At 43.8% G+C, this 60,948-nt stretch overlaps 2 protein-coding genes across 2 annotated transcripts; both read left to right on the forward strand.

Annotated features, from left to right (window-relative positions):
- The first annotated feature begins 32,855 nt into the window (after nucleotides 1-32,855).
- LOC103014608 (C-C motif chemokine 2) lies at nucleotides 32,856-34,751 on the forward strand. Its single transcript, XM_007190166.3, has 3 exons — nucleotides 32,856-32,994; nucleotides 33,749-33,866; nucleotides 34,249-34,751. The coding sequence occupies exons 1-3, from the start codon at nucleotides 32,919-32,921 to the stop codon at nucleotides 34,352-34,354; spliced, it is 300 nt and encodes a 99-aa protein (XP_007190228.1). The 5' UTR covers nucleotides 32,856-32,918; the 3' UTR covers nucleotides 34,355-34,751.
- A 19,784-nt stretch (nucleotides 34,752-54,535) lies between these two features.
- LOC103014886 (eotaxin) lies at nucleotides 54,536-56,934 on the forward strand. The gene is made up of 3 exons (XM_007190167.2): nucleotides 54,536-54,681; nucleotides 55,882-55,993; nucleotides 56,391-56,934. Exons 1-3 carry the CDS (start codon nucleotides 54,606-54,608, stop codon nucleotides 56,494-56,496), a joined length of 294 nt encoding a protein of 97 aa, XP_007190229.1. The 5' UTR covers nucleotides 54,536-54,605; the 3' UTR covers nucleotides 56,497-56,934.
- The last annotated feature ends 4,014 nt before the right edge of the window (nucleotides 56,935-60,948 follow it).

A 60,948-nucleotide genomic window follows, 5' to 3' on the forward strand; every position in this document is an offset into this window, starting at 1 on the left:
CCTGTGGCAGCTTCGGCTGCTTCCTGCCCAGGCCAGCACAGATAATGACAGCCAACCTCTCCTGGAGGGGAGAGGGGAGACTGTAAGAACCCTCCTCAGCCACTGCCTCTTGTTGCTTCCATGGGATTTTTCGGCCTGGACCCTAAATATTGCCTCTTTCTGTGATTCTTTGATTCACTTTCCAGATCTGGCCAGAGGAAGCGGGAAAACCCAGGCATGGATGTTGCAATAGTAGATTGTTTCACACGACTGGAGTGCTCCCTGCATCCTGAGATCCCCACACTAGAAAATGAGACATTCCTGGGCTGCCCGCCAGGCCTTGTCCACAATCACAAGCATTTACGCCAGAAACAAATGGCTCTTTGCCCTCCATGGCCCATCTGGCTGTTTCCTTCCTACCCCCATGCCCACGGCACCAAGGCACTGAATCAGATCTTAGCATTTCAAGAGGCTTGCTTCATGGGATGGCATCTCGTGGACTTCCCTATCTTCACCTGCTATCACGCAGGCCTGTTCCTTAAAAGCACCCCTCTTGGTCACAAGATAAAAAGAGAAAACTGCTTCTTCCTTCCTTTCTGGATATGAGTAATGATTGACTCTTTCTCGTGGTCACTATGTGGTGACCGTTTCTGCAGAAAGAATCTAAATTTAACGAGAAGTTTCTGGACTCTCTGACTGCATTCTGTGTGTTCTCTACAGCAGAAAAGATTCAGAGAGACCGGGTTAAAATGCCTGTGTGACTTTGAACCAGCTACCTAACCCCTCTGAGATCCAGTTCCTTTATCAGTAAAATAGGGATAACAGTCCTGCCTCTTGGTTACGAGAACGGAATGAACATGTAGTTCAAAGGGCTCAGCAAAGTTGCTGGTACGTAGTAGGGGCTCTGTGTACCCTTGTACCTTGTCATCATTCACATCTTGCTACACAGTGTGGTCCCCAGAGAAGCAGTATCTACATCACCTGAGATCTTGTTAGAAATGCAGGATCTTATACGTCACCCCAGACCTATTCAATCAGAATCTGTATCTTAACATGTTTCCTGAAGATTCAAATTATATTAAACTTTGAGAAGCAGTGATGAACTCACTATCCAACAGGGTGGGGAGGCTGGGGGTGTGTACAGCAACAGCTTTCTAAGCAACCTGTTCATCTCTTTTGTACTGCTCATTATCCCTGCCTCATTATCTGTGCCATATTCATCTTGCATCTTCCTGGGGTAGTGATCTCACTTAAACAGAACTCTGGCCTCGTCACTCTCCTGTGTATTGACGGTTCCCTGTTGCCTAAAGGATAAAGGACTTACTCCTTGGAATGGCATTCAAGTCCCTTCCCAATCTTGCTCTAGCCAACATGGGCAATGTCTGTCATTTTCCAAAGGCAGTCTTCACTTGCAGGTCTCAACTCTTAATTCCAGAAATGATCCCTTCCCCAAGGGGCACTGTCTTTTCATCACCTTCTCCAACTTATTCAAGCTCTACTTCCTGGAATATTCTTCTCTGTCTCCAAAACCCTGCTCAGCCTTCAAGGCTCAGTTTCATCGCCATTGTCAGAATATGGGCACATCAAGTTCATGATGGATGAGCATCTCAGAGTCAAGAACTTGGGTTCTTCCTTGGCCCACCAACAGCTCCCTAAATCTCTTTGGGCAAGTCACCTGAACTTCGAGACTTGGGTACTCCCATCAACCCGATCTGGGTAAAGGAGATGATAAAGGTCCCAACTTCAGAGAATTGTTATGAGGATTCTTTCAGGCTATTTGTTTAGCACAGTGACTGGCATATAGTAAATGCTCAATAAAACGTAGCCAAATCCACTACTGTGTAAACCCACTTCAGTGTAAATTCCATAGAGAGAAGCACCTATGTCTCTGTAGTTCCCCATTATCATCCCAGTATCTGGCCCAGTTTCTGACACACAGCATATACTCAATAAATATTTGTTAAGTAAATAAATGCCTAAAAAGTGTTATGTAAATTGTAAAGCTCCGTACAAATAAAAGCTTGCTATTTTGTTTGGTTTTATTTTAATGATCAGGGTTTAGATGCCTTGAGAGAGAAACTGAGATCATAAATTTATTACTATTGCGATTGCTGACTTATACTGTCTTACAAGGAAGCCAGCTATGACTTCCTCATACACATTTCAAAGAATGTGTACTCTGGGTTTTTTCTCCCGTTATTTCGACATTTGTCCAATCTGTTTACCATCTTCTATCACCATAACAAACCTGCACCCCCATACATAATAACAATTTTGAGCCATAATTTTCTCTAGAGCCCCTGGCATCACCAATTAGGCTGTAAAAGCTCCAATACTCAGTCCATGTCCAACTTCTAGGAGCCCATGTCTGTCTTTGATTATCCCCCAATCTCAAAAATGCCCACAAGACATAGAAAACAAATTTATGGTTACCAAAGGGGAGAGGCGGGGGAGGGATAAATTAGGATTTTGGTATTAACATATACACATTACTATATATAAAATAGATAACCAACAAGGACCTACTGTATAGCAAAGGGAACCATACTCAATATTTTATAATAACCAATAAGGGAAAAGAATCTGAAAAAGAATATATATATATATATATGGCACTGAATCATTTTGCTGTACACCTGAAACTAACACAATACCATAAATTAACTATACTTCAATGTAAAAAAAATGCCCAGAAGAGGTATCTTTTCTAAGAAACAATATAAGAGAGGTCCTGGCAGTGTATGGTCCAAACACCTGGATGTAGAATATAGGAGAAGGCTAGCTCCAAAATGTGGCTCTTAATTAGGAGGTCAAGGACAACAGAAAAGGCTTATTAGGTCATGGAGCCTGTACTTCCCCAGCAGGATTATCATCATCTGTCTTTCAGGCCATCTGCGCTGGCTCCCACCCCTCACACTCAGCCTTCACTGTGTCTCTCTCAAATGCAGGGACTCAGGCTCAAGAGGCTGGAGTTGACCTCTATCCCACATCTTATTAAATAGCAGAATTGCCTTTAGTTCTTGTTAAATGGTGGATTTTGAGTCAGTAGATTTATGGTTGGGCCTGGGATTCTGCATTCCTAATAAACTCCAGGTAATGAAATTTTCTTGGTCTGCGGACCACACTTTGAGTAGCAAGGCTTCTACTCTATCCCTGGACTATGGATCCCATCATTCTCCTGGTACCTTAGAGGTCCAGTCCTCAACTAAATACTTTAAATTTTTTTCTTATTTTATTTGTCAATTATATCCATATAGAGCTAGAAAAAGACCAATTATACATATGGAAAAATACATTTGAAGTACGGAAAATTTCTTCTATAGATTACATAATTCAAATTAATAATTGATACCACAAAGTAATAGATATTGAGTATTTTGCATGTGGAATAAAAGATGAGTTCTAATTACAGTGTACATTGAATATTTACTGTCTTAGTTTTTGGGATTTCTTAGTCCTTTTCATAGAAATATAGATTTTTCTATGTAAAATAAAGCTTATACAGTATTTTGTTTGTTATTCTTAAATTACCCTTCTCTTTTAATGTCGTTTTACTACTAGTATTGCATTCATAATCTAAGGGATCTTCCTTCAGATAGCAACCAGGATGAATGATTATTTGGCTACCTGTCGGTAAAGTTGGTGATAGTATAATAAAACAACAACAAAACATTTATTGAGTATTTATTAGGGGTCAGGCACAGTGCTAAGTACTTTATAAGAATTTATCTCATTGAGTCCTTATAATAACATCATGTAAAAACTATTATCAATTTCCACTGTAAAAATAAGAAAATCGAGGCCAAGAAAAGTTACGTAAACTTTCTCCTATTCCCCAGGGCTGGTAAATTTTTTAAAAATTCGAAAAATAAAAGAAATTCAAGAAACACAAGAACAGGTTTTAATTTTAAAAAATTCAAAAAGTACAAGAAATCCAAACACTCTTTGGACACCTGCCCAATTACCACAGACCCTTTTAAGAAATATTAATATAAAATTTAAAATTAACTTTTAAAAAATCTTGTTTTCTTTGTGGACAGATGGCCAGAATTATATCCATGAAATATTTTTTCCACACTTTAGAAAATAGTATGCAATTATTGTAGGACTGAGCTTCCAAAAGTTGTTCCTGTCCTGAGCTGAACTAATTTAATAACAAGACAGAAGCACCAGGAATGTCTATCTGCCTTCTAGGGGTCAAATCAATCCTTTTGGCATTTGCTTATCTGGGTCTGTAACTTTGTTTGACTGCTTTTTCTAGTTCTGACACTTTATAGTAAAATAAGCATAATCTTCTCAACAGTTTAAAACAGACTAAACCTTCTTTCACAGATATGTTGAATTGTGATCAACACATTCACCATATAAAAACTTTTTTAAAACATTAGATATTTGGAAAGTATTGCTTCACCAAGTTATGCAGATCTTCTAAATGTCGACATATATCATTCTATGTCAACAATTATATTCACTAATATCACCATTAATCCCATTAGCAAAGTCCTTAAGTATTGGGAAACTCACGCTCTTGGTGGTAGATGCAAGTTTTCCAAAATTCTAACTTTCACTCCAGTTTTTCCCCCGTTTTATTGAGATAGAATTGACATATAACCTTGTATTAGTTTAAGGTGTACAAAATAATGATTTTATATATGCATATACTTGTATATGCATATAATCGCAAAACGATTTATGCATATATTTATATATGCATATAATTGCAAAACAATTACCACAAAAGTCTAGTTAACAGCCAATACCTCACATAACTACAAATAATTTTTTTATTTGTGATGAGAACTTTTAAGATCGACTCTTTTAGCATCTTTCAAGTATACTATACAGTATTGTTGATAATAACCACCATTACATCCCCATGTATTATCAATCTTATCAGTCCTATAGCTGTAATTTTGTACCTTTTGACCACCCTCTGCTAAAGACTTTTTAACAGTTGTTGTATAGCTACTGTATGTCAGGCTGTGTATTAGGCACTTCAACTAGCTTATTTGCTGTAATGTGTTCACATCCCCACTTTATAGATGAAGAACTTGAATCCCAGAGAGATGTACGGGGTCGTTCGGTCCGAGGTGTGGAATTATGAGCTTGAGCTGCAGCTGGGGACACTATGGCTGCAGACAAGACACACTCTCCTGACAATGCTAGGGCACAAGTGGGTGTTTGCTTTGTGTATTTACATTTCTGCTGTTAAAAAGCAGTCTCCAGGATCTGAAAGTGGATTAGCACCCACTTGCTATAACCCACACAGGTGCCTGTAGATAGGTGTTTCTCAAGAGAGTGGGCTCCAAGCCGTCTTTGTTAGAGTTACCAAGGATGATACTTATAGTAAATGCAGATTTATGTCCCCATCCAAGGTCATGACTGAGACTTCACCAAGTTCACTTTCCCTGCTGGGCACACAGCTGGACTATATTTCCCAGACCCCTGCGTGGGGCCACGAGACTAGTTCTTGCTGATTGGATGTGAGTAGATGTGAGACAATCACCTCTTTGCTGCAGCAGTTAAGAGCAGTTGTGTCTTCCCCACACCTACCGCTTCATTCCCTTCTTTGTAGTACGGACACAGAAGACCTGGTAAAAGACTGAGGTCCTAGGGAATGGTAAGACCACTAGATAGAGTCCCAGGATGACCCAGTGAAATAGAAAACTCTCCCCCACTGACCCATCCTGGACTGTGGCATGAAAAACACATCTTTATTGTGTTCAGCCATTGAAGCTGTGGGGTGATTTGGTGCAGAGTTTGTCCTCCCTGATGAGTACAAAGACCTCATGGATCTTGATAGAAGGATCCCAGAAATCTGCATTTTTAGAAAGCCCGCAGCTAGTCCTGAAAAACTGGAATTTCATGAAACAGCGTCAGGCCTGGGACAAAGGGAGGAAGTATATTTGCGTGGCCCAAAGAGTTGTATAGAAGGCAACAAACAGCAATCATGTTTTCGCGTCATGCATGATCCTGATGTCTCCCTCAACGCCATTCCCTCTCATGGCCTGAAAGATTGAAGTCTCAGCCCACCTGTTTTTTTTTTGGCTGCACCACTTGGCTTGTGGGATTTTAGGTCCCCGACCAGGGCTCAAACCCGGGCCCTTGGCAGTCCTAACCACTGGACCGCCAGGGAATTCCCTCAGCCCACCATTTAGAGACTGCCCTGGTAGCATGTCTTTCCTTGCTGATGGAAAAGTTAATTTCTGGAAAGTGAGTTCAATCTCACAGCACTCTAATAAGATGATCGAAAACAGAAGTCATAGAGCCTGGATGCATATCAGGTATTTTATCTATCAAAACTACTGGGCATATACCCTGAGAAAACCATAATTCAAAAAGAATCATGTACCACAATGTTCATTGCAGCTCTATTTACAATAGCCAGGACATGGAAGCAACCTAAGTGTCCATCGACAGATGAATGGATAAAGAAGATGTGGCACATATATACAATGGAATATTACTCAGCCATAAAAAGAAATGAGATTGAGTTATTTGTAGTGAGGTGGATGGACCTAGAGTCTGTCGTACGGAGTGAAGTAAGTCAGAAAGAGAAAAACAAATATCGTATGCTAACACATATATATGGAAGCTAAAAAAAAAAAGTTCTGAAGAACCTAGGGGCAGGATGGGAATAAAGACGCAGACCTACTAGAGAATGGACTTGAGGACACGGGGAGGGGGAAGGGTAAGCTGGGACGAAGTGAGAGAGTGGCATGGACATATATACACTACCAGATGTAAAATAGATAGCTAGTGGGAAGCAGCCGCATAGCACAGGGAGATCAGCTCGGTGCTTTGTGTCCCCCTAGAGGGGTGGGATAGGGAGGGTGGGAGGGAGATGCAAGAGGGAGGGGATATGGGGATATATGTATACATAGAGCTGATTCACTTTGTTATACAGCAGCAACTAACACACCATTGTGAAGCAATTATACTCCAATAAAGATGTTTTAAAAAAAAGACAACCTGTGAAGGTGATTCATCTTTACTTTCCTATCTACCATCTTGTCTGTCACTTCATAGCTAGGGGTCAAGCCCTGGGGCAGTGCAGGGGTTGGGAAAGTGTGTGTGGGTCTGGAAGTTTATTTCAACAGCCAACCCAAAGGACTGGCTCCCAAGTGACTCTTGCGTCTCTGCCTCTTGTAGGGCTCTAGGGACACAATCGTGCGGCAGTTCTCTCCACCCTCAACACACATACACACACCTAGAGCCCCCTGAGGGAGAGAGCCCCCTTCCCTCTGCATTTGGCTGGCGTGGCTACCAGCTGGGTTGAAGGCTGTGTTTGGAGAACAGTTCCTGTTAAGGAGAACTTAATGAGTGTCCCTTGTCATCTTCACAGAGCCTGTAAAGGGCTCCTTCTCTGTTAATCACTCACTGTTTCTCTTAGTTATGGGTGAATGGCCACTACGGTGAGTCACCCTTTTTCCAGAACTGCCTGAGACTATCAGACTCTGGCACGGAGAGGACAGGGGGTGGAGAAGGGATGGTCTCTGTTCGGTAAAAACAAATCACAGCATCAAACAGCTGGAACAGACTGGGAACCAGACAGCCTCTAGGTTACCTTCAAAGATGAGGCAGGAAGCCTGCGGTATCTGGTGCTCCGGACTGAAAGCAATTGGCCCCCTTCCTATTCTGAAGCCAAAGGAATCTATCTTCAAAGTCACAAGAAGGACGATCCCCCCTCCTAACTCACACACACACCTGTCTTAACCCCCTACCTGTTTCTGGCTAGCTAGGGATACGGTGGTACCCTGAGGTCTTCCTGGCTCAAAAGGAAAGAAACAGATCCCAAGGTAAACCCCTCTTACATAGCAAAGCAGAACCAATCTCCAGGTTCTGATAATTCAAAACTGAAGTTTCCCTCCTTGGAAAATCTGGACACTCTGTGCTATACAAACTTTCACTTGAAGCTGCCGTAATGTTGGAATATAACAGGTTGTCGTGGGTCCACAGACCCTGAGCATCTGGAGGGCAGGGACTTTATTCATCACCGTAATGCCAAGCATGTAATAGACACTCAATGAAATACTTGCCAAATAAGTGGGTGAATGAATGAAAGACTCAACATTAAGGGCTCAATTTTCCACAGGCTTTTTTTGCAAGACCCGACTCCATCATAAAGAACTATCTCCAAGATGTGAGAAGATATAGGAACTAAATCACATGGATGCTGAAAGCCCCAGTTTTAGCTAAATGCATGAATCATCAGTGCAAAAGGGATTATGTCCTACAGACCCAATGATCTGGTTTGAAGGTAAATTTATTCCTTGTGACCTGATTATTTTAAGTAGTCTCAGGCACCCACCTGGAACTAAGTAAACCAAGCCACATCCAGCATCTGGGAAGAAAGGAAAAATGAATAAATAGATGTGTGCATTGGATGAAAAGTTGTCGCTGCCTTGGAACTTGCATTACAAAGTCAAAAAGAAAAAAAAAATCTAGGATTCCAGTTGAAGCCACATTTCTGAGGTTGGGTATAATAAACAAAGCATGAGATAGGGCTCTCTACACTTATCCCTCCAGCCTCTGTTCCCAATGGCAGAGTCTAATTCCTTTTGCTGTGCATGCCCCCATCTCCCAATATTGAATACATTAAAAGAATTATTATCAATGCTTCTACAGTTTCGAGGTTCCTATCACTGAAATAGAATTGGCATTGGGCTGTATAGGGGTCAGTTAAGGGATCAATCTGTACAACGTCTTGGGAGGAAGTGTGGCAGAGGGGAGAGAGCTATGGAACTTGCATTCAAGCAGCCTCGGGATCACACCTCAAATATGTCACTGATCACAATAGTATTTTTAACAATAGCAGTATATTTAATACAGGTATCGCACGGATTAAATGATATATCCTATGTAAAATGCCTCACACCTGTGACATAGGTCAATAACCTTGAGCCCCACTCTCCTCTTCTTTTCAGCCAAAAGCCTCCACATCTCCCTTGTTCTTCTTCTCTGCATCCCTTATCGAATATTTCACCTGCCTTCCAGAGGCCAGCACAGTGCTGGGTATCTTGTAGACACTCATGAAAGGAACTCTCAATTGAAATGCATCCAGTTGAATACAAGCAAATGAAGCACCTCTTCTGGTTCTTCCTCTTGAAACCTTGTCTCCGATCTTCTTCTTTTCAGTTCAGTTCAATGTTTACAAGCCCTGGCCCAGGGACTCAGGAAGCGTGGAGAGTGGCTGGCCCCACCTGCTTGCTGACAACCTGGAGAAGGTTTAGGGAGAGAGAGAGATGCCCAAGCAGATCTTCTCAGTGTTTTCTGTGCTGTAACCTTCCTTCCTCCTGCAATGGGTATAATTCCCTAGCACGCTCCATCCAGCTCTCCGTATTGACCACTGCACACGGACGGGAGGTTTCCCTGAAGAACACACGGAACCCAGCACTTCCTTTGTGCCACTATTCACATCCTGCTCAGATGATGGGTATTAGTGAATTTGTTTTATTTTTTTCTCTCATTCTCCCCTCCCAACACACACACACACACACACACACACACACACACACACACACACACACAGACACACACACACACACATGAAGGTGACAGCTGCCCTAAGACAGATACTTCAGGTATCTGACCCTGGATCTATCTGCCTTCCCTAACTGTGCAAACTTGAACAATACCAATAGCAAATACCCTTTCTGAACCAGCTTCAATGTCATAGTATGCAAATTGGAGTTCTTGCAGGTATTGGGAGGAGCAAAAAAAAAAAATTGTGCGCATTTCTTTCCTTTCTTATGCACCATTACATCTCCTGGCCACGTACCCAGCACCGGGAACTGAGTCTAGCTCATTCTCCCTCAGCCTGTGGGATGGGGAGCCCTGTCTTGAAAAGACCTCCATGTGGGATTGGTGCTGACTTGCTCACACTATCCCAGAAAGGCGCCTTGTCCCCTCCTCTGAACCAGAATCCATTCAGTCACCCAACACAGGGGCTGCCCTGGCTGTACGATGCCCTCCCCTTTAGACTGGTCTCGGGACTGTTAGCTTCCAGGGGCTGTGATTCTGTTCCTGCTCCCCAGGCCCTAGCTTCCTGCTCCCTCCCTCAGCTTCCCACCTGATTCAGAGACGTCTTGTTAGACTTTTAGCAGTGTGTCTCCCCGTGTACTGGATGTACTGCTAGGATGTCCTAGGTGTCCACCTCCACCACCTACTAACTGTGAGACTTTGGTTCTTCCTTCTTTCCTTCCTTCCTTCCTTCCTTCGTTTCTTTTTCTCTTTCTTTCTTTCTTTCTCTTTCTTTCTTTCTTTTCTTTCTTTCTCTCTTTCTTTCTTTCTTTCTCTCCTTCTCTCTCTCCTCTCTCTCTTTCTCTCTCTCTTTCTTTCTCCTTCCTTCCTTCCTTTCTCTCTCTCTCTCTCTCTCTCACACACACACACGCACACATACACACACACACACACACACACACACACACACACACACACACACACACTCTGCTTCCTCCTCGGTAAGTAAAGGAGCTGGTGCTAACATTCTTACAGCCCCATCTTATAAAGGACCACACTCTTTTTCTACAATCAGAACCCCCTGGGCACACTGCACACTGCTGACTGGGTCAGTGCTGCCCTCAGAGGCATGCAAAATACAGCGAGGGTGTGCCCCTTGGGAAGGTCATGGGACCAGTGCTGTAGGACTTTATCTTCTCAAGTCACGTACTACAAACATCCATGGCTAGATTCCCTGCAGGGGGAGATCCAAGGGGACAAAATGAGGCAACATCAGGGCCAGACATATCCACCCACTCATCACGCCCCCACCCCCGCCCAAAGCCCGTGACTAAGGGGTAACAACCTCCCTGAAGGTCCCTGCCTCGCTGCGCTGTCCTCACGGGTCACCAAAAAAGCTGGAGCCCGTCTTCCACTGCTAAAGCCTGATTCCTCTGCCGAGGCCCCGCCCAGCTTCCCCTGGGGTCCTGTTTGCAAAAGGACTTGGAGGCGGACACAGCTGCCCCGACCTACCCCGCAGGCCGCACCTGCTCCATGTGCTACGGACGGATGCTCCAACCTCGCCCTGGAGGCCTCGGGAACCCCCCGACCTTCCCCGCCTGGCCCCCAGGAGCCCAACAGGCAGCAGAAAAAGAATTTAAAAAAAAAAAGAAAGAAAAGAAAGCCTGGAGTTTCCTCCTAGACTCTGAAATTGGGAAATTCCCAGCTATGTTGATAGTATCCAAAAGGCAGGTGAAACCCCATTGACAGGCCTGTCCTCCCAGCCCTGAGGGCAGGTCACTGCCGGGGGGGGCCTCTTTCCCACGGTGAGTGTGGTGAGCCCAGCCTACACCCACCGCGCTGGTACGGTACGCTGGGACTTCTCCACACCCTCAGGGATGCAGGAAGCCATCGCAGGTGCCCTGGTGGTCTGGACACTTGTTAGAGTCAGAGGGAGGCCAAAGTGACTACAGATCACGAGCAGCCTTTGTTTCCACATCCCTGAAAGGGGAACAGGGGTGACCTCCCAGAATTATGGTGACGATGAATAAAACAGTGCAGAGCAGGAGGTCTGGGGAATGGGGTTGACTGTGAACTCAAACTTGCTGGAGGCGGCAGGCTGTCTCACCTGCAGAGGGAGGGCCAGGCCATGTGGGCAACCAGGCCAGGTCTTCACCCCCAACCTGGCGTCAGAAGGGTGGGGCTGCCTCCTGGCTCTACTTCTCCCTGGCTGTACAATCTTCATCGATGTTTAGTTAGCCTCTCCGGGCCTCCATCTCCTCATGTGTTAACCGGTGATGATTAAACTGTCACATTTAAAGGAGCTAATGTCTGCCAGGTGCCCGCCTCTGTGCCTGACAGGTGGGGTCCCTACCCTGGACACTGACCCCTTAGTCCACTCACCACTCTCGACACACTTTCATCACCTCCTCTGCCCACCATCAGCACATCTCATGTGGTTTTCTGAGAAGTTTCCCTTCTCTTTTGTGAAATGCAGCAAATAGGGACTCCCCTGCCCTTATAAGAGGAAGTCCTCCAGCCCCAGAGCCTTTCCCCAGCTTTATGTGAGGACCTATGCTCAGTCACCCCGAGGGCCTCTAACACGGATTCTCTTTTCTCAAGTTCTTCGAATGAACAGCAGTCAGCTCCCTCTTCCCCAGCCCCCCAGGGTCTGCCCAGAGCCACAGCTGGGCAGAATGGGAGTGAACCAACTCTTTCTTGGGGCTTCCCCATCACCCATTATTATGACCTTGGCACTCCAAGAATACCCGCCCTCAGCCCCCTTTCCCCAGAACTCTGCCTGGCCCACGTGCCCTGGCACGGCCCTTGCTGTCTGGCTCTACCCCAGCTGCCCTCAGCAAAGTGCGTCTGTTCTTGTTGTCAGGCTTCAGCTCCACGGAGCCCCATGGTGTGTTAATAAGTGAGAATCTGTCTGTTAACTGCCCACTGGTGACAAATGTGTAAGACGTGATACCCTAGTCCATGGTTATCCGAGACCAGGACATTCAACAGCAATGAAGCACTAGTACCGAAAAGCATTCCCTTTTCTGTTATCTTTTTTTTTATTGAAGTATAATTGATTTACAATATATGTTACTTTCAGGTGTACAGCAAAGTGATTCGGTTTTATTGCAGATTATATTTCTTTATAGGTTATTATAAGATATTGGGTGTAATTCCTTGCATTATACAGTAAATTCTTGTTGCTTATCTATTTTATGTTTAGTAGTTTGTATCTGCTAATCCCATACTCCTTATTTGTCCCTGTCTCCTTCCCTCTCCCCTTTGGTAACCATAAGTTTGTTTTCTATGTCTGTGTATCTGTTTCTGCTTTGAATATAGATTCATTTGTATTATTTTTTAGATTCTACATACAGGTGATATCACATAGTATTTGTCTTTCTCTGTGTGTCTTGCTTCACTAAGTATATTCTTTTAATTTTTCTGATTCAATTAATAAGGAAGTCTCAGTACTTGCCAATCCCCCTTCCTTCTCTCTCTGCTATTTTTCTTCAACGAGAGAGTTAGCTCAGGACTCAGAAGAGCAGGCAGGCAGCTGCCCCAAGTACAAACTGAAAAACAATGTTTGTTTTGATTGTATATAGAGCATTAATATCGGTTTTAAATGTATAGCAGTTTTAAATGTATAACAGTTATAAATTGTTTCCTTCCAAAATGAATTTATTTAAGATAAAAAAATGAATCATCTTAAAGAAAATCACCAAGTATATGAGAAAACGGTGTTACAAAGACTTGTGAAAAATCACAAAGGTAGAACGCCAGAACCAGGGACGTGCTTTAGCTGAAACACACACACTGTAACAGTAACAATTCCAGACCCTTTGGACCAGCTGGTGGGGAAGGTGTCTGGATCCCAGACTTTCTTAATGTGCCCTTGAGTCTCAGCTTTGAGGGTGAGTTTCATGCACCCTTAGGATGAACTCCACCTTTTTCCCCCCGTCCATTCATTCATTCAGCCAGTAGGTATGTTAAAAAAAAAAAAAAAAAAAAAAGACTAAAAGACCAAAATTTACTGAGCAGAGAGCCCCATCCAGCACCAAGTATGAGCTCTGGGTGACGAAACTGGGGAGAGGGGAGATGGGGCTGACAGGCAAAATCGGCCTTACAGGTGGGCTGTCAAGGTCTGCGTTCATCAATCAGGTGAGACCGGGCCTGAGTGGAGGTGAGCTCTGGGTGATGGTGGCCAGCTGCTTCTGCTGTACATGGGACACATGTGAGTCAGGTGATGAACCCAGACAGGTCTGCACCAGTGTTGGAGGCTAGCTGGGAAGGTCACAGGTGTCACTTATTCAAATTGTGTCCTAGAAAGACCACACGAATAGGAGTCAGAAGCCCTGAGCTCTGACTTCAATTCTGATTTCTGCTGATTGTATGACCTTGAACAAGTCACTTTACCTCCCCAGACCTCAGTTTTCTCACTTGCAAAGCGACAGGGATGGGTACTATCTCTTAGCTCATAGGGCTATTGGGAGACTTAAAAGTGAGCTTTAGATAAACAACAATGATTTACTGGATAGCACAGGGAACAATTTTCAATATCTTGTAATAACCTACAATGGAAAAGAATCAGAAAAAGAATATATCACAAAATTATTTTGCTGTATACCTGAAACTAACACAATATTGTAAATCAACCATATTTCAATTAAAAAAAAAAAGATTAAATGTGAGCTTCACCAAGGCAGGAACCATGCCTGTTTAATGAGTTAATGTAGACCCAGTATCTGTCCCATGTTAAGTTCTAATTATCTTCATGAATTAATATGTAAACTGTCCGGCAGAAATGTTCTACCTATTGCCGGGTCTTGAAAATGGTAGGTCTGATGATACAGTTGTTCCCTCTACTCCTAGCACCAGCCTTTTTCTACAGCGAGGATGAATCCACAGCAGGACAACAATGAGGGAAGCCAGTTGAGTTCAGTGGTTCCCCATGGATTTCAGGAGACTTAAACATGAGCAGATGCATGGGTCCCAGTTCCCAGGTGCAGCAAGGCACCTGTGTACCGAGCTCCTTCTCCAAGCTCCAGTTTTGGCAGTTTGCCCCTGAGTGGGAAGAGCAGAAAGACGCTGGGCTGAAACCCTGACCATGGAGCAGAGAGAAAGAAACTCCGGCTAGCAAGGGGGAAAGGTCAAATGGCTTATTATTCTCCTCTTGAAAACCGCCCGAGGACCTATGCTACAGGCAAAAGCCACAGGAAAACATGCGGACTTTCCCAGTTACAATGACTAAGCTGCTCCTGCTTTTTGAAGCATCTTGAAATGGGGCTTGAAAGTGATCCATTTGTTCTCCAGAGAAATAGACACAGAAACATTCCTGCCTTCTGAGCTCCAACCACCCACGAGGGAGGACAAAGTTGACTACATTTGGCAAGCTGCTTTGGAGCAGAGAGGATAAATAGCTTCTTTCTTTGAAATGTTTCCTGTGTTCATTCAATAGAACATGACTAAGCACCCTCTTGGTCTAGGCATTCTCTATGTAATAGGGATCCAGGATCCCACAGATAAACGGGAGACAGGCAAGACCGATAATGCAATAGAATACATGAATTCTTGTTTGGGGTGAACATTGATGCTGTAGAAATGTAGAAGAAAAGCATCTTTTCCAGCCTTGGCTTCCAGGAGGAAAGAGCCTCTGAGCTGGGTTTTGCAGGACGAGTGATGCCGAAAACTTGGCCTCTGTGCATCAGTGCCAAATCGAATCTCAGAGACAGAGTTTTGGGTGAGACAGGAAAGGATAGATGTATTGCTTTCAGGCAAAGGGGGACACAGCAGGCTCTTGCCCCTCAAAACTGTGTAACTGTGTGTGCCAACCTGGAGGAATTTTGTGAGAAGTTTTATAGCAATTGTTCCAGGGTGAGGTTGCTGATAAGGATTAGGGAGTATGCAGGGCCTGCACTCCTTTAATCTGGCCTCAAATGGTCTCTTGAAGAGCTTCTCTGGTTCATTTAATCTGGAATGAAGAATGCTACCATCTTCCATTTGTTGGGGGTTTATTTCTGTAAAGAGCTCAAAGATATTGTTATGTGTATCCCTTGAGGTGGAACTAGGACCCTGCCCCAAGGCTGCACTATTGTTTCTTGGCTGCCCCTCCCTTGTCTCTGCATCCCCTCCCTTCCCTGATTAGCAAATGCTTGAATCTGCCCTTTGGAACTCAAGGAAGGTCATGGAGGCTGGAGTCTATTCCCTACAAGAAATGGGGGACACGGAAAGTTTTCCCCACAGGGTAGAAGTTGGTTTGTTAATGAAGAAGGGTAAGATCCTCCAGGAACAGGAAACAGCTTATACAAAAACTCAGAAGTGTGCCTTTGGTGGATGGGAAGGAGAGGTAGAGTCCCTGCAAACTGCTTGGCCTTTCTGGTCCTATAATAATCAGGGTGCCGGAGGCAAGAGAGGAGAAATGAAACTGGAGCAAGAGGAAAGGACCAAGCCATCACCAAAGTCCAGGCAGACACACTGAGGGACTTAGAGTTTATCCTGAGGGCAGGAGGGAGCCATAAAGGATTTTCAGCAGGGAAGAGACACAGTGGGATTGGCATTTCAAGCTTTTGGCATCAGGGGGGAGGATGGATTAGAGGTGTGAGATTGTGGGCTAAGAGCCCAGCTGGGAGCCTTGCAGTATCCAGGAAAAAAGTATTTTAAGAACCCGAAGAAGTGCAATGCCAATGATGATGATGAGGAGAAAGCTGGACTTGGAGTGTAAAGTAGATTGAAGAGCCCAGGGTGACTTCTAGTTTTCTATTCAATCTGCTGAACCAAAATTTAACTCCTTGAAGTCATGTACAATGTTCTGTCAACTTCCAGCCTCCTAAGCAGCTAGCATGGCGCCTTGCACAGAATAGATTTTTTTTTTTAATTTTTAAAATTTTTTATTTTTGGCTGCTTTGGGTCTTCATTGCTGTGCACGGGCTTTTCTCTAGTTGCGGCGAGCGGGGGCTACTCTTCGTTGCAGTGCGCAGGCTTCTCATGGCGGTGGCTTCTCTTGTTGCGGAGCATAGGCTCTAGGCACGTGGGCTTCAGTAGTTGTGGCTCGCAGGCTCTAGAGCACAGGCTCAGTAGTTGTGGTGCATGGGCTTGGTTGCTCCGCGGCATGTGGGATTTTCCCAGACCAGGGATTGAACCCGTGTCCCCTGCATTGGCAGGCGGATTCTTAACCACTGCGCCACCAGGGAAGTCCCCAGAATAGATCTTTGATAAAACGTTGTTAAAGGAGGGGGAATGAATGAGTGAGTGAATGAATGAATAAAATTTTCCACTAATACCTCTCTCAAGGTCACTGCTAATCTAATCAACACTGGCTATCACTTTTTGTCTTATCTTCTCTTTAGGGACAGTAGATGCCCCGAAGAGATGAGGGTGACAGGAAACTTCAGTCAGCTCAGATGAGAAAGCCCCCCACCTTCTCTCAGAAAGGCCGGACTGGATTCAGTGGAGAGAGAGCTCTGGGCAGGAAGCCAGGTCCTGGTCGCTGGCCTGACCTTAGCCATCTGCCTGTGAGGCTCGCCGGGGCCCAGTTGGGGATTTCGCCATGGGGTTGGGGCCTGGGCATGGAAGACAAGGCCGGGCAGTGGGAGGGACCCTGAATTTGTGATGCAGTCACTTAATCACTGAATTTCAATACAGGTGACTTCAGAAGATTGCTGTAAGGAAATAAAGAGTCAAAGCTGTTGAAGGTGCTTATTACACCTGAGCTTATTATGAGTTTCTGTGTGAGAGCAATATAGCAAAACCCCCCAGATTTAGAGCTTCGGTTCTGTTGTTTTCTATTTACGCGGCCCTGGCCAAGGTGTTTAGCTTCTCTGAACCTTAGGTTCAGAAAATAGAGTGTCTCTAGAGCAGACTGGTGTAGAGACCAGAAATGAGACACATTCTGCAAATGAGCTTAATCAACTGTAAAATGCAACCTACCTCTAAGGGATCGTTAATTGTCATTACTATAATCATAATGGGAAAGGCGGCTGGAAGGTGGCTCTTTTCTGGGAACAGATCATTTGGTGGCCTTGGAGAGTTCTTCACTTTGTGAGCACAAGAGGGTGTCCCTGCAGCTTTGGGACAGGCGTGGGAATGACCAACAGTCCCTGCCTCAATTTCCTTCATCAAGGCTTCGGAGAGCCATGTCTGCAAAGAGCTCTGTGGTCAGCATGTGACCGAGCGATTTGACCCCCTCCAGGCAACTTCTTCAGGTTTAAAGGTATCAGGTAGGAATGACTGCAAGAGATTTATCCAGAATCCATGCTTGGAGATTTTGCAAGTCACTTACCAGAGGCTTCTGATGCTCCAAGAACCTTGTGGGAGAGGAATGACTTCTTCCTAGAAAAGTTCTCAGAGACTGAAGTTTCAGCCCAAACCTGGGTCACTAATTTGCTGTGTGACCTTGGGCAAGCCACTGCTTTCTCTGTGCTCTAGGAACCTCAATATGCAAAATGTGGCATGGGCGCCATGATCTCTTTGGTGCCTTCCCATTCTCAACCTAGACATGCAATGTTCATGTCAATCAACCCTCTTACCTGTGGCTGTACCCACTGATGGAAGGATGGTCTCTTGAGCTGATAGGGTGTTAGTAACCCTGATCTCTGGTCAACCTGGAGAAAAGGCCACAGCAAACGTTGAGGGTCTAGAGTCAGAGTTGCCTTTTGATTTCCGCAAGGGCCCGGCTAAGAACCTAGCATCCCCCAGCAAGGCTGTTGCTTGTTTAGCAAGATGCAAATAATGGAGGAGACAGGGGCTTTCTGACTTGACTTCTCCTAGAAGGTCTAGAAACTAATATCACCCCTGGAAAAATCAGTGTCATCCTTCAAAATGGGATGTCTGATGTCACCGAGACTGCCAGTTGGGATGATGACAAGTCCCAAGGAGATGAAAATGAAATGAGAGAAAGAAAAATGGAGAACTAGAAAAACAGCTGTAAGAAAGATCGAGCTGCAGAAGCTGATGACCAGAAAGGGAACTAGAGGCTTGATGTTTGGCCCAGAAGAGTGAAGATAAGAATTACATTGCAAAACATATCCGAGAAACAGGAACAAAGAGGATGTGGTTTTGGCCAAGATGTGAGAGCAGACCCCACTGCAGACCACACTGGTTTCAAATTTGGGTATCCAGACCCACTTTCTTGCCAAGATGCCCAGCAAAGCAGTATTGGAGAGTCCCAAACTGGGCTGGTTGTAGATGCAGAAGATCTGCTTTCCAATACTTGCTCCACCACCTTCTCGCACTTGACCTTGGCAGGTCATGTGACCTCCTTATATAATGGCATGATTATCCCCGACCTGCTCACTGTGACAAATATCAAGTGAAATGATACTAATGCTGGGCCTGCGGGCAGGAAGCCAGGCGTCCCATCCAATAGGGAATTTCCAGAACTGAGATATTTCCTTCCTCTGCAGCTGCCTCAGAAGTGAAGAAGTAATGGGACAAATGAAACTCAGAATTATAAGGAAATTCAAAGATTTATCATTTCCCTTCTGCCCATGAGGACCCATGATAGCCAAACACTCAGCCAAGGTAATAAAGTGAGTCAGTGGGAGGGGTGAATCTGATGAGTGGATGCCCAGTATAGCTAAGACCCAGTCAAAATATGATCAAAACACAGATGAGATTTTTTTCAGATTTTGACCCTTTTATTGAGTTGAGGTCTTCCTGTCCCCAGGCTCTCCATTCATTCAGCAAATATATGCCTAATATAGACTCCCTGTCCAGCAGAGACTAGGAGGCACTTAATTACTGCTTGTTAAACAAATGAGTGAATGAATGAATGCCAGGCTCTGTTCTAAGTGCTAAGATAAAGTCAAAAAAGAATAGGTAGATCCTGCTTATCTTTGCTCAGTGTGGTGCAGAAGACATACATATAAAAAACCTTTAAAATACAGGGTGCAATCAAGTGTTGTAAAAAGGAAAGTGTAAAGTTTTAAAAGAACATGAAGGATCATGTGTCTTAAGGAGTCCGGAAAGACTTCTTAGAGAGGGTCCAGCTACTTTTCCAAGCAAAGGAAATAACGCACGCAAGGGCCATGTTCTGGGAAAGATGATCTAATTGGTATTGGTATTCAAATAACCAGTCTAGGGTATTTGAAAGTATTGACTCATGACATGTGCCCTTAAAGGTATGCTGGGCCCAGGTCAGCCCTCTTGATGGCCATTCTAAGGCCATCAAGTGGATATGGAGAGTTGTTGAAATATTTTTAGCAGATCAGATTGGTAGTTTGGGATAGATACCTTTGCCTTCAGTAAAAAGGATGGGCCGGATGGTAGATTTCTCTTGGCAGGAAATCACATTAAACTGTTTTAATAGAACTCAGACTGAGGCAGGGTCATCTGGGACAAAGAAGAGGAAGTGAATGCAAGAGATGCTTCAGAAGTGCAACAGATGACATACATACAATGGAATACGACTCAGCCATAAAAAGGAATGAAAGTTTGCCATTTGCAGCAACACAGAAGTAGAGATTATCATACTAAGTGAAGTAAGTCAGAAAGAGAAAGACAAATACCATATGATATCACTTATATGTGGAATCTAAAATATGACAAAATAAACCTATCTATGAAACAGAAACAGACTCACAGACATGGAGACATGGTCTTACTGTAGAGCACAGGGAACTATATTCAATATCCTGAGATAAACCATAATGGAAAAGAATATAAAAAAGAATGTATATGTATAACTGAATCACTTTGCTGTACAGTAGAAATTAACACAATGTTGTAAATCAACTATATTTCAATAAAAAAAAATTTTTTAAAAAGAAGTGCAACAGATGGATCTTAGTGGACCAATTGGATGTAAAGGAGGTGAAGAGGAAAATCTAAGGATGGTCTCTGCACTCTGCTTTGGCCTCCTGGGTGAGTGGACATGGGAATTCTTGGCAGGGGAAGCAGATCTGGGAATAGCGTGGTGGTTCTGGGGACTGTGTATCAGGATTGATCTGCAGGCCTTGCACTCAGCATGGCAGCCAGCAGAATAGTCACATACAGAAATGGCATCAAGGGATGGTTTGGGGAAGTTTAAAACCCCTCCTCAAAAATTCTCCATAGATTCCCTGCCTGAAGCCTCCTCAAATGAATAAAGTAAGGGAAAATGATGTCCCTCTTATGCAAATACAGCCTCAACACCAGTCCTTTACCCCATCTTCCAACCAAACTGATTCCCCAAGGCCGTCGGAGGTAGAAGTTCTGCATCTGCCACAGGGGCTTATTACATTTTAGTTGAAAGAAGAAAAGAAAGAAGGAAGAGAGGGAGGGAAAGGAGAGAGGCAGAGAAGGGAAGATGAACTTGTTGAAGTTGAGTGGCATCCAGGTAAATGTCCAGTGGGCAGATAGAAACACAAGTCTAGAGCTTATCTAAAGACTAATTAGCTGGATTATGAAACTTAACTGTGGGAGTCCCTGGGAAAAAGAGTCCAGACCCAAGGTAACAGATTCAACTATAACAGGAGCTAGGCAGATAGGATAAGTGAGTGAAGGGAGGGAACAATAATTAACAGAGAAATTGTGGGGAAGAGAGAAAGGGATTCTCTGGTAAGCCTGTGAACCTATGCTTTATCCAAAGGGACCTCTGCCACTCTGCTCCCATGGACCGTTGCCATGCGAGGATGCAGGCTCAGTGCTGCCAATTCTGATTCTACCAAGACAGACCAGATATCCAAATTTTTAAATGAGAAATCGCTCCCATTTTAAACATTAGCCATTACTTTTATTCTTTTGAATCACTGTACAAGACAAACAGAAAAAATCTCCAGGCCAGAACCAGGCGATGGGCCACCAATCTGCAAATGCTCGTGAAGAGTGAGAATACAGGGACTTCCCCCCTGGTGGCTCAGTGGTTAAGAATCCGCCTGCCGATGCAGGGGACACAGGCTCCAGTCCTGGTCCGGGAAGATCCCACATGCCGCGGAGCAACTAAACTCATGTGCCACAACTACTGAGCCTGCGCTCTGGAGCCCGTGAGCCACAACTACAGAAGCCCGTGAACCTAGAGCCCGTGCTCCGCAGCAAAGAGAAGCAACCACAATGAGAAGCCTGCACACCGCAATGAAGAGTAGCACCCGCTCACCACAACTAGAGAAAGTCCATGTGCAGCAATGAAGACCCAATGCAGCCTAAATAAATAAATAAATAAATTTATTAAAAAAACAAAAACAAAAAAAGAGTGAGAATACAGGTATGACTCCTTAGTGAAGAACAGTATTTAGGGATGAACAGAGAGAAAAAGCCAGTGAATGCAATGTCAAAAAAGAAGAAGCAGAGAGTAACTCGAGAAAAGAACAGAGCCCCAGACACAAAAGGAGGACAGGGTTTCCTGAAAGAGGGAGTGGTAGACGGTGGTTTCACAATGGATCAGAGTTGTGAATAATTCCTTTAATTAAGTAATGAGGAGGTTGCTGATGAGACCACAAAAATTGCAGTTGAGCAACAGATATAGGAAGCAAATGGCCACAGTTAAGGAATTAATTGTAGAATTAATTGAGAATGTAGAGGCCACAAGTAGAGATCAATCATTCAAGAGTTTTTGCCATGGAAAGAAAGAAAAGCAAGGGAGTGGCTTGAAGGAGGATGGAGTTAAAGGAAGTACTTTTTTTTTTTTTAAACAATGAAGAAGACTTGATTTGGAAGAAAGGAAGGGGATTGGAATGAGGGAGATCGAAAAGGCATGGAGCTAATGGACAATGCCAGGTTCTGGAAAAGGTTGCAGGAGATTAAGGATATGGATTGATCCGTGACCCTCAAAAAGAGGGACCATCTCTTCTTCTAAGGCAGGAGAGAAGAGATGTCATAACATGAAGATGGGATTAAGTTTTGATAGGGGCATGGAGGCAAGCATTTAGGGAATTCTTATCTCATAGCCTCTGCTTATACTGTGGAGTATATTGTTTCCTGAGAGCTCTGAGGCTGGAGCAAGAGATGTAAGAGAATGGTGAAGGTTTGGAGCACTGCTGTGGAGCGGGGCAGAAAGAAATAACTAGGGGTACGAGAAAGCATTGCTGGTGTAGCCATGGAGGAGAGCGAGATTTCCAGCAAGGCTGACAGCCTGGGAGTGGTCGGGAATTGGGGACATGATCAGATGACCTGGGTTTGGGCACTGGTGAGTGGGGGGACAGAATGGTAGAAATGAGAGAATCGGTATCCTGGTGAGAGTGTGACCGACCCCAGGCTGGGCTGGGGAGGAAAGGAAGCCAGGTAGGGGCCGAGGGGCCAGGAGGAGCTGACACAGTGATGCAGAGTTGCTGAAGGGGAAGGAAGTGGAAGGCTGTGGTCAAAGAAATGTATTACTCAGTCCAACACTATGAAATGGAGAAGTTCAGGGAGATGACAGAGTACAGAGAGCGGCCATGTGGGGCAGGGGCTGAAGTGAAGTGGCGATGAAGTCATTTGAAGAGGGACCCAGAGTACACTGGAGAACGTCCCTGTTATTTGGTTTACATCACCTAACTTTTTCCTTCCCTTCCACCTACTCACCAAGCCTTCCATGTACACAGTAGATGGAGGTGATCTCCAAAGGTGAACTTTAGGATGAAGGGAAAGGAAAATAACCAGGAGAAGGAAATGACTGTTGGAACATAAAGAAGAGTGACCTTGGACGGGGAACACGTGGACTTCAATCCCAGCGTTTCTATTCCCTAGACCCCTTGTCCTTGAACAAGTCAACTTCTAAACTTCAGTTGCCCCACCTGTGAAATGGGGATGATGATCCCGGTCTCACTCACATTACAGTGCTCTTCTTAGACTCACATGGTTTAATGAGTCATAAAGCACACATCATGGACTGCACACAAGTTCTAGAAGGCATTCCGTAGATACTACAATTAATGTTTATCATCATCATGAAATCAAAATTGTATAAGGGAAAAGCTTTTCATGATTTTGAAATATAAGTACCTCCTAATTGTACTGGGAGTAGAGTGGGGAAAAGAAAGTGGGCACATGATGGACTGGAGCAGTGGATTGTCCACAGTAAAGAACTATGTGTGTGTGTGTAACTGACATAGTCTTTCTTGTCATCTCAAGGCACAAATGGTTCATGTCTCTTTTATTACGTTCAGTTAATCCCTAGAGCCCCAAGTTGTCCAGATTAGGAGGAAATGTAATAGTTCATGCTTAAGTGCCCCCTCTCCGCCTCCTCATGTTGCCCGGGGACCATGGAGACCTGTTCGGTCCAGCTGATCAGTCCTGCTGCTAGAGTTCAAGCAAAGTGAGAGCGGGGTGATCTGACCCACCAATCAGTAGCCAGGGCTCTTGGCTGCCATTGATTCCATCACAGCCCCTGGGGGGAACTGTGGACAGCTGACCCCCAGCCACCCAACGCTGTTCCCTGCTCCTTGCTCTAACTCTGCCTCCTCTTGTCTTGACCACGGTGCCACCCTTGGGCTCCCAAGGTAACAACATCGTCAGCATCATCAGCTTGCCCCCAAAGCATGACTACCGCATCCACATGGTGGGGGGCGGGCCAGAAGGTCTTCCCACCTCCGCCCTCACCCCCTGAATTCTCAGCCCGGACTCAGAACTCGAGTCAACCAATCCACTTGGAACCTCTTCAGACTCTCAGAAAATGTCTAATAATTTTGGACTTGAAAGACAGGGTCTCGATTCCTCTCCTTTTAGGAGGTCACCTGGTCCTTAAGCAAATGTCTATTTGGTCCACTTGCTGCCCCTGTGGCCAGCTCTGCTTCACAAGGGGTGCTCCAAGGGGCAGCCCTTCTCTTTGGTCACCACAGTTTCTTTCCTCCCTCCCTCCAGGGCAATGAGTGTCTATTTACAATGAGTGCCTAATTCTATGGCCTCAGTAAAATTTCTCTATAAACAAAGAAGTGTTTCTCCTAGAGAAAAAATAGCTGGCAGTCTCACTGGAAAATGTTAAGATCCCTGACCCGGCACTTCCCACAACACACACACACGGCTTGTCGGCACTGACTTACAAGTGCACTAAAATCCTGGGAAACATTCTTTTTTTTTTTTTTTTTAAATTGAAGTGTAGCTTTTTTAAAAAATTAATTAATTTATTTATTTATTTTTGGCTGTGTTGGGTCTTCGTTTCTGTGCGAGGGCTTTCTCTAGTTGTGGCAAGCGGGGGCCACTCTTCATTGCGGTGTGCGGGCCTCTCACTATCGCGGCCTCTCTTGTTGCGGAGCACAGGCTCCAGACGCGCAGGCTCAGTAGTTGTGGCTCACGGGCCTAGTTGCTCCGCGGCATGTGGGATCTTCCCAGACCAGGGCTCGAACCCGTGTCCCCTGCATTGGCAGGCAGATTCTCAACCACTGCGCCACCAGGGAAGCCCCTGGGAAACATTCTTTTCCCCATTTTGATTTAATCAGGGCAGGGATTGTCAACTCTAGGATCTTTCTGGCACCTTCCAGCTCGAGTTATCTTCCCCTAATTCATTCATTATCACATATATGTCAAGCCCCTAATGCTAGGTGCTGGTGCTGGGGATACAGGACAAAAATCCCTGCCCTCCTGCACACCTGCCATTCCCACCCCATTAAAAACAGCTCGGAGGAGAACAATGTAAAGTGCTTTCACTACCCTGGCTATATTTTTGAACAATAAATAAGTTGCAGAGTTGGATTATTTAATAATGCTTTGTTCTCAAGTCCCTGCATCTAAGCCAGAAAAGTTGCATGTGTTTTGCAGAACAATTTCCCCCAACTTCACTCTCTCCCCCCGACAAATACCTTCAGTATCCTCATTCAGACCCTCTCTCAGACTCCAATTTACGTAAATGCCGGAAGAGCTTTGGAGTGTAGCCAGTGCTTTGCAACCGCAGGTTCCACCAGCGAGCCACCTGAAACTATTAACAAAGAAGGAGCTTTTCTTGGGCTGAAATTTCCCTTTCTCGGCATGCACGTTTTGCAACCAAAAGGGAGAAACAGCCCATCCCCAAAGAGGGATTTATGGGGCCCCTGAAAGCCACCATTTGGTAGAGGTCCAGGCACTGTTTCCCCAGCCCTGGCACGATCTTGTCCCCAAATAGAAGAAGTGGGGAACTCGGTAAACCAAAAGTCTTGCTTCCCTACTCATTTCCCTGCCTGATACTAAATCATCCCATAATTCAGCTATCTGGGAGAAATGCTGTGAGATTCTTGGGCTGTTCATCAGTTCAAACAATATTTGTTGAGAACCCATTATAGGAAAGACACTGTACCAGGTGCTGGGATCTGGCCTGGGCAAGGGCCTTGAGGTGGGAAGGAGCACGGAGGGTTCTAGAAGCCAAGAATGACTCTGGGGGCCACAGGAGGTTAAAGGCAGACAATGACCTGTCAGAATGTGAACTTCCGCTGAGAGTTGGCTGCTGTGGGAGGAACTGATACCCTAACTCGATTTGGGGGCTGCTCCTCTCTGACCCTCAGTTTCTGTCAGCCCCTAAAGGCTCTCTCTCTGTCTACACACAGACAAAAAAACAGCGATAAAAAAGAGCCTGGGAAATCAAGACCTGACTGCATGATATAGATGCCCAATCCACTTTCAGAGCAAGAAATAAGAGTGGAGGCTTGGGGACTTGCCCAGTGGTCCAGTGGTTAAGAATCCACGCTTCCAACTGTAGGAGGTGCGGGTTGGATCCTTGGCTGGTGAACTAAGATCCCACATGCCATGTGGTGCAGCCAAAAAAAAAAAAAAAAAAGCATCAGGGTTTTCCTGGGCTTGGCCTTGTACCCGGAGACTGTCTGAGATCGTACTTGCTCAGGCCCTCAGAGTGACACAGCTTTTTACACGTTGCTTACAAAGCACCTTTGGCTTATTATTTCATATGAGTCTCATGACAACGTTAGAAACACTGTCTTAATAATCATACATTACAGAAGAGGCCCAGAGAAGTCAAGTGACTTGTGCAAAGCCATCCAGCTAGATAGAAGCAGAGCCAGGCTTCTGGCCCTAGTGGTCTGACGTTGCCTAGGGCTCTTTCCACGATTCGTTTCCCTCTTCTTTACCCCCTCTCTTCTCTTACACTTTCCATCTCCCTGTTTTCTTTTTTCTGCCTGTGTCTTTCTCCTGTTTGTGCCACCCAGCCCGCCAGCACAGCCTCTACCCCATGCACCCTACGCTTCAGCCCAGGGGTGCCCAAATATAGACCAGCAATCATCTGAGGGGAGGAGGAGAGCTTAGAAAAAATACAGCTTTGGGGGGTGGGGGAGGGATGGATTGGGAGTTGGGGTTAGCAGATGCAAACTATTGTATAGAGAATAGATAAACAACAAGGTCCTACTGTAGAGCACAGGGAACTATATTCAATATCTTGTGATAAACCACATTGGAAAAGAATATAAAAAAGAATATAAATATATATGTATAACTGAATCACTTTGCTGTATAGCAGAAACTAACAGCTTGATTTACAATGTTGTGTAAATTGTAAATCAACTATACTTCAATTGTAAATCAACTATACTTCAATTTTAAAAAGGGGGAGGGGCTTCCCTGGTGGCGCAGTGGTTGAGAATCTGTCTGCCAATGCAGGGGACACGGGTTCGAGCCCCGGTCTGGGAAGATCCCACATGCCACGGAGCAACTGGGCCCGTGAGCCACAATTACTGAGCCTGCGCGTCTGGAGCCTGTGCTCCGCAACAAGAGAGGCCGCGACAGTGAGAGGCCCGCGCACCGCGATGAAGAGTGGTCCCCACTCGCCGCAACTGGAGAAAGCCCTCGCACAGAAACGAAGACTCAACACAGTCATAAATAAATAAATAAAAGAACGTGAATTTCTTTAAAAAAAAAAAAAAAAGGGGGGGGGGGAAAGAAAAAATAATCTTTAAAGAATAAAATTACAGACTGCGATTCAGCAGGTCAGAGGTGAAGGCCAGAACTCTATTTTTGTTAGGTTCAGTGGTCCTTAACTATCTGGAGGTCATGGATGCCTTTGCTAATCTGATGGCAGCTATGGACCTGCTCTCCAGAAAAATACACAATCACATAAATGTGGGAGACAATTACAGACGATTCTTGAAGCCTAGCCAGGAGCAACAGATAAGAACCCTGGTCCAGACAAAATGAACTGCTCATGTTTCCCACCCCTGACCACAATTTCCCCTGCTGAGCCCTTTTAAGGTTCTTCTAATGGGACGATAGACCAGCATCATAAGCCTCACCTGGGAGCTGGTTAGAAATGCAGGATCTCAGGCCCACCCAAGACCTACGGAATCAGAATCTGTACTTTAACAAGATCCCAAGAAGATATGTGAGCACTTTAAATCTCTGATCTCTATAAGTTCGCTCTAAAATGCACTCCTCCTCCATCCAATAATCACCCAAGGTTCAAAACCTGCCAACCCCTGAGCCCATCTTAAAAGAACCACCATGAAGCTTTCCTGAGCCCCTTAGCTGGGGCTCTCACAGCTCTGCATCTCTCTGGTTATTGCAGTGATTCTGTGTGTCACTTGCGTTTCCTTCAGAGGACCCCAACACAGGTGTTAAAACACGGATGCCATAGAAGGCTGTCAAAGCGATGGTTCTCTGTCTCCACTCCACCTGCTCTCCATGAGCTCTGTTCCCCTACGATGCCCCCAAGTTCAGGGCTGTCACAGGGGTACCTCAGATGTGCTCGCCAGTCCCCCTTGACAGTGCCCAGGGCACCTTGGGCAGTGCAATCCCAAGAAAGTGGCTTCTCCCACACTGTGCTACGCCTGGTTACAGTCTATCTGGGGAGCAGTATCGAGTCTTACACTGTCATTATCCTGACAATTTTCTTAGACGTGACCCCCTTGCCCAGAGCAGCCCCCTCACTGTAGGGCTCAGGTGCTGGTCCCTGAGGACTGGCCCAGAAGGCAGTCTAAGTGACAAGCCCCCCACTTGGCTGAGACCCATTCTCTCCCCCCGCAACCAACAAGAGCTGGCTGTCGCAGGTGAATCTCTCCTTTCTTTTCCCATAGGCTATCCCCTCCTGCTCCCTCCCCGCATACATCCTTGGCTCTTTCATACATATAAACTTGGGGCAGATCCACCCAGAACACAGGAAATGCCTGGATGCTGAAGCTTGGGGTGAGCACTGCTTAGGTTTATTTATAAACTCAGCCCGACTTCCCGTGGATAGTTAATCATCTCATCTGGAAAGCAGGCTGCATGTCTGGCTCGCTTTTCCCATCCTCCACCCCCAGTCCCGTACCTGGTGCTGTGCACCGAAACGATGCTGTTTGTGTGTTATAACAAGGAGCTGGTGCAGCATCAAGGGTGCCACGCTGAGAACCCAGAAACGGACAAATCCCCACAAACTCTGCCGTTCGTCTACCACGTCACCTCAGGCCTGTCACAGCCTCTTTCTTGGCCTCAATTTCCCCATCCGTGAAACAGGAAGACAATCTCCAAGGTTCTGTTTTGTGTTTTTTTTTAATAAATTTATTTATTTATTTGTGGCTGTGTTGGGTCTTCGTTTCTGTGCGAGGGCTTTCTCTAGTTGCGGCAAGTGGGGGCCACACTTCATCGCGGTACACGGGCCTCTCACTATCGCGGCCTCTCTTGTTGCGGAGCACAGGCTCCAGACGCGCAGGCTCAGTAGTTGTGGCTCACGGGCCCAGTTGCTCCGCGGCATGTGGGATCTTCCCAGACCAGGGCGCGAACCCGTGTCCCCTGCATTGGCAGGCGGATTCCTAACCACTGCGCCACCAGGGAAGCCCCAAGGTTCTGTTTTTATCTGACATTCTGTGCAAGAATAAAGAATGGATTTCTCATGCTTGAAAGGCAAGGGATCTCAGAGTTGGGGCCCCAGGAAAATAAGCTCTGTCCTCCCTAGAATTCAGATCTCACGTAGAGGAGAATGGGACGTAGCAGCTGGAGGAGAGGCCTGGGGAAATGTCTACAAAGGACCTAATGGGTGCAAGGCCTACTGTGTATCTCACACAAAGGCCTGAGCCGGGGGAGAATCAGCAAGCAAAGGCGAGGGCGCCCCGTGCTAGATGCAGAGGGGGAAGCAGGAGAACTGTGGAAGGGACCAAGGCAGGGGCGAGGTGCTGGCTTCTGATATGTCTAGAAAGCTCACTCTCAGTTCCTCTTTCCTTTGCCCCTGACACTGAGTGGGAGTCTGGGCTGATGATCAAGGTCCACGCGGAAGATCCTGGTTGGGGCGGGGGGCGGGGTCAGCCCACAGGGAGGAAGGAAGGAAAGATTATTCACCAAGAGGAACTTTTCCATTCCTTATCTATGTGTTGTTGAGGAGGGGGTCCCAGGGGGACTGGGGATTCTGGGGAACAGCAAAACCTTAACCCTGCCTTCTCGCCACAACTCTCCCCGGGCCTTTCCCTTGCAAGCCCTCAAGCCAGACACCAACCCGGACCTTGTACTGGGATGTTCGCAGCACAGCCCCACGTGAGACGTCTCTGGCCCCAAACCCAGCATCTGGAATGCAGGCTCCAGCCAAGTTCATTCTTCTCCAAGGAATCTGGGAACTTCCAGAGCTGCCTCAGAGTGGGAATTTCCACTTGTTTCTCCCATCCTGTGATTGACCCTCCAGCTGGGGAGAACACCTCTTCTTGACTGAGCAGAAGTGAGAGGGAGACGGCTACCATCTTCCAGAAGACTTTCTCTTCTGATTCATCTTTCACCTTTGATCTGTTTATTGCCTGACACTTGCAGTGACTGAGTCACTTTCCAAAAATGGTGATCCCTTCCTGAAGCAGAGACATGGCTTCAAATACTCAGAAGTCTGCCTGAAAACTCAGAAAAAAACCAGAAAACTTCTCTGTGTGACTATGGGTGACCAGGGGCCAACTGCTCTCCCTGCCCATAGCAAGAATATGGTTTCCTTACGTAAGAAGAGGAGATTTACTGTAAGATCTCTACAGGTGCATTGGCTCTAGGAGACAAGGAATGATAACTACCTGACAGAATCAAGAGAGAGTAGTTTCAAGATCTCAACATCTTTATTTTTTTAGGGGAATTATATTTTTATTTATAAAGACAAATTATCAGTGTCGTGAATGAAAGATGATACATCAGCATTTAACCTTTAGACAATAAAGAGGTAATAAGAGAATACTGTGGACAAATATATGTCCATAAATTGAACATGATACATAAAATCGACTGATACATCACAAGAAACAATTTACCAAAACTTTCCCACAAAGAAATAGATAACCTGAATAATCATATATGAAAGCCTGATATCTATCCAGTTAAAAACTTTCCAAATAAAACCTTCAGACCCAGATGTTCTATTACTTTTCAATATTATGGGGGTTTTGTGGTTTTTTTCCTTATAGATTTACATTTTTTAAGATCTCAACATCTTTAAATTTGTTACCCTAGACAAAAATCCAAGGAATGACCATCCTCTAGAAGGAAACGGGATGCAATCCACCAAGTCCACAGAAAAGGACACTAATAGATTAGAGAGGAGTTTCCATTAATATGAGGAAAAATGTCTTGGAAGTTAAGGTGAGATGGTCTGGGAAGACATACGTGAAGTTACACAGTCTCCATTCCTGAAAATACTTGACTCATTCAGTAAAAATGGATAGAGCCATTGGCAGAGCACTGAGCCAAACAGCCCAAGTCAGGGGAGAGGGGGTGGTAGAGGGGTTAAAAAGAGTCAGGCAGAATGCAGTTAAGGCTCCTAGAGGGGTGCAAGCAGAGCAGTACACAAGTTAATTTGTTCTCTTTGTCCTGCCTTTTTGGAATTACACCCAAGAGCCTGGCATGGCCTTTCCATAGATTCTCTGCTCTTAGATTCTCTAGGAAACCAATATCCATCCTGAGACATTAAGCCTAGTGCCTGGAAGTAGGGATTCTGGAATCAGTGTCCTGGGTGGGAATCTCAGCCCCACCTGCTATTACCTGTGAGATCCTCGACAAGTGAGTTGACTTCAGTTTCAATGTAAGGCAAGTTGGGTTGTTTGGAGGACCAATGAGACAATGCTGGAAATCACCCAAGCACAGGGCCTGGCTCCTGGGAAACACTCAATGACGCCAGCGAGTCCTCTTCTTCGCCATTACTGACCACTAACTATGGACCAGATACAGTCGTTTGTTCAATAGAACCCATTTCTTATTACAAATGTAGTAATGGTTACAAATGGCAGATGGTTCTTCTAAAAAGTTCCATATATTTCATAGACCTTATCTCAAAGACTCTTTAAGAAAGAGAGGTCACCAGCTCCTTCCATGCCCACTGGGCAAAGACCAAGCAAGCTCAAAAGCATGAGGCAGTGGAATGAGGGAGTAGAGACCTGAATTCGAGGCTCGGCTTAGCCACCAACATGCCTCAAGGAATCCTATCATATTTGTAAAAGAAAAGAGTTCACTGAAATGAATGCTAAGGTCTTAGGTATTATGACTGCTTCTGGGGTTTCTGAGGAAATCTAAGACAGAGCTGCAGCATGAAGGCAAGTGTTCTAATTCCAGTAATACTGTTCCTTTGCTCACTCCTGCTACCTAGGAATCCAGAAAGAAGCTGGGATAACAGCCGCCATAGCAGAGGACACGCTTCTTGTCTTGTCTGCCTGCTGTGCTAACCACAGGCTCCAAATCCCATAATGACTTAACCGCAAGGAACATCCCCGACTCCCCTTTAGATGTCTGTTAGTTTGGCAGAGGCTGAGGACAGAGGGCACCCAGATAAATGACCAGACAGCCAGCTGGAGAATGTGCCCCTTTCATATGTCCTAGTCATGACAGCACAAGACATGGGGTTCTTCTTGGGGGAACTCAAGCAGGTTACTTAACTTCTCTGTATCTTGGTTGCCTGGCTATAAAATGGGAATGAACAATACCTACTAGATGGGGTTGGAGAATTGAAAGACTTGGCATTTGTAAAGGGCTTAGAATATTCCTGGCACAGAGTAAGTACTGCATTAGTATTACATGAAAATTTCTTTTGCAGCACTACAGGATCTAGATGGCTTCTTCCAAGTCTTAAATTCGATGATTCTAGAATTCACTTTTATAGTTTAAAAAAACCCTATAGTTTGGCTAAGCTTCAATTGTGCCACCATCCTACATTCGAAAGAGCAAAGGGATTTAATACGCTGTTCGGGGAGGCTGCCAAGACTTCAGGACCCTTTCTTGGTTTGAAGGTCCCCTGGGATGTTGCTTGAAGGTGGACCAGGGTTAAACCAGGGTTAAGCTCAGAGATGCTTTCATCGTCCTTATGACCTCTCTTTCCCTTGCTTCCTTTCTTCTCTGCAGAGTTTTTACTTCGGAGAAAGTGGAATCCTTAAGAATAAACCATTTGGTTTATGCCTGTGGTCTCTCGGGATATAACTGTTCCTCCCATTTCTTTTCATCTCAGCTGCGAATGGAAAAAGTGCCCAGTCCTGACCTACCGCTTCTCTCTCCTACTTCCTGGAAACGTCCTCGGGTGCTTCACTTGCTCAGCACTTTCAAGATTCCACTTCATCATTCATTGAGGATGATGTTACCCTGGGCCAACCTCTCTCCCATTGCTCCACCCTCTTGGTTTTCAATAAAAGGCAGGCAAAGCCACTGCAGGAGCAGAGAGGCTGAGATCAATCCAGAAACCAACAGCTCCCACGCTGAAACTTGAATCCTCTCCCTCCAACATGAAGGCGTCCGCAGCCCTCCTGTGTCTGCTGCTCACAGCAGCTGCCTTCAGCACCCAGGTGCTCGCTCAGCCAGGTAAGCCCCCTGTCTCTTTCCCTTTGAAGCACATCACCCCATCTCTGGGTCATGATGGACCATCAGAGCAGAAGTGTACCCACACTCTCGCTTGAACTACAAGATCAGGAAAGTCAGAGAGGCAGAGGAGTGAGCTTGATCACAGAGCTTCCCTTGGGCAGAGCCTGGATGAGAATTCCAGCTGTAGACCCCAAATCCAGCTCCTTCCAGGACTCCAGCTCTGGAAGCATGAACCCAGAGCAGTTACCATCCTGGCTCCTTTCAGCAACATTTGGGGACTGGGATATAAAGAGAGGGGGTTCTCTGGCAGGGTATTTCCAGAGACTGTGGAGGGCAGAGGAGGAGACCTGGAATCTGGACTCCAGAGACTCAGTTTTGCAGAGGCAGTGGGTACCAGGGAAACTCACAACCAAGCATCGATTACTTGGAGCCTAAAGGGGACCCACAGCTGTTGTGTCCCTGACCCCGATAACTTGGATTATTAGCTCCTCCTAACAGCACTTCCAAAAGTTATTTAGTTTTAACAGAGCTCCCTTCCCTCAGTTCATTATTGATGCTATATACCCATTTTAGAGCATAGGAAACTGAGTTTGTATGCTATTCTAGCATAGGCAGAAGTACTGGAATTTAAGCAGTTCTACCTCCACTCCTGACTCCGTTTTGTGTTCTCCTTACTCCTCTTTTCTGCTCTGATTGAGATCAGAAAGAACCTGCTCCATCCTAAAGTGCTTTTTCTTTGTGGTTCTATTTTCAGATGCAATTAACTCCCCAGTCACCTGCTGCTATACACTCACCCATAAGAAGATCTCGACACAGAGGCTGATGAGCTATAGAAGAGTCACCAGCAGCAAGTGTCCCAAAGAAGCTGTGATGTGAGTTTAACACTTCAGGCCTCCGTGGTCCAGTTCTTCCTCGGGGCACTAGGGGCATGGCTCACAAATGTAAAGTCAGAGAGTTACATGACCTAATCCAACATCCAAAGGTGCCCAACGGAAAAACTGCAGCCACAAGGGAAAAAGTTACTCCTAACATCACTCTCCATCTGGGTGCTTATTCAGACCATCCCAGTTTCTTTAGCCTGAAATCAGGATGGCTTTAACTGTACCACCTACAGGACTGACTTGCCCTGGGCTCCCTCCTTCCACCTGCCTTCCTCCTCAAGTTCCCATGGCGGCGTCTTGGGGCAAATAGCCTGCATTCACAGGCTGAAATCTCAACGGAACTCCATCTAACCGTCCCCTCTCTCCTCCACAGCTTCAAGACCATACTGGGCAAGGAGATCTGTGCAGACCCCAAGCAGAAGTGGGTCCAGGACTCCATGAGACATCTGGATAAGAAAAGGCAGACTCCAAAGCCTTGAGCACTCCCTCCACAACCCGAGAATCTGAAGACAGTCTGTTTTCTTCTAGCTTTCCTTAACTGCCCTCGGATGTTATCTTATTATAATTTTAAAGAGTATGAACTTTATTGATATGAAACATGATGTCTTAAGTAATATTAATCTTATTTAAGTTATTGATGTTTTAAGTTTATCTTCCATGACTACTAGTGTTTTGGTTTGTTTTTTAAATGGAGATTTGGGCAAATTGCTTTCCTCTGTGAATCCCAATTCTACCCCTGGGATGGCGGGAGGGTCCTTGCAAGGATGATTAATGAAAAAACTTTTTGTTTTACATTCTAAGTCATTGCTGAAAGTGCTATTGTGGAAATGTATATTATGTAACTATTGAACAAAATATATATATTTTTGTACAAAACCTGTCTTTTGACATTTTCTTGAAGGAAATTAAAAAGCGGAGTATAATCTTGGTGAAGGGGGAGGAGCAGGGTTTCAGAGCATGGGGCTCATGTTTTGGAAGAATAAGAATGTGAACTGGCTCTGGTCTTTTCCACTGGGTGAGCTCATCTGAGTGCCTACAGAAGAATTTTTATGGCAGGATCCAATCAGGCATTTCATCACTACCACTCCAATCCCCGACACCATCTGCCCAGATCCCAATGACCCTTGTCACCTGTTTAGCAACAGCCCACCCACCCCCATCCTTTTGCTCACAGCCCTTGACCCTTGCCCTCAATATCTCCTATAATCTATTGCAACTTTCCTCTAACTGTGTTACTTTCCTCCAATTTCTCCCCCTCCTGTTAATCCTCCAACTTGGAGTAATACAGACACTGTAGACATTGGGAAATCAGGGAGAGACTTAATGACCATCGATAAGATTCATTAAGAATATATGACTTGAACTTATCTTTGATGAATGTATGAGATTTTTCTAGACAAATTACAAGATCATTAAGAAAAGGAGAGGGAATTCCCTGGCGGTCCAGTGGTTAGGACTCTGTGTGATCTCACTGCCGAGGGCCAAGTTTCAATCCCTGGTCGGGAAACTAAAATCCCACAAGCCATGTGGCATGGCCAAAAAAGAAAAAAGAAAAAGGAAAAGAAAAGGAGAAGAGTGGGACCAAATATCTAGAGGTAAAAATGATGATGACATGCCCATCAAAGAGGGAGAAAACCAATTAGATGAGAATTGGGCTCCATGTCTGTGTCAAGTGACAGGGAAGATTAGGAAGGAAGGGTGAGCAAAGGGTTTTATTTATTTATTTATATTTTGGCTGCATCGGGTCTTCGTTGCTGCGCACGTGCCTTCTCTAGTTGCAGCGAGCGGGGGCTACCCTTCGTTGCAGTGTGCGGGCTTCTCACTGCGGTGGCTTCTCTTGTTGCGGAGCACGGGCTCTAGGCACGCAGGCTTCAGTAGTTGTGGCACATGGGCTCTAGAGCACAGGCTCAGTAGTTGTGGAGCACAGGCTTAGTTTCTCCACACAGGCTTAGTTGCTCCGTGGCATGTGGGATCTTCCTGCACCAGGGCTCGAACCCTTGTTCCCTGCATTGGCAGATGAATTCTTAACCACTGTGCCACCAGGGAAGTCCCGAGTAAAGGGTTTTAAATGTCAAGGTGGCAAGTTAATAGCCTCATAGGTTAACAGGAGATGCTGGAAATGTTTGGGCCACTAAGGAAGGATATGTCCATGTTCAGAGGTTCAGAGATGAGTTTCAGTAAATGTAACTTACTGGCTTCATGCAGACCTGGACAAGTAGGGACAAGGAAGAGGCTACTGCCATGGTCCAGGCAAGAGATGATGAGTGTCTGAATATGGAGTATAAGAGGTAACATCGGAGAAAAATGAGCTGGGCAGAGTGAAATGCTGGGTATCATAGATGGAGGAGAAGACCTGTGACTTAAGATACAGAGGAAGCTCCTTCTACAACCTACATTTTAAGGGGACAGCTTTCCCTGAAACCAGAATGCACTTTTTTCCATCACTATCTCCCAATCCCAACCCCAGGAGCCTGGGATCATATTTTAGATGGATAGGCCTCTTTTTCCAGAATGTCCACCTAAGTTGTCTATTCCTTTGCGTGGCTTTTTTTTTTTATAATGTTTTTTTTTAAATTAATTAATTTATTTATTTTTGGCTGTATTGGGTCTTCGTTTCTGTGCGAGGTCTTTCTCTAGTTGCGGCAAGCAGGGGCCACTCTTCATCGCGGTGCGCGGGCCCCTCACTATCGCGGCCTCTCTTGTTGCGGAGCACAGGCTCCAGACGCGCAGGCTCAGTAGTTGTGGCTCACGGGCCTAGTTGCTCCGCGGCATGTGGGATCTTCCCAGACCAGGGCTCGAACCCGTGTGCCCTGCATTGGCAGGCAGATTCTCAACCACTGCGCCGCCAGGGAAGCCCCTTTGCATGGTTTTTGACCTACCTGTGAGGCATTTGACCTACCTAGACACAGACAGTTCCTCCACTAAGGAAAGCAAATATCTTTCCCTGTGAATAAACTCTGCACGGTGAATTTGCAGATACCGAGGCCACTCTTGTGGGGAGAGGGCTGCTGTATCAAGCTAGATCAGGCAGTGCCTTTGGCAGTAGGAGAGAACCCTGGTTGGCAGGACACTTAGGTTCTAATCCCGGAACTGGCACTGACTCACTCTGTTACCTAGGGCAGGTTGAGTATTCTGAGTCTCCATCAGTAAAATGGGGATGACCCCATTTTACAAGTAGGAACCCAGCAGACCCTAGGTTTTGGGATCTGGGGGTATGTCTTTTGGAAAACTTTCATTTCTACCACCTAGAGCTGAAGAGGAAGAGAGGGGATTCTGCTTCTAGGAATCCAGATTCCTGAGCCCATCCGGAGTCCCTGATTCTGGCTGAGGGATTCCATCAGAGCTCCAAGGGACACTCCCAAAGTGCCCTGGTACATCAGTCAGCAGACAATTCACTGGCAGCTATTAATGGAACTCGCTGACCCTCGTGCCAGGTCCAACAGTACCCCCTGTCCGTCCTTCACTCCTCCAATCCTCAGCCTTGACCGCTCAAATTGCAGTGGATGCCAGGAGGCAAAAACAGAATGAAGTGCATGCAAATGGGGCATCACCCTACAGCTTACTGAGCATCAGACCCTCTAATGCCAGGCTGATTTGAAGTGGAGGGTCTGGAAAGAGGGGAGGCTTAGGGGCGGGGCAATGCCTGTGCTCAAGTCCCCAAAATAATCTACTCACATTCCCTTTGCAACCCATATCTACTCACTTTCAGGAAACCTTGAATCCATTTTTGTTGTTGCTGTTGTTCCAGCTAAGCATGGGATTCCTTGCTCCTTGCGTGACGAATCTCTGAGCACAAAGCACTGGCAAGAGGCCCTGTTTTAAGAGGGAATGCCAAGTGTATTCATATCCCGTCACTGCCAACAGTCTGTTCCAGGAAACCTAGGCTTTTCCTATCATGCTCAAGATTCTTCCAGCCTCTTCTCGTTGCCCCATTCTAAAGTCACTTCTACATGTTTTAGTATTTGTAATAGCAGCACCCCACTTCCCGGTACCAAAATCTGTATTCATTCCTTATTGCCACTGTAACAAATTATCATAAACGTAATGCCTTAAAACAATACAAATATATTATCTTACAGTTCTGGAGATGTTTAAAATGGGTCTGTAGGGCTGCATTCCTTCTGGAGACTCTGAGAATCAGTTTTCTTACCTTTTCCAACTTCTAGAGGCTTTCTGCATCCCTTAGCTCCTGGCCCCCTCCTCTATTCATAGCAGCCTTTTTTTTTTTCTCTGCCCCCCCCCCGCCCACCCTTTCCACCTTCTCCCCACACACCTGATAATGGTGAATAAAAGACTGGGGCAAAAGAAATAAGCCAGAGAGAGAGAGAGAGAGAGAGAGAGAGAGAGAGAGAGAAGGGGCAGGTGATAGGCATTAGCCAGATTCTGTGATCCTTCATTCATCTTCCCTGCATATAGCGGGAGAGCTATATAGGATCAAAGTTCACATATACTATTGAAATTAAGATGGTATTAACCTGAACTAGATTGTTACAAATTACAATAATAGCAGTAATCCTCATAGTGCCCACTAAGACAATAACTCAAAAATATACAATAAAAGAGAAGAGGAAATAAAATGGTACACGAGAAACTATGGAACACAAGAAAATTTAAAAAGTAATGGAAAGAAGAGTGAAGTCAGTAGGATGACCAAATAAGATGTCCCTTGCTCATATCTCCCCATCAACAACAACAATTTTTCAGTTATCCATGAACAAAAATGCCTTTTTGGATCTGTGGGATCGAGCACTGTATGCCACGGGACCTGGGAGGAGTCTTGCCCACCCATTCATCAGGTCAAAAGCATATAGATCGAAGTCCTAGCTGTGAAATCTGCAGTAGCCCATGAATTGGCACCAGCCTCTCCTGTCTGTGGTTTGGAAGCCCCTGGAGAACAGTGTCTTAGCCAATTACCCACAGATGAGAGAGTCTTTGTGGAAGTCCAGGTTTCCAGTGGAGATGTTCCAGCACACCACGCAGTTGGAGCAAAAAAATCAAGTTTGGATGCATTGGAGAGCGTAACAGGACCAGTTTCATGTTACCTGCATTACCCCTCCCCCAAAGTGGTACAGCTCAGTGCCAAGAAGGACATTCTGAGCTGCTGTGCTTTCTCCTGGGAGGTTGGGGGGCAGGGAGTGAGATTGTGTGTGTGAACTTCCCCAGCTTCCCAGCTGTGTGGACACTGCCCCAGAAACCCATTTCTTTCCTGCTCCTTACAGAGTCTTGATTCCGAACTACATACATGACTAGGGGCCAGGAAGAGGCTGGGAGAGCAGCAGATAGAACTTTGGGGAGGCATTAGAAGGATACAGATCCTAGTAATTGCACTGCAGACTCCGAGAAACCTGCAAGATCTCAGCTGCAGATCCCCCTAAGTGGCCCACGGGCACCCCAGCACTCCATGAGCCTCACCCATACACACACACCAAACCTGTGGCTGGCTCCCTCTGAGTGTTCCCGACAATGGCAAGAGCGAGCTTTGGCAGACAGCTAGAGAGCACATGCAGAAAGCTGGCCTGAATCTGTGCCTCACGGAGAGATCTACTTGGGCTTTAACCCCGCCCTTGAGAGAGCAAAGGAGGCTGTCAAGCACTTGGCAGGCTTGAGAGAAGGCATGCAAGTTAAAGAATTCTGCCACAAAGGGGAGCTTAAAGCATGGAGCAAGCATATTTTTAGAAGTTCTGAGAGAACCTCAAAATCCCTAGCAGGGTTGACAGGAGGTATTTCTCTCCTGAAGTCACTCAGTAAAGACCAGAGGGAGTGACTGCTACTTCAGATTCAAAGAAAGCAACGCAAGACTTCAAGGAACATGAAAAGTCGAGGAAAGGTGACACCATCAAAGGATCACAATAATCTTCCAGTAACTGACCCAAAGACACTGAAATCTATTATTTACCTGAAAAAGAATTTTAAATGTCCTTTTAAAGGAATCTCAATGAGCTACAAGAACATGGAGAAAGACAATTCAACAAAATTAGTCAAAAAATATATACACAAACAAAATAAGAAGTTTAACAAGGAGATAGAAAATCATTTTAAAAAATTCTGTGGCTGGAGATACAATGAATGAAATGAAAAATACAATAGATGCCATCAACAGCAGAATGGACCAAGAAGAATTTGTGAAATAGAAGGCAAGACCTTTGAAATTATTAGTCAGAGGAGAACAAAGAAGAAAGAAGTAAAAAGAGTGAAGAAAGACTTTGTGATCTATTGAATACTGTCAAAAGAAACAATCTGTGAATTATTGGAGTCCCAGAAGGAGAAGAGAGGGAGAAGGGGGCAGAAAGCTTATTTAAAGAAATAGTGGCTAAGAACTTCACAAATCTGGAGAGAGATTTGGATATTCAAGTTCATGAAATTCATAGGTTCCCAAACAAACTCAAAGAGATCTTCTCCAAGACATGTTGTAATAAAACAGTCAAAAATCAAGGACAGAGAGAATCTTAAAAGTACAAGAGAAAAGAAGCTTGTAACTTAAAAAAATAACTCCCATAAGGTTGTCAGTGGATTTCTCAGCAAAAACCTTGCAGTCAGAAGAGAGTTGGATGTTATAGTGAAAGTGCTGAAAGAAAAAAAAAAAGCTGCCAACCAAGAACACTCTACCTGGAAAAGTTGTCCTTCAGAAGTGAAGAAAAGATAAAGATTTTCCCAGATAAACAAAAACTCAGGGAGTTTATCACCTCTAGACCTGCCTTACAAGAAATGCTGAAAGGGGTTCTCCAAGCTGAAATGAAAGGACATTAATTAGTTATATGAAAATATACAATACACTGGTAAAGGTACACATATAGTCAAATTCAGAATACTCTAATACTGTAATATGATTTTACACGTAACTCTAGTACAAAGGTTAAAGGACAAAAGTATTAAAAATAAATATAGCTACAATAATTTGTTAATGGTTACATGATACACAAAAAGGTTAATTGTAACATAACAAACATAAAAGGGGGATAAATGAGTAGAGTTTTTGTATGCAATCAAAGTAAAGTTGTTAACAGTGTAAAATAGACTGTTGTGTCTATAAGATGTATTATGTAAGCCTCATGGTAAACACAAAGCAAAAAACTAGAGCAGATACATAAAAGATAAAGAGAAGGGAATCAAAGCATACCACTATGAAAAAGCATCAGTTCACAAAGGAAGGCAGTGAGAGAGGAAGAAAGGTTCAAGGGAACTACAAAATTGTTAAGAAAACAATAAGAAGGCAGTCCTAAGTCCTTACCTACCAATTATTACTCTAAATGTGAATGGATTAAATTCTCCAAAAAAGGCATAGTGTGGCTGAATGGATTAAAAAGACAAGACCCAACTATATGCTTACTACAAGAGACTCACTTCAGCTTTAAGGACACACACAGGCTCAAAGCGAAGGGGTGAAAAAAGATATTTGATGCAAGTAGAAACCAAAAGGGAGCAGAAGTAGCTATACTTATATCAGACAAAATAGACTTTAAGCCAAAAACTGTAAGAAGAAACAAAGAAGGTCATTATACAAGGATAAAGGTGTCAGTTCATCAAGAGAATATAACAATCATAAGCACATATGCACCCAATATTGAGGCAACTAAATATATTAAGCAAATACTAACAGATCTAAAGGGAGAAATAGACAACAATATTAGTAGGGGACTTAAATACCTCATTTTCAATAATGGCTAGATCATCCAGACAGAAAATCAATAAGAAAATATTAGACTTGAACTATACTTTAGACCAAATGCACCTGACAGACATATACAAAACATTTCATCCAACAGCAGCAGAATACACATTCTTCTCAATCACACACCAAACATTCTCCAGGATAGATCATATTATAGATAACAAAATAAGTCTTAGCAAATTTTAAAAGATTGAAATTATGCCAAGTATTTTTTCTGAACACAATGGTATGAAACCATAAATCAATAACAGGAGAAAAACTGGAAAATTCACAAATATGAAAATGAAACAACACACTCCTGAACAATGGGTCAATGAAGAATCAAAAGGGAGATCAAAAAAAAAATCTTGAAACAAGTAGAAATGGAAACACAATACAACAAAACTTATAGGATGCAGCAAAAACACTCTAAGAGGGAAGTGTATAGTGATAAATGTCTTCATCAAGAAAAAAAAAAAAGATCTCAAATAAACAACCTAACTGTACACCTTAAGAAACTAGAAAAAAGAGGAACAAACTCAGCCCAAAGCTAGCAGAAGAAAGGAAATAACAAAGATCAGAACAGAAATAAATTAAACTGAGTCCAGAAAAACAACAGAAAAGATCAACAAAACTAAGAGCTGTTGGTTTTTGTTTTTTGAAAAGATAAACAAAAGTTGACAGCTAGTTACACTGAGAAAACTAAGAAAAAGAAGAAAGAAGGCTCAAATAAATAGAAGACTCAAATAAATATAAAATCAGAAATTAAAAAGAAGACATTACAACCAATACCACAGAAATACAAAGGGTCATAAGGGACTACATGAACAGTTTACACCAACAAATTAGATAACCTAGAAGTAATGGATCAATTCCTAGAAACTTACAACCGACCAAAACCAAGTCATGAAGAAATAGAAAATCTGAACAGACCAATAATAAGTAAGGAGATTGAATAGACAATCGAAAATCTTCTAACAAAGAAAAGCCCAGGACTAAAAGGTTTCCCTGATGAATTCTACCAAACATTTAAAGAAGAATTAATGCCAATTTTTCACAAAGTCTTCCAAAAATTTGAAGAGAAGGAAGCACTCTCAAACTAATTTTACAAGGCCAGCGTTACCCAATATCAAAGCTAAACACTACAAGAAAAGAAACCTACAGCCCATGTTCCTGATGAATATAAATGCAAAAATCCTCATAATATCCCAAGCTGAATTCAAGAGCACATGTAAAGGATCTTATACCATGATCAAGTGGATTTATCCCTGAGACATAACTATGGTTCAACATGCACAAATCAATAAATGTGATACACCACATTAATAGAATGAAAGATAAAAACCACGATTTTCTCAACAGATGCAGAAAAAGCATTTGATGAAATACAACATCCTTTCATGATAAAAACTTTCAACAAAAGGGGTATAAAAGGAACATACCTCAACATAATAGAAGCCATAGATGACAAGCCCACAGCTAACATCACACCCAACAGTGTAAGGTTGAAAGCTAAAACAGTGGTTTTAAAACGTGTCTGCAAATTCTTTTACACTCCTTACATTAAGATACATGGTCTATGTTCCCTGGCCTTGCACCCGGGAGCCTAAAAGGAAAATGGGAAAATTCCTTTCATCTCCTTGACCTTGGTATCCCTACTTCCTTCCTTGTTCTACAGAAAGTGTTTTATTTCAAAAAACAGGACCCTTAATAATAGCCAGAGGTCACATCCTGTGGTCTGACTTGGTATAGCCCCTACCTCCCCTACCACTCCTGATCTTAGAAGGAAAACAGGCCAGCGTCAACTCACACTTTTCTCTATCTCCTAACAGCTTCCTCAGGGCAGGGTGATGGCTCGGCCGATTTATTACTCCATCCTGTGATTCACCCAGAAGAATAAGGGCCTCTCACCCACTGACTTTCTCCCTATTCCTGTGTGCTCTCTATAAAAAGTAGGCAGAGCCACCAGAGGGGAAGAGAGGCTGAGACCAACTCAGACACCAGCAACTGCCATGGTGAAGCTCAAGTCCTCACCCCCCAGCATAGAGGTCTCTGTAGTCCTCCTGTGTCTACTGCTCACAACAGCCGCCTTCAGCACCCAGGTGCTCGCTCAGCCACGCAAGCCCCCCTCTTCTTCCCTTTGAAGCACATCAGCCCGTCTCTAGGTCATGATGGGCCTTCAGAGCAGAGGGGTATCCACACTCTCACTTTAACAACTGTTTTTACAAGATCGGAAAAGTCTGAGAAGGATAAGGAATAAGGCTGACTGCACAGCTTCTCCTGGGCAAAGCCGGGATGGGAATTCCAGCTGTGGACACCAAATTCAGCTCCTTCCAGAACTCCAGCTCTGGAAACATGATCCTACTGCAGTTACTACCCTGGCTCCTTTCAGCAGTGTTTGGGGACCAGGATATCAAAGAGAGAGGGTCTGTACCAGTGGGTGTGCAGAATATTTCCAGATATGGTGGAGGGCAAAGGAGGAGACCCAGAATCTGGACTCCAGAGACGTATCTCTGCAGAGGCAGTGGGTATCAGGAAAATTCATGACTGGGCATAGATTGGCTGGAGCCTAATAGAGGACCCATACCTGAGGTCCTTTTGCCCTAAGGAATTGTAATATTCTATTCGCCCCTCCAAGCATGTCAGCCCAGAGTTGCAGTCAGTTCTTCTCCTCTCATTTGGTGATGGTGCCCTCCCACTTTACAGCACATGCAAGTGAGACGGAGAGTTTAAGGAACACCTCAAAGGGCAGACCACTGGGTTTAGGATGGGCAGTTTCCCTTTTCTTTGACTCCTCCTTCTATGGTTCTCTACTTTATAAACAGAAAGCCCCGGAACACAGTCTAAGTAGCCTTTCTTTTGTTGTTTCACTAAGAAGGAATTAATCATTCAACCACCTGCTACTATAGACTCACCAATAAGTAGATCCCCATCCAGAAGCTGGAGAGCTACAGAAGAATTATCAGCAGCCAGTGTCCCCAGGAAGCTGTGATGTGAGTGGACCACGACCACCCACGTTCAACCCTCGGTCCTGAGTTCTTCCCCCGGGGCAGTGGATAGGGTTATTATCAGACTGAACTGGAGATGCTTTAAACCATCTCTAATCCAATTCTAGAAATTTTCCATTGGGAAAACTGAATTCAAGAAAATAAAGAGACTTCTCCCTCCCAGGTCCTGTCCAGTCATTGGTTCAGCTCTACAGTTCCTTCATCCAGGAGCCAGGATGGTTTCCCCTGGACCAGCAAAGGCAGCTGCTTCTCCTAAGGCCCCTTCTCCTCCTCCATCCCTGGGGCAGCTCCATCATCCAGACTATTGGGCCAGGCATGTTTCCTATACAGTAGGTTACACTCCCAGGCCTGAATACTCAAGGCTCCCCATCTAACTGTGCCGTCTCTCCTCCACAGCTTCAAGCCCAAACTGGCCAAGGAGGTCTATGCTGACCCCAAGCAGAAATGGGTCCAGGATCTCAGGACAAGAAAACTCAAACACCAAAGCTTTGACACTCATGGGTGCACTGAAGCCAAGCTGGCACCTGAGAAACAATTAATTTATATTCCCTATCCTTCCCAAGATGCATTCTGCGATAATTGTATTATAATTCTAAAGAATGTGAGCTTTGCATAATAATTTGAATCATAGTTTTTCTTCCGTAATATTTTATATTTTTAAAAGTAATATTCTAATTTAATGTGACATGGAATTAATTCAGTTAATTAATTTAATAAAAGTGGGATTTAAATGCAGACCCTTGGACACATCACATCACATCAGTACCCTAAAAACTACAGGGCGCTCCCCTCCCCTCTACCTCACTGATTTGCCATTAAAAACCTAAAATGTGTAGTATTGATTAGACATTCAGCAGCAGCAGCAAGGAAGCTAATATCTCAGGTTGAAGAGATGGAGGTTCATGTTACAAAGGGTCAAAGCTGTGAGGTCCTGTCTGCTGAAACTGTAGCTCCAAGGAGAGAGTATGAAAAATATACATTAGTCATATATTGGTTGTTTTTGTCTTCATTTGTTAAAGTATTGCAAGAAAGAGATGAGCTCAGAAAAGAATGGACAAGTTTTAAAGTAGAAATGAAATAGAATAAAGTCTCCAGATCCAGAACCTGAGATTGTTGGGAAAGCCATCTGTTTCTGGGTCCCAAACCTTAAAAGAAGGAATTTAAGGGGAAAAAGTAAAAGAATTTTAGTAATAAAATTCAGAAAAAGAACTCTTAGTTGGATGAAGTGACTTAGGGCAAAATCAGATTGAAGTTGTAGCCTTGCCATTTCAAGCTCCATTAAGAAGAGGAAGAAAAAGAGAAAGAGAGAGAGGGAGAAGAAAAAGCAGAAACCATTTGAGAAGTTTATCCAGAAATAAACTTGGGCTGTGGTTTTTGGCATATGAAATTGACTGAGTGGAAAGGTATCAGCCTACTAAGTTATCAAGAGAATTATACTATATTGCCATTAAAACGGTGAATGAATGAGCTTGGACTGGAAAAAAAAACAAACAGACAAAAACGAAGAGAGAAGCCATTGACAGTTCAAGATGAAAACAAACCCCAAATACTACAGCGCAGCAAGCAGTCTTCAAAGGCTGCAGAGCCCAGTAGAACATCATGTCTCTCTTCCACACCCACTTCAAAGGTGGCCAAGGGGAATACTGTGAAAGGAGGGTTCTCACAAAGGCAATCAGGAGCCAGGATCAGAAAGACAAAAGAGACTCCCCAGATTGCAGAATCAAGCCTCATCAAGGGTGAGGGACTTTTCCAACCTCTGCCTGAAGGACTGCAGGATTGCAACAGAGTACTGTCCACTGGGGTCTACCATCTTCCCCTCCATGAATGAGGGTGTTGATGGCAAGTAGCCTGTCCTCTGCAAACTTGATATATTACATTAGGGGCAAACAGTTTGTCTTTTTAGTTCATAGGTCACTGGACAAAATGTATCCGTATCTTCACCTGACAGAGAGGACCACCTGCCATCCAGAGATCCTGGACATTTAGGTTGATGCAATGACTACATAGGACCTTGGGTTGTCTCTCTCTCGGGGATAGGTTAATTGTGTTAACCTATGTTGAGAAGGAAGTGAGCAAAGGACAGACTATGATAGAAACGATTAGCCCTAATCAAAATTTATGTGCTCCTCTTCATTTCTCAGCCTCCTTTGCACTTAGACTAGAGTCATGTGATGCATGAAGGTCAACAGGATGTAGACAAATGTGATATAAACTGTATCCATGCCTGGTTCTTTGAAACATCCTACACAATCTATCCACTCTCTCTCTCCCTGCCTCAGTGAACTTGGAGGCCACACGTTCCAGATGGTGGCTGTAATTTACAAACAAGCTGGATCTTAGTCACTCCTCAGAAGAGAGCACTCTTGACAAAGCAACCTGACCAATATCAGGCTGTGACATAAACAGAAAATAGATGTTGCAATAAGCTACTGAGATTTTCATGATTGCTATCGTTGAAGCATAGGCTAGCTTTACCGTGACCAATGGCTCAGGAAAATACTTCCAGCATTCTGTGCCTCAGTTTTACCCTTTGTATGAAAGACTGAAGTTGATTGCTCCAAAAGGACTATATGAGATAATATAATGAACAATAAGAGTCTTTTAAATACAAGACTTTTAAATATAAGGTTTTTTATTTATCTATTTATTTATTTATTTTTATAATTTTTAGTGGGGTATAGTTAATTTACAATGCTGTGTTAGTTTCAGGTGTGCATCAAAACGAATCTGTTATACATATACATATATCCACTCTTTTTTAGTTTCTTTTCCCATATAGGCCATTACAGAGTATTGAGTAGACTTCCCTCCCTGTGCTGTACAGTAGGTCCTTATCAGTTATCTATTTTATATACAGTACTGTGTATGTGTCAATTCCAATCTTCCAATTTATCCCTCCCTCTCTTACACCACTGGTAGCCATAAGTTTATTTTCTACATCTGTAACTCTATTTCTGTTTTGTAGATAAGTTCATTTATAGCCTTTTTTTAGATTCCACAGATAAGTGATATCATATGATATTTGTCTTTCTCTGTCTGACTTACTTCACTCAGTATGACAATCTCTAGGTCCATTCATGTTGCTGCAAATGGCATTATTTTGTCCTTTTTACAGCTGAATAATATTCCATTGTATATATGCACCACAATTTCTTTATCCATTCCTCTGCTGATGGACATTTAGCTTGCTTCCATATCCTGGCTATTGTAAATAGTGCTGCAGTAAATATTGGGGTGCATGTATCCTTTCAAATTATCATTTTCTCTGGATATATGCCCAGGAGTGGGATTGCTAGATGATATGGTAGCTCTATTTTTAGTTTTTAAGGAATCTCCATACTGTTCTCCATAGTGACTGTACCAGTTTACATTCCCACCAACAGTGTAGGAGTGTTCCCTTTTCTCCACCCCCTTTCCAGCATTTATTGTTTGTAGATTTTTTTGATGATGGCCATTCTGACCAGTGTGAGGTGATACCTCATTAAGGAAACAATCCCATTTACCATTGCATCAAAAAGAATAAAATACCTAAGAATAAAGCTATCTAAGGAGGCAAAAGACCTATACCCAGAAAACTATAAGATATTGATGAAAGAAATAAAAGATGACACAAACAAATGGAGAGATATACCATGTTCTTGGATTGGAAGAATCAATATTGTGAAAATGACTATACTACTCACAGCAATCTACAGATTCAATGCAATCCTTATCAAATTACCAATAGCATTTTTCACAGAATTAGGCCAAAAAATTTTACAGTTTGTATGGAAACACAAATGATCATGAATAGTCAAACAATCTTGAGAAAGAAAAACAGGGTAAGTGACCTGGAAGATAAAATAGTGGCAATAACTACTGCAGAGCAGAATAAAGAAAAAAGAATGAAAAGAACTGAGGACAGTCTCAGAGACCTCTGGGACAACATTAAACGCACCAACATTCGAATTAAAGGGGTCCCAGAAGAAGAAGAGATAAAGAAAGGGACTGAGAAAATATTTGAAGAGATAATAGTTGAAAACTTGCCTAATATGGGAAAAGATATAGTTAATCAAGTCCAGGAAGAACACAAAGTCCCATACAGGATAAATCCAAGAAGAAACACGCCAAGACACATATTAATCAAACTATCAAAAATTAAATATAAAGAAAAAATATTAAAAGCAGCAAGAGAAAAGCAACAAATAACATGCAAGGGAACCCCCATAAGGTTAACAGCTGATCTTTCAGCAGAAACTCTGCAAGCCAGAAGGGAGTGGCAGGACATATTTAAAGTGAAGAAAGGGAAAAACCTACAACCAAGATTACTCTATCCAGCAAGGATCTCATTCAGATTCGACGGAGAAATTAAAACCTTTACACACAAACAAAAGATAAGAGAATTCAGCACCACCAAACCAGCTTTACAACAAATGCTAAAGGAACTTCTCTAGGCAGGAAACACAAGAGAAGGAAAAGACCTACAATAACAAATCCAAAACAATTAAGAAAATGGTAATAGGAACATACATATCAATAATTACCTTAAATATAAATGGATTAAATGCTCCCACCAAAAGACATAGACTGGCTGAATGGATACAGAAACAAGACCCGTATATATGCTGTCTACAAGAGACCCACTTCAGACCTAGGGACACATACAGACTGAAAGCAAGGGATGGAAAAAGACATTCCATGCAAATGGAAATCAAAAGAAAGCTGGAGTAGCAATTCTCATATCAGACAAAATAGACTTTAAAATAAAGACTATTACAAGAGACAAAGAAGGACATTACATAATGATAAATGGATCAATCCAAGAAGAAGATAGAACAATTGTAAATATTTATACACCCAACATAGGAGCACCTCAATACATAAGGCAAATGCTAACAGCCATAAAAGGGGAAATCGACAGTAACACAATCATAGTAGGGGACTTTAACACCTCGCTTTCACCAATGGACAGATCATCCAAAATGAAAATAAATAAGGAAGCACAAGCTTTAAATGATACATTAAACAACATGGACTTAATTGATATTTATAGGACATTCCATCCAAAAACAGCAGAATACACTTTCTTCTCAAGTGCTCATGGAACATTCTCCAGGATAGATCATATCTCGGGTCACAAATCAAGCCTTGGTAAATTTAAGAATATTGAAATCGTATCAAGTATCTTTTCCGACCACAACACTGTGAGACTACATATCAATTACAGGAAAAAAAACTGTAAAAGATACAAACCCATGGAGGCTAAACAATGCACTACTGAATAACCAAGAGATCACCGAAGAAATCAAAGAGGAAATCAAAAAATACCTAGAGGGCTTCCCTGGTGGCGCAGTGGTTGAGAATCTGCCTGCCAATGCAGGGCACACGGGTTCGAGCCCTGGTCTGGGAAGATCCCACATGCTGCAGAGCGACTGGGCCCATGAGCCACAATTACTGAGCCTGCGCGTCTGGAGCCTGTGCTCCGCAACAAGAGAGGCCGCGATAGTGAGAGGCCCGCGCACCACGATGAAGAGTGGCCCCCACTTGCCACAACTAGAGAAAGCCCTCACACAGAAGAGAAGACCCAACACAGCCAAAAATAAATTAATTAATTAAAAAAAAATACCTAGAAACAAATGACAATGAAAACACAACGACCCAAAACTTATGGGATGCAGCAAAAGCAGTTCTAACAAGGAAGTTTATAGCAATACAATCCTAACTCAAGAAACAAGAAACATCTCAAATAAACAACCTAACCTTATACCTAAACAATTAGAGAAAGAAGAACAAAGAAACTCCCAAAGTTAGCAGAAGGAAAGAAATCATAAAGATCAGATCCGAAATAAATGAAAAAGAAATGAAGGAAACGATCACAAAAATCAATATGACTAAAAGCTGGTTCTTTGAGAAGATGAACAAATTTGATAAACCATTAGCCAGACTCATCAAGAAAAAAAGGAAGAAGACTGAAATCAATAGAATTAGAAATGAAAAAGAAGTAGCAACTGGCAGTGCAGAAATGCAAAGGATCATGAGAGATTACTACAAGCAACTTTATGCCAATAAAATGGACAACCTGAAAGAAATGGACAAATTCTTTGAAAAGCACAACCTTCTGAGACTGAACCAGGAAGAAATAGAAAATACAAACAGGACAATCACAAGCACTGAAACTGAAACTGTGATTAAAAAACTTCCAACAAACAAAAGCCTGGGACCAGATGGCTTCACAGGCGAATTCAATCAAACATTTAGAGAAGAGTTAACACCTATCTTTCTCAAACTCTTCCAAAATATAGCAGAGGGAGGAATACTCCCAAACTCATTCTACGAAGCCACCATCACCCTGATACCAAAACCAGACAAAGATGTCACAAAAAAAAGAAAACTACAGGCCAATATCACTGATGAACATAGGTGTAGAAATCCTCAACAAAATACTAGCAAACAGAATCCAACAGCACATTAAAAGGATCATACACCATGATCAAGTGGGGTTTATCCCAGGAATGCAAGGACTCTTCAATATATGGAAATCAATCAATGTGATGAAACATATTAACAAACTGAAGGAGAAAAACCATATGATCATCTCAATAGATGCAGTGGTCCTGGGGTGTAGCAGTGGCTGGTCACAGCCCCACCCTCACGGAGGTAGTCTTCTAGCCAGACAGACAACAGTGACAAAAACAAAAACAAACAAACAAAAATGGTCATGAAGAACCTAGGGGCAAGACGGGAATAAAGACACAGACCTACTAGAGAATGGACTTGAGGATACGGGGAGGGGGAAGGGTAAGCTGGGACGAAGTGAGAGAGTGGCATGGACATATATACACTATCAAATGTAAAATAGATAGCTAGTGGGAAGCAGCTGCACAGCACAGGGAGATCAGCTCAGTGCTTTGTGACCACCTAGAGGGGTGGGATAGGGAGGGTGGGAGGGAGAAGCAAGAGGGAGGAGATATGGAGATATATGTAAATGTATAGCTGATTCAGTTTGTTATACAGGAGAAACTAAGACACCATTGTAAAGCAATTATACTCCAATAAAGATGTTAAAAAAACAATAAAAATAAAAAAATAAAACACACCACGTTGCCTTAGGGATTTTATTAGTGGTCCCCAAGCTTAAGGTCTCTATTCTTTTTTTTTTTTTTTTTAAGAAAGGATTGGAATAAAATGAATGTTAATGTCTCTTTCAATTCTGTGTATAACTTTGCATTATTAGAGGAAATCTGGAGCAGAGCTGCAAAACAAACAAGGAGTCTGGCTTCCTGGGATCCTTGGCCACTGATCATCAGTCATTCTTTGGAAAACAGTCAGGAAGGTCAGATTTCATTTGTTAAAGATTTCATTTGTTAACGTGAGGACCCACGTTCTGCCCGTCACTCAGAGTCATTCCTGACCAAAGTCCCACATTCATCAGGCTCCAGGCCAGAGGCAAGTAATGGATCCAGCTCACGTCATCACTGAGTGATGAATTTCCGAGGAAGAGAGACGCGACAGCCAGTGAAGCTGTCCCCACCTGTAAGAGCCAGCCAGGCAACTGGACAAAACAGCTGCTGAACTTAAATGTTTAAAGATTTAGTTTATTTCTACCTACTGAGGTTTCTCTGATCAAGATGAAATCCAGAGCTTTGGAGGGAAACACAGGAATGTAAAGTTCCTTGCTAATAGGGCCCTCTAAAAACCCAGGAGAGTTATGAAATTATTCCTCCTAAGAGAACATAATCACTCAACCTTGTCAGCCAAACATGTTTGAATGTGCCAAACTTGTTATATTGACACAGCTTTGAAGGGCTTTGTTCCTCCACTAGTGTAACTCAGGCATTCTTGGAGAATGTCCCTAGCATAACATGCCTTTATTTGGAAACAGTTGGGAAAATTGGAGAGAAGATGTTGATGAAACCATCTGGTCAGACTCAAGGTCCTTCTGTAGCATCCCCTGGCCCACAAAATCTGCCCCCTTTCTAAATACTAATATATAGGAATTTCCACTTACAGAGTAACAGAGTGATCACTCCACAGAGCACTTTATATATATATTAACTCATTTGTTTCACCCAACAATTCTCTAAGGTAGGCATGATTATTATTCCCATCTTAACCTAGCAGAGAGTGGCTAGTAAGTTGTCCATGGTATCAGAGCTAATTAGTGGCAGAGCCATCACCCAAACTCAGGATCCTGATTCCAGAGACCACGCTAGACAACTTCATCTGGAGCTGAGCAGGAAAGAACAAGGAAAATCCAGATTTCCTGGTCTCTACTTGGTTCCTTTTTAGGTACTTGTAGACCAGTTACTCTAGATGGGAGCTGAGAGACCACGTAGGCCAGTAAGTGAACTCTCTTAATCTCGTGTCCATGATGGACATGACCAGTCAGTCACATCACTATCGTCTACTAATGCAAGGCAAGCCCTCAGAGTCCTTCTCAACACACCTCTCTGTGCCACCTGTACCAATCTGATATGGGAGTGTAAAGGAAAAGCCCGGAAAGGGCCTTGCAGTCCCTCCATACCAGTATTCAATTCTGTATTCACCGCAGTGACCCCATTAAAGACTTTAATTAAGGACCTCATTAAAAGACCCCATTAATAATGACCTCCCCTTGCACCATCTCCTCCTAGAGGGCCTAGTGTTGTGCACGAAGAGGATATATGTGGGTTCTTGTCTCCTCTTTCTCTTTGGTATTTTTAGCCATTGGGCACCTCGTCTGCAATGTGTGCTCAGGGAGTGAGGTTGAACTAGATTGCTGGTTTTCCAAACGTGTTCCTTGAATCCTTGGGGTGTGAGGGCATGTGGGCCACCTATTATGCTTCAAACAGACCCAATCCACTACAGTGTATTTGATGAACAAGCTTTGGCTATTTGATTCCATTTGGAAAAGGCTTTAGCGGCTAAGCAAATAGTTTAGAAATGCACAGGAACCTCCATACTGTTTTCCATAGGGGATGCACCAATTTCCACTCCCACCAATAGTGTACAGGGGTTCTCTTTTCTCCACGTCCTCACCAACACTTACTGTGCCTTGTCTTTTTTATAAAAGCCATCCTAAGAGGTGTGGAGTGATACCTCATTATGGTTTTGATTTGTATTTCTGGGGAGATGTTTGTCAAAGTCTACAGACATTCAGTTATAAGATGAATGAGTTCTGGGGGTCTAATGTACAGCAAGGTGACTCTAGTTAATAATATTATATTATATACTTGAAATTTGCTAAGAGAGTAGATCTGAAGTGTTCTCACCATGCATATGCCCCAAAAAGTTAACTATGTGTGGTGATGGAGGTGAGGGATGTGTGAGTTAACTTAATTGCAATAATCATTTCATAATGCATGTGAATATCAAACCATCATACTGTACACCTTCAATAGATACAAACTTTATTTGTCAAATTTCCTTAACAAAGCTGAGTAAAGAATGCACAGGAAGTCAAGATAAATAAGAAATATTCAGTTCTGATGTCCTATAACACTAAAATTCCAGGGCACTAAGATTCTGTGACCACTAGATTGAATTATGGGGTGAGTTTCTCATGTGCTACAATTTCTGGGTTCCCAGAGACCAAGCAATGTTCAGAGCTGCTGAGATCTCTCTGCATTTGGTTGGGAGCCTAGCAGAAGTTTTAGGGCCCCTTTCTGGCCTCTAAAATCCTAAAGACCACCATGTGAACAAAGGGACGAGGGAAGGTGCTTGAATCTCCTCATCTCTTCATGCCCTTGGTCTCCCTGACTCTTCCCCCACTGCAGATGGTTCATTTCAGAGAAAGCAGAGCTTGTAAAAATGACCCCCTAGGTTACCATTTGTGTTCAGTCATTCCAAAAACATGCATGAATGAAAAATGTGTCGTCCCCTCCCCCAAGGTTGCCTCTTATGTCCTGTTAACTTGATGGAATCCAGAACAGCAATTCAGGACCTGCCTTTGTCACGATTTGTTCATGACCCTAGCCGAGCAAAGGCTTCCCTGGAAGCTCCCACGCCCTGTGCTGTCTTTAAAAGGCATGCAGAGCAGCCAGAGCTGCAGAGAGGCTGAGACAAACCCAGAAACCAACAGCTCTCAGGTTGAAGCTGGTAACCTCCCCCCTCAACATGAAGGTCTCTGCAGCACTTCTGTGTCTGCTGCTCGCAGCAGCCGTCTTCAGCACCCAGGTGCTGGCTCAGCCAGGTAAGTCCCTTCTCTCTCTACGGCAAAGCTGATCACCACCAGAACTGTCAGATCAGCAAGAATCTGCAGAGACTTGCTGCAGACTCCCTCATTTTAAAGACGGGAAAACGGGTCCCATGAGTGACAAGAAGAACCCCGACCTCACAATCAGAGAAAGAGCCAGAACTAGAAACCCAGGTTACTGAGGTCTGTCCCCACATTCTTTCCTGACATGAGTACTGAGAGTGATGTTGTGTCCATCCATAATCTGGCTGCCTTCTCATGCTTGGGGATGGGGGCACACAAAAGAAAGACCCTCTCTTATTGCAGGCACAGGGGGCATTTTTGTCAGTGGTGGAGAGAAAAAATAATGCTTTGACTGTACACCCCAAAATTTTACTGGATCCCCAGACAGTTTTCAGAAACAGTGGTTAGAGGAAGGGAATGAGGTCCCAGGGGAATCTCTCAAGGTGACATGTTGTGATTGTATCTATATGTTTGTATCATAACTCATGTTTTCATCCTCTGATGGCTTAGATTTACTGCATGTATCAGTATGAATAAGACAATGCATGCTGTGGTAACAAACAATCCTAAATTATCAATGGCTTAAAACAACAAAGGTTAATTTCTTACTCATACTAACTATCTATAATGTATTGGCTAGAGCTTTTACTTCATATGCTCAGGACTCTGGATTGATGGGGCAATTGATGGATTGGGAATATTGCTGCTTACTGTAATGAAGGAAAAGAAAACTCTCAAGGGTCTTGCACTGACAATTACAAAAGCTACCTTAGAAATGATACTTGTCACTTTGTCTTCTCACTTATTGCTCAAAACTCGTTAATGGTTCCAATCAACCAAAAGTGGCCAAGACTTGCAAGTCTACCATGCGTCCAGAAAACAGAGAATGGAGAGTATTTGATGAACAGTATTATGACTATCACTTAGTGACATAGCTGTTCGTAATGACAAAGTTGGAGCTTATTGCATTGACCAAGCTTTTTCCGTATTCTTGCCTGTAGCGATGGGTCCCTACTGTACAGCTAGGGACACCAAATCAAAGGCAGAGGTACAGGACCTCAGAGCAGATGGGTTCTGCCTCCATCTCTTACATTTCCTTGCCTTCCTGAAATTTCTTTCCTTACAAAGTCATGCTTAAAAATTATCTACATATCATTAGTGCTCAGTCTTTCTATTCATTTCTCCCCGGTTCAGCTGCTGTCCCAACCGTCTGCTGCTTTAATGTGGCCAGAAGGAAGATCTCCTTTCAGCGACTGCAGAGCTACAGAAGAATCACCGACAGCAAATGTCCCCAGAGAGCTGTGATGTAAGTAGACAAAACCTACCCTCTCCCAGCCCAAAATTCCATTTCTGGGGGATAGAGCTCTTGAAACTGCATTAGAGTTACCTGGAGCCTTACCCTTAGAGAGTTCCATCTCTATAATCCAATCCATGAGTTTTCACAACAGGAAAATTTCCCTCTAGCTCCCTGCCTGGAAGTTTGTTCAGGTCATACCAGTTCCTTCGAGTCAGGAGCAAGAATGGCTTTACTGAGCCATCAAGAGCAGCCACTGACCCTCAGCATCCCATCCTTCCTCTATCTCCTTCCTCTGCTCCCATGGTAACCCCTTCATCCCATGGCAGATGGTCCTGGAAGGTTTAGGATTAAATCGGCACAAGTTTCAAAGAGGATCCTTAATAAGTTCTTTCCCTCTCTCCCACAGCTTCAGCACCAAGCAGGCCAAGAAGTTCTGTGTTGATCCCCAGGAGAAGTGGGTCCAGGATGCCATGAAGTACCTGGACCAAAAATCCCAAACTTTGAAGCCATAAATATTCACCTTTTAAAACCAAACCAGAGCCTCAAAATGCTTGATTCATTCTCCTGATCTTCCTAAGATGTATTCTGAGATAACCTCATTCCAAAAGGAATGGCTTTTATTTAATAATTAAAAATATATATATTGCATATAAGTTATTGACTTTTTAAAAAATCCTCTGCCATGAATTTTTGTTACTTTTGAAATGTAAAGCTTTGGTTGGGTCCCTCCCCCTCTGTGAGGCCCAAATCAATCCCCTGCAATGTATGAGTAATGTTGTCTCTCTCCTCTTTAATTCCCTGGAATCTTGTAAGGGTCCTGGCAAGGATCATCGATACAAAAGTGTTTTGTATTTTTAAGAAGACATTGCTCTTGTGAACCAAAGGTGTGGCTCATAATGTTAAATGGAAATACATGTTATTTTAAGAATTCAGAAAATATATTTTTATTACAGTCAGCAGTCGTATATTTTGTGGGGAATCCACATTGAGCTGGGAGGGAGAAAGATGGAAGTAGGGGTGAGAGGTATGGTTATGGGGGCGGTAACGGTGTTCCTGAGAAATGGCCTTTTGGTTCTGCTGGTCTGCAATGAGATTCAGGGTAAAACTGACAAGACCAGACAAAACCTCTCCATCCCTCTAATTCCAGTGCCCAAGAGAGGTTTCCCAGACCCCAGGTACTTCAGTCTCTTATTCAGCAGGACTCTCACCACCATTCCTTGCCTGGCCAGCCCCATGCTTGCCCCAAATCTCTCCCATGACCCATTGCAACAGCCTGTGATATTCTCCCTGTGCCTGACATTACTCCTCTGATCATCCTCCAACCCAAGATAAACAGAAGAGAGACATTGGGAAGTCAGAGGAAGCCTAGATAACCCTTGACAAGAGGTTTATTTAGACTAAGGCTTTATCAGCACTTAAGGAGGATTCATCCTGGAACTTAAACCAGGTCTTCATGGATGGACAAGCGCAGGGGCTCTTTGAAAGCTCTTTCAGGCCAGGTAGAAAGGAGACAGGTATAGTCTGAGCGAATGCCTAGAAGCGGGGGCGGGGGGGGATTATAATGTGTTTATCAAGTTGGGTGGAGGCCCACTGGGAAGATGTTAGATTGGGGTCTGTGTGAAGTGGTGGGGAAATCTGGGAAGGAAGGTTGAGGCCAGTCTGTGAAGGTGGGGAGTTTATGCTCCATTCAGATAGTCATAAGTAAGATGAACATGTCATTTTTATCACCCAAATTAGGGCACGTTTGAGAATAAAAGGAGGCACCATTAATAATTATGCTGGGACAACAGATACAAATTAACACCGACCCTGGCAAATCGGAACATCTGGTCACCCTAGTGCTAATAGACATTGAAAGTTTTGGTTTAGTGGGGAAGGGGAGTGCCATGATCAGTGGGGCTTCTTCACTCAACACCTCTATGGGCTGGAGTGGGAGGGGTAAGGGGGTGCAGCCGGTACACTCTGCAATGTATAGGCATGAGGTTGTTAAACAACAAAAATTCTACTGAATAAGCTTAAAGGTCAAATTGGCTTTATTCAACAATGCATGAATCAGGCAGCAGCCCATCTAGCAATAAAAAGGAGCTTCCCCAAGCTGTAGAAAGGAATGGTTTTTTAAAGGCAGAAAGGGGATGGAAAAAGGAAATTATTAGCAAAGAATGCATTGTTTCAGGCAAGGTCACCTTCCTAAGGAGAATGGAAGAGCCTGGCAGTTGGGTCAGCTCACTAGTGCTGACCGGATAATTCTAGGTAGACTGGTTAAAGGTCACAATCCTGGGGGATTGAACTGAAGTAAGTCTTGGCTTGCTGATGTGGGGTTTAGCACAAGTGACTCTATTTGGGGCCTGCTGTCTCCTTTTTATTTTGTTTTATTTATTCTATTTTATTTTTTATTTTTTCTGTCTCCTTTTTAAAACTATCCCCCACCCCACCGCCGCTTTCGATCAGACTTTCAGAATAACTGAGACATGAGATCAAAATTTAAGGCATTAGCACCACTCTTAGCTACTGCTCTGTAGTTCTTACAGCTTTTATCCATCCTCTGTGTGGTATTCACAGGTCAGGACCATTTTTTCCTTCATCTCTGTGACGTCCATAGGTCATGGTTTCAGGTTCACGATTTTTAAGTTGGCTATTCTCTTTGTTCATCTTCTGACATTCCAGTCTTAGAGAGAATACAACACACCAGGGAGATTACTATGATTATTATAAGCCAGATAATCCCTAATGTTTGGAGTGCACTTCGAGCCATGGTCTCTAAGACCCAAACCAATCAAAATCAAATAAGTCAAAGAAAGAACCATTGAAGGAGTCACCTTCCTAAGCCAAGTGGCTTGCTCAGTGGTCTTACATAACCGAGTCTCAGCTTCCCCAGAAGGGTTAATCCAGGTGCAGCAAGTGGTGTTGACCACAGCACAGACCTCTCTCTGTCCAGCTAGAAGATAATCAAGGACTATCCTATTATTAAGAGGAACCTTGATCAGAGAGTTTAAGGATCTTTATTGGGCAGCTATTGTCTTAGCAATGGAATCTGCAATGTCTTCAGGAGTTAAGGAGGGGTTCCTGATCATATTGTCATTTATATTTACTCATAACCAGGGAAGTATGGCCCTGCCAAAGGAAGCTAATCTTGAGTCATGAACATCTTCTGATAATTCCTTTCTAACTCAGTGGTGTAAATCCAGGGAAGTCAATCAATGAGATGACTTAACTCGTTTGTGGAAAGTTAGAGGCACAGTTAGATAACCTAAGAGGCATTGCCTGGCTGTGCCCTAGGCATCTAGGCATACATAGGCCCAGGGAGAATGAAAACAACCACAGAGAGAGACAAAGCATGTTGAGGCACAGACCATTCTGGGTACTGTTAATGGACTCATTCACAGGGTTTGCTGCACTTACCCATCCAAGCCAGGGGTCAGTCAGGTCTTCAGCACATATGGGAAGAGAATCTCTTAGCCTGAAATAAAGAGTCATCCTAAATGCTTTGTAAAGATGTGCACTGCTGGTGAGATCTCTTAGCGATTGGGGGGTAGTCTGATTTAGATAATCATGGGAACGTGGGGTTGCAAATGTACTAAGATTTTTGTAGGTATTTGTGTCTAATTGAGTACATACAGTTATGATTTGACAAAGGGAAAAACAAGGCACAGGATGTTCTGGTGATAAGAGTTGAACTTAGTAAGAGAGTTCTAAATGGGGGTCAATCGTAGTTTGCAGTGACATTGGAAACAGAAGAGAAATTGGTCACAGAGGGTCTCTAGCATCATGGATAGATTAGAATCTTTGAAGACAAATTGAGCATTCTGAAAGGTTACTCCCCTTAGCAATGGCCTGGGAGATACAGATCAGAGTGTTATCTTTCCAAGCCAATGCCAGAGTAAAAGAAAGAAAGAGAAGAAAAAAATTTTCATGTTCAGTTAAAGTATGAAGTCTTGATCTGGCGTCTTGGGTGGAAACAGTCTACTTTGAAGTCAGCTGCTTCTCTCTTATAGTTTGGTCCAGGGGTCTCCAGCATCTGTACAGGACCAGATGTCAGGTGGAGGCTTCCTTAGCTGTGATGTGCGTACCCAAGGCTCAATGCCCTCTAGTTTCACAGCTGTGTTAGTGGTCAGGAACACTTGGTAAGGTCCTTTCGAACGGAGTCCGAAGGCTGTTCTCCTCTGATGACGTTTCCAGAATACCAAGTCACCAAGCTCCAGACTGTGACCAACACGATCTTTTGAATTGGAATACAGGAAATCTTCTTTAACCTGTTGATAGGCTTTAGCATAAGACATTAAAGCCTTACAGTAGCTGATCACATCAGCATGAAACAAAGGATCAGCAGACTATTGTATACCAAGGGACATTTGTCTACCGGTGACTATCTCATGTGGAGTGAGTTTATGTTTCCCAAAGGGTGTATTACAAACAGTCAGTAAGGCCAGAGGCAACATCTTAGACCAAGGGAGTCCAGTAGTTTCAGCAAGTTTAGAGATTTTAAGTTTGAGGGTCCCATTAGTTCTATCTTGCCTGATGATTGAGGGTGATAGGGACACTGATGACCCCAAAAACTTTGCAGGGTTTTTGCTAAGGCTCGTATGATTTTCCCCCCCGCCCCGAGAAGTGGGTGCCTTGATCACTGGAGTTTGTGGAAGGTTTGCCCAAAGTGGAAAACACATTTTCTAAAAGTTTTATTTTCCACTATGAGGGCATCAGCCTTGTGGCAGGGAAAAGCTTCAACCCATCCAGCAAACATACATACCATGACAAGAACATAGTGATAACCCATTCTAGGTGGCAACTGAATGAAGTCCAGTTGCAGGTGTAAAAGGGTCCAGAGTGAGGAGGTCGGAGGCCTCTGGGAACAAAGATAATTTTTCCAGGATTAGGGACCTGACAGGTCAGACATTTCTAGTAAACGGTTTTTGCAATTTTATAGGCATCTTCCCACCAAAGTTTATTTAAAATTTGAGTCATCTTAA

Source organism: Balaenoptera acutorostrata, chromosome 20 (assembly GCF_949987535.1).
Source record: "Balaenoptera acutorostrata chromosome 20, mBalAcu1.1, whole genome shotgun sequence".
In the NCBI taxonomy this organism is placed as follows: Eukaryota; Metazoa; Chordata; class Mammalia; order Artiodactyla; family Balaenopteridae; genus Balaenoptera; species Balaenoptera acutorostrata.

Excerpts from the sequence above, each read along its gene's own strand:
- LOC103014886 (XM_007190167.2), top strand. The coding sequence starts at position 54,606 with ATGAAGGTCTCTGCAGCACTTCTGTGTCTGCTGCTCGCAGCAGCCGTC. Across the intron at positions 54,682-55,881 it reads CCAGGTGCTGGCTCAGCCAG|CTGCTGTCCCAACCGTCTGC; the intron begins GTAAGTCCCTTC and ends TCCCCGGTTCAG. Across the intron at positions 55,994-56,390 it reads TGTCCCCAGAGAGCTGTGAT|CTTCAGCACCAAGCAGGCCA; the intron begins GTAAGTAGACAA and ends TCTCTCCCACAG.
- LOC103014608 (XM_007190166.3), top strand. The coding sequence starts at position 32,919 with ATGAAGGCGTCCGCAGCCCTCCTGTGTCTGCTGCTCACAGCAGCTGCC. Across the intron at positions 32,995-33,748 it reads CCAGGTGCTCGCTCAGCCAG|ATGCAATTAACTCCCCAGTC; the intron begins GTAAGCCCCCTG and ends TTCTATTTTCAG. Across the intron at positions 33,867-34,248 it reads TGTCCCAAAGAAGCTGTGAT|CTTCAAGACCATACTGGGCA; the intron begins GTGAGTTTAACA and ends TCTCCTCCACAG.